General features: G+C 40.5%; 1 protein-coding gene across 1 annotated transcript; it reads right to left on the bottom strand.

Annotated features, from left to right (window-relative positions):
- Positions 1-31,108: 31,108 nt before the first annotated feature.
- Positions 31,109-56,018, bottom strand: LOC139474550 (uncharacterized). Its single transcript, XM_071257611.1, has 4 exons — positions 55,886-56,018; positions 40,422-40,451; positions 33,379-33,539; positions 31,109-31,183 (listed from the first exon to the last, which is right to left on the bottom strand). The coding sequence occupies exons 1-4, from the start codon at positions 56,016-56,018 to the stop codon at positions 31,109-31,111; spliced, it is 399 nt and encodes a 132-aa protein (XP_071113712.1).
- Positions 56,019-67,285: the final 11,267 nt, after the last annotated feature.

Raw genomic sequence — 67,285 nt, 5'->3', positions numbered from 1 at the left:
TATCAAACGACAAAATGAAAGCCATCTATGACATAAAATTTGAAATGGTAGTCCTGGCGATAGGGTTTTTGTTGTTAATACCAATCCCTGGTCACCCCTTAAACCCTGTATTCCATGGTTCTGATGTGATCAGTCAGCCAGGTGAGAACTGTAATGTTGTGGAGTTGGGCAAAGTCAGCTGACACACTTGCTGCACCTTGTCCTGTAGAAACAAGAAGTTTCAGTCAGTGAGACTGAGTATATTGTACAAACACCAGCCCACCAAAAACAAAATAAAGGAGTGTCATGATAGTCCTGAAAATGTGCCATTGAAAAGTTATTGCGACTGCTTAATTTATCATTAAACAACAAACAACAGTCATGATCTGTGTTGGATAACGTAGGATCCCAGAATGAAGCTTCTATGTATAGATGGGTGACTCACATGTATTCGTTACCTTGATTGCACCAGTGGTTGTACCATTCCAGCACAGAGTCACGAGAAAGTGTGTCAGCTGACTTTGTCCAACTCCACAACATTACAGTTCTCACCTGGCCCACCAAGAGTCCAATTAGTCCCATTGAACTTGGGATGTTATTGGACATTGAACTACTTTAAATCTTGAAATTAACGCGAGTGTGATTTAAATGCAAAAAATGCGAGTGGTCTTTGCTGGCATTATCAAACAACGCATTTATATCAACAATAAGACATTTTGGATAGCAGAAATACCAACTTACACATACGCAGAAAACAAACAACTATGTATTCCACATCACTGTTTATTGAGCAGCACTTGTAACAAGTATATAAACAATGTCATTCAAACACTAATTACATCCTGTGAAGTGTCACTGCTGGTGTCAAGACAAGAGTTCTACACACTTAGGTCATCAATGATCACACCTGCAAGTCCAGACAGACGCCACCCACGCAACACGGTGTCTTTGTTCTTTGCGACTGTGTCAAAGGCCGACACGAGCCAGCGCGCATGTATTGTAATAGCGGAAGCACTCTAATCACTGCTAATGAACGGTGCTATTTGGTGTGTCATTGGATTAATGTAAGTTTGGATGAGGGTGAGGATTCTCCTGTAAACCTGACAGAGAACATTTTCTTTAGATATAAATCCACTGATGCTTGAGAGGAGGGGGGTGTTGCATTCATATTGAGTTGCATTATTGACTAGGGGCCAGCGGTTGCATTCTTTCGGATACGCATCAATTTCACCATTTACAGTATTGTCCCATCCAGACAGACATTGAGCAAGTTGATCCTGCCTCTCTATCAAAGAGGTATAGTGTTCCACAGGCTTTCATTCGGAATTTAAGCCACACTGTGAATTTGCAAACTCTACAAAAGTATTACCAACAACCCTTTTATTTGGCTGCAAAAAAAACACCACCATGCATAGATATATGAGAACCCTTATTTGTCCAAATACTGTAACCATACTTTGAGACATATCAAAATGATGAAATTCGGCAATACTGATCATCAAGGTTGAAATTAAAGTGTCAAATGTTCTTAAAGTGAAACACAAAACTAGTCTCTGAGAAAATGGCATCACAAGTTACTATCTTGTGTGTCTGCCATGTGCATTAATGACTGCCGTGCAACGTCGATACATGGAATGGATGAGGCGGTTGTTGAAGGGCATAGGCACTTGAGCCAACACTCTGAGAAACTCCTGACGCAGTTCAGCTGCAGTTGTCAGCCTTGGTCAGACGTCATTCAGCTTCTTTTAATCTCATCCCACAGGTGCTCAGTGGGATTTAAATCAGGACTGTGGGCAGGCCACTGCATGGCTCTGATGTCTTTCTGCTGCAGGAAGTCTCTTGTTGCTCTCGCACTGAGGGCACAGGTTTTATCATGCTGAAACTCGTGGTTGTGGCGACGTGTGAAATGTGGTATGGTGTGTGGTCTCAAGACTTGATCAATGTACCCAGCTGCTGTGACACCAATGCCTCTCCCTTGACCGAAGTTCTGGAAGATCACAGGGCCTACCCTCTGTGCAATTCCAATTCCACCCCACACCATGATGCTAGGACCACTCCATGAGTCTCTCTCAACAACACAAGCATCCGAAAATAACGTTTCCCACGGCGTCGCCAGACTCTCTCTCTGTCTCTGCCATCTGCTGATGAGATACAGTAACCGCTCTCGTCTGAGAAGAGAACTCTTCTCCACTGCTGGTGGCGCAAATGCTGGTGCTGTGTTGCCCACTGAAGACAGTTCTGTCGATGACATGGTTTCAGAATGGGTCCTCGGTTTGGCCTGTGACAGTGGAGGTGCCTGCTCGTCAATCGTTGATGCATGGTGTCCGCACTAATGTGTCGCTAGTGTGTCCCCATGATCTGTCAAGCAGTTTCCGCAGCTGAACAAAGCGATCTGAGAAGAGGCTGTCGCACAATCTGATGATCCTGACATCAGGTGGTGACCCTTGGTCTTCCACTATGTGGTCGGTCATCTGTAGTGTTGGTGGTCTGGTACCATTGCTGGAGCCTGTATATGGTCCTTACGTGGACTTGAAATGCATTGGCTACTTGCCGGGCGGTTGGTCCAGCTTGCAATTGTCCAAGGGCTTGGTGTCGCTGATTTCTTGTCAATCTTGTCATGTGGTAGCAATTATATAACGAATGAATGTTATCCGTTCTGAGTGGATTTTTATAGGGCAAGAAATGGGGGAACGCATGTGCATTTCAGTTTGCACGGAACTCAATTGCATCAAGTAATTGCATCAAGTTACCATGGCCGTTGCCGTTATGCGTTTGGGCGATCGGTTTTATAGTCATTTGCTTTTTTTTGTATCATCAAATTTCATTTTTCCGGACAAGCTTAAGGTAATGTAAATTTCAGAAACTTTGACAAAAATTCCCCAGATATTTAAATGACAACTATTCATGCAATGTTACTTGTGGTGACGTTTCTTTTGCGGTTCAGCTATATATATAATAGCTTTGCTTTTAAATACTCTTTGCAAAAACATTAATCATTATAATAAAGTATAATAACGATTTATATGGCGCATCTTATCATGATACTCCATGCAGAGTTCTCAGTCATATGTCCGTTTGACGAAGATTGTTGACAGGAAGCTGCTGATTTCTTCCGCTCTCTTGACATGCACTGGAAGCTAAATTCCTTAGAGCAGCGCCATCTCTGCTCTTTTCCATTCATTGTTGTTGGCATGAAGATCATACTGCCCGTGCAGGTTGGAAAAACCTTGTAAGTTCTTGAAGGTACAAATTAGCCAAACCATAGACTGAGTTGAGGAACAATTAGGTAGCCAGTTTAGTTCTCTGAGGACCAGTGTTATGTGGTCACGCACTCAACATCATGTGATGAGCCTGGCAGGAGTATTTTGCACACGCTGTAGCTTGTCCAGATGATTTTGCTGAATGTCATGCAAGAGACTGTTGTAATAGTCTAATCTTGAAGTGAAATATGCATGGACTAAGCATTTGACTCCTTGTCCACATATATCCTGATGTGTCTGATAGTTCTTTTCTGATGGTAAGCACTTTTGCAGATGTTATTCACATGGTTTCTCAAACAATGATTGCGACAATGGTTTGACTCCTGGAGAGAGCATACACATGAAAAATGAGATCAAGAGATCTTATAATTCTTCCAACTGGTAGGGTGTATATTGTGAAAACTATTGCCCCAAGAACAGATCCCCGTGGCACTCCAAATTTCAGCTCATTTCCATCTGATCTCACTCCATCAATTTTCAATGACTGGTGGCGTCATGTGAGGTATGATGTGATAGAGTCTCACCAGTAACACCCACCTTTGACTCCAGCGCCCTGAGAAGAGTTGGGTGGTCTAGTATGTCAAATGCTGCTGGTGGATCCAAGAGGACAAGAATCGCCCCTCCCTTAAAAGCAATAGCATGATGTAGGTCTGACCAGTCCTGTACGCCGAGTGCAGGACATCTTCATAATTGTTGTAATGTGTGTTGTTATGCAGTCAAGTTGCTACTACCCGTTCAGTCAACATGGAAAGGAAAGTTTGATTTCTGACTCGGCGATAGTTCTTAAACACATCTCGATCCAGTAATAGCATTTTGATAAGAGGCATTATTATCACTTCTTCTAGTGCAGGAAAAACCTCATGTTGAGCCAGCACCTGATTTATTATTAAAGAGAGGGTTGACAAGAGAACACATGTTTAAGTAACCATGTTGGACAAGGATCCAGACTGCAAGATTTTGTGGGACTCTTTGCTAAAAGTCCTACTTTGTTAGCACTTGTGGAATCAAAGCATGTCAAGTTGTTCGTAGATGACTTTGCCGGCTGAACCCCAAAAGCTGCATTTGGCATCCTATTTTCTGTTGATGAACTGAGGTCATCACGGATGTTTTGTATCTTTTCAGCGGAGAAGTTGATAAGGTCGTTAGAAAGCTTCTCTGTTTTTGTACGGTAATGGCTTGCGTTTTCTTGAACAGTAATGTATGTCCAACTTGACATTCAAATCTTGAGCAGTGTGTATCTATGATGTGAAATATTTCTTCTTTCCCTCTTCAATTAACATTTACACTGCTTCTCTGTATGGCATGCATCTGGCAGTGGACAGTTAGCGAGGTTTGGCGAATCTCTAATCTGCGACGCTCCTGTCCAGCTGCTCTGATTTCATTAGTATACCAAGCAGTTTTTTGTCGAATAGTCACCTCTCATGTCTTCTCGGGAGCATATTTCTCTATGAGGTGAGGTGAAATTGGGTTTAAAGTCGCCCAAGATTATTGTACTCATATAGCGACGTGCATGCACGTGTGTGTGTTTGGCTGCTTGTACTAGTCCTGACTGATGCCGATTTATAGTGATAGCTCACTGAGATACCATGCCGCAGTTAAACATGAATACCCCACTCAGACACAGTATACTGTCTCCGAACCGACCAGTCCTTGTTTTAGCCGCTTAATGCCGAGCGCCAGACAGGGTAACAACAAGTACCATCGTTTATCGTCTTTTGGTATGACGCGACCGGGGATCAAACCCCGGACCTTCCGCTCTCCGGGCGGACGCTCTACCACAAGACCATGGAGACGATCTATTTCTCTATGATTTCTCTGACAATATGACTATTCAAGTTAAGGGTGTCAGTAATTGTTTTGGCTTTTTGAAAAGAAATTCAAAACTTCTGACATTTGACGAGTCCATATGTGAAAGGTGTGAGGGGATAAGGGTGTAGCCGAGGACTGTAAACACACCCAGGGTGTAGTGGACTGAAGACAGATGGTTATCAGGGGCCATTGCCACTGTCACCACAAGTGTTTCGCCATGAGTAAAAAATGATAAATGAAAGAAAGGTTGGTAAAGAAATAAAACACATATTTAACCTTAGACAATTCTTTAAAATAGGAAGTATATGTGATCCACGATGTATATATAGCCAAACATAAGTTCTGAGAGAAGTTAAATAAATTAAAATACTATAGATAATTAAATTGCTATAATAGAAAAAAAACATACACAAAGTTAATCGCAAGAGTGTGGTGTTCATAGTTTGTACTTATTGACGAGAAACAATTATTTGAATGTTTTTACAACAATTGTTTGGAATATTTCCTGTAGAAGTTTTTATTCCGCTAAATGTACATTAGAAGTGCCGTTCAATGACATATGGTACATGGCTACACAGCCACATGGCCACAGCAGAGATCTCCATCAGGCACCCCTCCGCTTGGTGGGCACGGGTCAGGCTAATATTTGTCTCCCATCAGTTATGTCCCTTTGTAAACAGTTTGTTCCATCACACACGGTGCGGAACGTATGATCATGTATCTTTAGTTACGGTATGTATATATGATCTTGTGGGCTATAATGACATGTACATGCCACTTAGGCTGAGAGGTCAGTTGTGACTAAGGATTTAGCAAAGATACCAAGTTTTGAACTACGTTGTTGTCATTATTGATAAATGATATGAGACGAGATGTAACAGTACCATCGACTTTTGATTGATGCCATTTGGACTTCTCAGAAAAGAACCAAGTTCAATTATTCCCCAAAATTGGATTTTCAACTTTGTACTTCACTATCCCACAAAAGAAAAAACCGTTCTTCCTTGATCAATTGGGCATGTGCTGCCTATAGGTATGGTTACATATCTATCTATCGATAACCTGATGTCGTTCAATAACGATCAAATAACCAATCCCATTCCACCGATTTACCCATCTGAACTAAAAATAGAAGCGACCAGTGGGCCCGCCTTGTTTGTTTTTTATTTGCACAGGTGGTAAGCGCTGTCCAAGCCAAACCAGAAGTCAGTGGGTAGCAAGTAATCCTGGACAGTAGAACTGTGATGTCACCTCAGCACATCTCCGTATAAAGAACATCATCGGAAAGAGCTAAATACGGAATTACACCGGACATTCTTTTTGTCACAGATGCGTCAAGTTTGGAAATGTCCTCCACGTGTTTACCAAGAACACTCTTCGGAGACATTGGATGTTATAACCTTGATCAAACAACTTCTGGGCAAGAGCTGTATGACGCTCTTTGAAATCCTGGTAGAAAGAGCATTCTCAATTGTACCCAAAAGTTGTAAAATGTAGACACCAATGACTGAAGCTGTAGAAATATTGCTCGACATGAAGGGAGAGTTTACTGTTAGAAAGTTGAAGTCATCCCTCTTGTCATACTGTCTTGATAATGTTTTGTCACTCTGAATGAAATAATATATTCAATCTCTTGTTGAATAAAAGCGCCAGAAACATTTCCATAAACAATCTCTTCTAAAAAGCAGAGTCCGCTCTCTTTGAAATCTTTGTAGAAATAAATGCTGGATTGGACCCCAAAACTTGTGTAATGTAGACATTAAAAGCTGGAGCTGATGGAATATTACTCGACATAAAGGGAAAGTTGACTTTTGGAAAGTTAAAGGCATCCCACTTGTCATACTGTCGATTCCGATTCAAATGCATAAAAAGATGCTGATACCTAATTCTTTCCTTATGTCCTGTCCTCACATTTCATATGGATGTTATCAATGAGGAAGTCCAGCATTTCACACATTGTTTTCTCTGTAAATTGTCCTGACCATCTGAAGGTTGAGATGTAACTGTGGTCCCAACGTTCACTAACAAATGCCTCATGGATCAAGGAAGAAACTTTTTTCTTCAGTTTGGCGTGTGGGAACGAGATTTACAAAGTTGAAAAATCAAATGTTAATTATACTTGGTTCGTTCCTGAGATTGTTTTGAGACTCCACATGGTAGTAATTCCTGGTGTCTCAAATACTTTCTGTGAATATAAATAAAGACGTCCTTCCGTGTATTACAGAGTATAGTATATCTTTGAGTCAGAGATTTCCTGGTACATGTGCTGGACCATATATATTTAATGGAGCATTGGAATCCATTACAAAAAAGGAATGGACACGTCATTAGGTTTTAGAAGCAAGTCAAAAGTTGATAAAACTTATACGTGGTTCTGGTAGATTTTCTCCTCATTTAACCTACTGGCCTTATACGACTATCTTGTATTATTTCATGTGTCACTGGGGCGGTCGGGTAACCTAGTGGTTAAAGCGTTCGTTCGTCACGCCGAAGACCCGGGTTCGATTCCCGACATGGGTACAATGTGTGAAGCCCAGTTCTGGTGTCCCCCGCCGTGATATTGCTGGAATATTGCTAAAAGCGACGTCAAACCACACTCACTCACTCATGTGTCACTTATAACAGGTTCTTTCACGCGTCTTTAGTATCAACTTGACAACATACCTTTTCTTTCAACGAGGCCATTAATGAGTGATGTGTGTCATTTAACACCAGTCACTTCGCATGAAGGTCCCACGCCAAGGACCAACCTGAACAACCTTGTCTTGAACACCTGGTATGATTCACTATTAGACAGTGATTCATAAACACATGCTCATGATATAGTCGGATCGTACAATCGGCTCTGGTTTTAGCCGATATTTCTTATGAATATGGAAAGAGTTTTGTTGCTTTTATGAAAAGTCAGTTAATCATGATTTCATAAATGAATGTGAATGTGTGTCTATCACATTTGGTGATGTTAAGGATGTGCAGGTGATTTTATTTTGTCAAAGCCAGATGCTGCACAGATTACAGGCAGAACGTGCAAACCTTTATTGGAGAAGAGAAAAGATTTCCTTAAAAACAAGTGATTTCATTTTAAGCAATGGTTTTGTACATTTATATCAGCATGATATAATGCATTGAAATGTATTTTAACTTATTATTAATAGAGAGTATGGTAATTTTATGGTTCAAATATGTTCTATGAATTTGTATGTTATTTTAATAGTGCTTTATAGACTCTCATAACCCCAAACGGCTTGCTCACAGTAAATGATTTTATAATCACTATTTGTACGTACGTGAAAGGTGAAACTTTAATAAACAATCTGTCTGTCTGCAATTCCCTGATTGACTTGTACCATGTTCCCGTACTTTTTACCGCAAAGGACATTTTTTTCATTATTACGGAAGGTGTTTTGTTGCATTTATTATTATTATTATTATTAAGATCATCAGCTCAGGGCCCTTGCCCCCTCTACACGCAGCGGAGACAGCGAATCCCAGGAAGCACTACCTATTCGAACCCACCCAGATGTTTTCAGAGAATGTGAAGACTCCCCAACACTGCAGCCTTCTGCAGGTTGTCAAAAGAGCTGTATTTCTGGCAGCAAACCCGGGTACTCTCCCATTGTGAGCCAACAGATTTGGAGGTACCAAACCTAAGGCACCGAGAACAGTGAGGAGTTGGACAACTTAGTACTTGGGATGCATGTCATTTCGAAAGCGAGGTCAGCATATGTACCATGTTTTTCCTCAATCTTGTCATTCACATTAGTGTCAAAAGTGACAGACAAGTCAAAGCTGGGCATCCACTGACAATGTGTTGGACAGTCTCATTAAATTCATTGCATAATCTTCTTTTCATATTAACAATTTGATGCGAAATCGCAAAATATGATGGTTTCGAGTGGGAACTGACTGGTCCTGAGCAGCAAAGAGAAAGCCTTCTGTTTCCCTTTTCAGGTCAGCCGACTCCATCCAAGCGAGATCTCTGCAGGGTTGCCGAACTTCTCAACACACTGCACATAAACTCGATGCAATGGTCGTTCAGTTTCTTCTTGAAAAACTGAGTCAGGTCCGATATCATATGGCATCTCGCTTGGTTGACACTCATTTCTCTACCGTCCAGCAGTACAGGACCATCAACAAAATCAACATTGACGTTATGTCCCATATTCTTGGCTCGTTTAAGAAAACTGTGGAATGCCTTGTTTTCATCATGAGTCTTGGCATACTTCAAAAGAGGACCATCAGACAAAACAAATGTATGCAAAAGTGCACAACACAATTATATCCTAAAGTTATTCAGTGGGCTTTACACAAGTGGCAAACGTCTCCCATAATACGCTGTAATATAACCAAAATGCTTTTCACTCAATGCAACATGTTTGCTTTGAACGGATCAACACTGTTTAATATGTTACCTGAAAAAAAACTCGACAGCAATTGAATATTGGCATGATTTCATCGTTAATATCTTTTACATGGTTTTTTAAATATTAGTTAAAAACACTGACAAAGAAGGATTTATTTAAGGGCTTCGAAAGATGGTATAGTGCAAAGGAATAGTCACGCGAACTTGTGAAACTAGTAAATGCAGTTTCAGTATGGCTCCTCCCAATTCTGGCAGAGATTATACACTGGATTGAGGTGAGGCAAACGGCGGGTATGAGGGCCCAGTGAAATAGCATCACCGAATATACTTCTGTTAATACAACCCTTGTTTGAACAACAATACAAACGTTTCTTAGTGTTTATCTGCTTATCTATTGGCACTAACACGTCGACATGAATATTTTCTCCTAACGAAAAAGTAACGTAACAATCACAACAAAAACAACCTTCAATCCTCGTGCTGCACCCGACGTACACAATGTCTCAGTGCCTTTCGCAAGCACAGTAAAGCGTCCGTAACATATATATAACGCTCCCGCTGCAAGACGTCCATGGGGAGGCAATGAAATGAAAATTATATTTTTCCGAGGAGAATAAACGTACATATGTAGCCATAGGCACCAATACCTATATGTAATCACGGCATTAAAGGAATACTTTAGGTCAGTCTAAGTAATGGTAAGTACTTGTATAAATGTCAAATGTTTGTTGGTGTGTGTAAAATGGTCTGAATGTGAGCATTCCGAGTTTGAATTGGTCCCAGAAAACCAGGGATGTCTTAAGAGGTAAGAATTGATCGAATGGTCAGGCTCGGTAACTTTGGTTGAGTGTGTGTCTTCGAACAAGCCGACGTGGGGCGTTTATCATTATATCAATCACTGTTTTTCAGTGTTCCACAGTCAATGACTTACAGACAACCGTCATATATACTCAACAACAAAAGTTTCTGTGACACCAATATTTTAGTGTATTTTTTCAAACAAGTAAAGTTTGGTTTTCAATATTGTAGTACATGTATGGAATCAAGTCACAAAAACGCAACTGCTACAGAAAAGCATGCATTCCATGCAAAAGTTGACTTTTATGCAAGCCCCATGCATTTCACTACCCATGAATGGGTATGAAAACATGTGCGCTAACGGGATTCCATGTGCATTGTTTAGCATCGTGCTGACAACAAGCACTCAGAAAAACAACAAAATGACGCAATTATTCAACATTACGAAATGCCATGCCTGTCCGAAAATGAGCGTCTGCGAGCCATTGGTATGCTGGGAGCAGGATCGAGTCAACGGGATGTTGAAAGACAATTTAACGTCCACAGAAACACCATTTGGTGTTTATGGCAACGCTGGCAACAGACGAATGCAGTCAGAGACCATCCTCAGAGTGGCAGGCTACGCGTAACCAATAATCGACAAGACAACTGGATTCGAACAAGACACCTATGAAATCGATTCCAGCTAGCAACAGTGACTGCAAGAGCCATCCCTGGCCTTCGACGAATATCTTCACAAACCGTACGTCGTCGCCTCAGATGTGCAGGGATTGCCGCCAGAAGACCCACAGACGTCCCATTTTGACAGGAAACTACCGTCAAGCACGTCTACAGTGGTGCGGATAGCGTCGACGCTGGACGGCCGGGGGAGGCAGCGTTATGGTATGGGGTGGGACTACAGCAAGACAGTGGACCCGTTTGATAGTGGTAGAGGGAAATCTCAATGGACATCGCTACCGCGACGAGATCATCGGCCCCAGGCATTACCTTTCAACATGACAACGCCCGGCCTCCTATTGCTCGATTTGTTCAGGATTCTCTTCAACAAAACAACGTGAATGTCATCCCCTGGCCGGCTCGCTCCTCTGATCCTCTGATCTCGAGCACATGTGGGATGAAATGGATCGGCGCCTTCGACGTCAACCACGTGTTCCACAGTCACTCCAGGAACTTCGAAACATGCTCCAAGAGGTATGGACAGATATCCCACAGGACTTTTTGCGACGCCTGGTCCATTCCATGAGACGAAGATGTGTTGCTTGCATCGAGTTGAACACACGCTATTGATTTATAAATTGACATTTTGACACGTTCATTTTTTTTTTAATGAAATCACGCATTTTCTGCAGTCAAATTAAGCCATTTGAACACTTACAGGAGTCTTTTATCTGTTGCAAACCGAAATTGTTTCAGATTTGGTAAAAAAACATAACTTTGCATTAAATCTTATTCAATGTCACAGGAACTTTTGTTGTTCAGTATATATAGATGGTAATTTTCTAAACTTAGTCAAAAACAGGGACAGCAATATCAAATAGTAGGTAATAAATTATCTGATTACTTTTTTAGTTATTTGGTGTCCGGCAGGGGGACATTTTATCTCCATTGCTATTCTCTATATTTTATTATGACCTAGATGTATATCTTGTAGGATGAGAAGGTGTCAATATCAACTGTGCGGGTGATGATTATGCACACATTATATTTCTTATTTCATTATACGCTGATGATGCAATACGTATAGGGACATCCTTCAAGAACTCCAGCGACCCCAATATATTTAAAGATTATTGTAATCCAGAGAAGCTAATAAATAATGCTAGTAAATATACTAACGGCCAAAAGAAACTTCCCCATAGTAGGTTAAACAACTATAAAAGATAGATGCATGAAGTAAAATGTATTGACAAAATGAAAATCTTAACGAAATCAACATTTAAAATGACAGTCATACAGCATCCGATAGTGGCCCGAATTAAGGTTGGGTAGCAAAAAACAAGCTTTCAACGTAATAGACAAAGTTCACACACATCTAAAAGCGTTCAAGTTCAGTAACACGTCACATTATTAGCGGGTATGACCACCCCTTGCTACAAGACACGCAAAAAGTCTCACAGTTTTGAATTTATCACAACAAGCAAGAAAAGCATCTTTCTGCTTGATTAGATTCAACTGTAAATACAATATTGATATTGAGCAGTCATTGTTTTTGTTTGATAGAATGGTAGCGCCGATCGCCTATGGTTCAGAGATATGGGGATTCAAGTAGACTGAGAAAATTGAGAAGACACAGCTAGTCTTTTGTAAACAGATACTTGGTGTTGGAAGTAAAACAAGCAATGAAGGTGTACTAAGTGAGTTTGGAAGATTACCTCTAGCAGTAAACTATATGAAGAAATGTATACGATATAAGTTAAAAATGATATGACACATGAAGATAGATACCCGAGAATATGTTACAGTATGCTTATCAATCTTGATAAGGCAGACAGAAGGACATGGAAAGGCAACATGAGGCAGTTATTATTCTCACTAGAATTTGGATATGCATGTATATCTCAATCTGTAGGATGTGCAGAGATATTTCTACAAACCCTCACTCAACGTCTTAAAGATGTTAAAGATGTGGAACTCAAATTTACAAGGAAACTTTAAACTAGAACTATACCAACATCTTAAATCTGTGTTTGAACCGGAAAGGTATCTGCAACACATAAAAGAGAGATCATGTTAAGATGCTGAAACCGTAACTCAAATAGTCAAAAAGGTAGATAGGTTAATATTCCAAGAGAAGAATGATTGTGCAATTTATTGCTCTTATACATTAAACGTATATACATACAAAATGTAGATTTTAATTTTAATTTTAATTATCATCGTGTTCGTACCAGTAGATAAAAGTGGAGATATGGACTTTGTGTTTTGATATGTATATCTAATATTTTTGATAGGGACATAGCTGTTACCAATATTTGAATTGTCATGTAATCACACAATGCATTATGTGGACTATGGGCTGGGTGGCCTACATTCTGAATAATCATTGATGGATTGAACACCCCCTCCGTCATATGGCTAGACCTCCTGAACGCACCATGCCGACGTCCGTTCTCACCTTCGGCCGTGAAAACGTTGTCGTCCATCAGCTTTGAACAGACTGAACCGGCTTTCGTTAGTGAAGACGACCCACTGCCCGTCACGTCGCTGCCAATGACGTACATTCTGGGCCCATCTCAATCTCTGATGCTTCGCTGTCAATAATTGTTCTCTGTAAGGTCTGCAAGCCCTGATACCTTGAGCCATGAGTCGCCTGGCCACTGTCTGTCGAACAAACCATATGCCGTAAAGCATTCGTCGCTGATGACATCACTGTCAGAAATCGAATACAGAGATGCAAAGTACGCAAGTACCGGTCTTCATTAGGCGTAGTTACCCTGGGTCTGAATGTTCTAGGTCTGTCTGATGTCTGCCCAGACTGTCTGTAACGCTGCATCAGGTTTAATTAGTTACAGCAACACGGGAGCAACCACAAGCACCAGCAATGTGGGTATGTGTGGCTCCAACGTGTATCATGCCAAAGACCCGCACGCCTTGTTCTGACGTCAGTCATCAGTGTGAGTGTCTGACATGCCGTCCATATCATTTATATACCCGTATTGCACGTGTAGTTTCGGTTGCCTAAACAGCACGTGTTTTTTACTTTATCGCATTGTCTACAAAAAGCGCACGGTGGACGTGTATCACTTATTCACAGAGCATTGTTATGTTTGAACCATGTGTTTTGCATTGATTTAGTTTGAATTTGTGTTTTTAAATTTTAGTCATTTCAATTTGAAAGTGGCCACCTTTCTTTTCGCCGTCAGTTTACATACAAAAGTATAATAATTATATTTAGCGGATGACCTGGTCACAAAGCTAAATTGTCATTCCAATTTGGTTCTAAATTTATTGCAATAGTAGATAAGTGTGTGTACCTTGGTATTAACTTTCATACAAATAGGAGATTAAAATTTGCCATTAAACATTTATTGTCCAGTTCTGAAAAAGCTATGTTTACACTATTAAAAAAGCCCATGATTCAGATTTAGCTCGGGATACTCTTCTTAATCCTTTTTTATGTATAATATTGCCTATATATGTATAATATTTTATGTATAATATGACTCAGAAATTTGGGGTTACGAAAATATAGATAACATTGAAAGCATCACTTTAAGTTTCTGAAACTAGCTCCTGAACTTCGCCAATCTACAACTTCATGACCTATGGGGTGAATTAGGACGACTGATTCCCTGTTAATATCACAATAGCTAAAACATAATCACATACTGGTATAATTTAGAAACAGTTACTTACCAATTTAAATCGTCTTCCCGCGTTGTAAAATTTATAAAAGCAGATAGCACTATTAAATCCTAATTTGAACAACTGTGGTTTAACTTATATCTTAGATGACCCTAATTCCGGATCTAAACAATGGCTAGCCTCCAACGTTGGAGGATCATTTCTTACAACAGTGGAGAGGAAATATAATAAAAGTTCTAAAGGTAATTATCATAAATTGTTAAAAGATGTCCATTAATTTGCAAAATACCTTCTTCCAAAAATAAACCTATTTAGTGTGGAGAAAACAAAGATCCAAGACACTTGCTACGGGGTGAGAACGTTTATTCCCAGTGTCTGATGACACACCCTGAAACAATATATCATTCAATAAATACAGCGTCATACAATATACGCGAGGCTTCAAAACAGTCCATTACACAAATTAGGTGAAATGTAAATGACAGATTATATGACAATACAACAAGGGGCGATAACTCCTTGATTAACGCATGCATTCAAATTAAATATATATGGTACAGACACAGACGTCTTAATGCAATACGTACGTCCAGAGACCATTTAATAGATGGTCTCTGGTATGTCAAATGAAATAGATGTGATACTCAGTATCACATAAACATAAATCAGAATGCAAAATAACATTATTCTTACCCAGTGTATGGCACTAGGGTGCACGGGGGCACGGGTGGCCCAGTCGTCTAAGGCGCTGCGATTCGCTGTGCAGAGTTGCGTCCCTTGGGCACGCCAGCAACCTATGATTGTGGTTCCGAATCCCGGTTCGCCCCGATTATGTTTCTATGTTTGTCAGCTCCATACCCGTGCTCGTGGGTCTCACCAAAGTGGTAAACGTCTGAGACCCGCACCACTTTGGGCTTTCCTCCCACATTATAAGCTGACACGCCGTGATATAACTGGAATACTGTTAAAAGCGGCGTTAAACCCAACTCACTCACTCACTTACTGGGGTGCACACGACGTTAGCACCGCCAAGCCAGATGTACAAAGCGTACGTAAAATCTGTGTAAACACTATACAACATTAATTCTACAGTAACTACAAATCAACATATCTATCATCATTACAAACGCATGGAACACATCAAAACAGCTTAGGCTCCCCATTCACATATACACTATTCTTCCCATCATATTTGAAATCAGTCAATCAAGCACTCAAACATGCAACAATTCACTCATAGGGAAAATATGAACTGAATGAATTAGATGAGTAATTTGATAGTTTTTTATATTAATTCTATACTCCAAAAAGCACTCAAACCTGACTTAAGTGTTATTTACACTTAGATTACATTTACCATTGTTAAGGTTGAATTTACTGGTTTTATTTATACACAAACAATACAAATATAACATATAAAGTCTACACACTTATAAACCAATGTAAAAGATGGTAACCTGATGGTCTACTAACCTGGTAGACACAATTTTTATTGAATAACGACTTCTTTAATACGGTAAAAAGCGACGTTTCGGTATAGATCCTTATACCGTTGTCAAGCAGGGAAACGGCGCTTTTTTACGATATTAAAGAAGTTGTTATCCAAAACTTGTGTCTACCTTGTGACCCGTCAACTTCTAAGTAATGCCTACCAAACAAGTTAAGCTAACCTGTGGGGTATTTACAACTATTTGAGGGCCGCCTCCGTGGTCTTGTGGTAGAGCGCCCGCCCGGAGAGCGGAAGGTCCGGGGTTCGATTCCCGGCCGCGCTATACCAAAACACGTTTAAAAATGGTACTTGTTGTTACCCTGTCTGGCGCTTGGCGTTAAGGGGCTAAAACAAGGACTGGTCGGCTCGGAGTCAGTGTACTGTGTCTGAGTGGGGTATTCATGTTAAACTGCGGCATGGTATCTCAGTGAGCTTTGCACTATAAATCGGCACAAGCAGCCACACACACACACACACACACGTGCATGCACATCGCTATATAAGTGCAATAATCTTGGACGCGACGTTAAACCCAATTTCACCTCACCTGCAACTATTTGTGACTCCAATCTATTAGTCCTGCTGGTGCAAGGAGTGTATGTGAAGTGCAGATTTGAATTAAGAAAGAGGGCAAGAGTTTTAATGATCCAATCGGTGTTGATTGTATCAGGCCACGTAATAATGTGGTAGCCCTACCTATCTACCCTTAATTATATTAGAATGAAACTAACTATAGAGCTAATAATAGACCCAACTCCAAAACCTTCTGTGTCCTGTGTTTCAAAATGACCGAACCTGTTGATAGCAAAAATACATTCAAATTCAAATGACATACCTGCAATTCTTAAAACAATTGTCATTATACAAATATCAACGCAAAGCTTAAATGACTTAAAACGAATATGTATATAACAGTATAATACAATCATATGTATCTGTAGCGGCCATAAAATTTCCGAGTCACGTGATGGGATTCGAACCACGGACCTTCTGATAAGAGGTCGGACGCCGTGTCCACATGACCAAAGAGGTTAACCCCGTCAGCAAGCTGACAAGATAAGGATGTCATCTGTGGGATGACTCCACACCCAGCTACATATCTGCCAGAGGAATACAATTCAAATCCAATTATGACATTAAGGACTAAGTTTCTTCTAACCATCTTTTACCCGTAGAGACTGGCGACTGGAAAAAAAACATACCTAGAGAATTTAGAAAATGCCATCTATGCAACTCGTTAGATAAGAATATGTTTTTTCCAATAGAAAACTAACTTTAAACGACCACAATTTGAATAAATTTTAATATATTTTAAATTTGGACTTGAGGAACGTGGGGCAATAGTTGTTTTTGCAAGAACAAAATGCTCCATGGACGGCAATCGTCCACGAAGCCCACGCACTACGTTAAAGACGGATGTGGATGAATGCCCCATAGGAAATAAACCATCAAGATAAAAGCACCACTAGTGTAGTAGAAAGTAGTTCTGTATAAACTGATCATGTTTTATTAATTAGGTTTTAATTTACTTATGTGTGTCGTCAATAATGTTTATTTTGTATATTTCAGATATTGCAGTAATTAACAATTATTTGTTGTATTTTTCATTTCGAGTAGTTGTAAGCCAAGTATCAGCATTAAAGCCCTATTCTAATGTCATGTTTCACTAAGTGGGTCAGTCAACTTCTTGGTTGAGATAAGAGACCCTTATTTGTTAAGGAAACATACAGCATGTCTACAAACACCTCCAAACTAATGCTCGATTCCGCATTACACTTTGCAGATAATTGTCTCCCTTGAATCACAACGGGAGCTCCGTCCGGGGCGTTCAACTTCCATAATGGCGGCTGGATGACGTGGTTTCGAGGACAGACGTTTTGTTAAAACGTTTCCGCTCATTCCCAATTTTCTCATGTATTTTTTGGTTTGTTGTTTAACGCCGCACACAGCAATGTTCCAGCTCTATGAAAATAAGAAATAAAATACGCTGCATGCGTTTGTATGCATCAATATGATTAAACCACGAAACTGTATATCAAAGCAATTCATAAACATCGAAAATCAGACATAAACATCGAAATATTACTCCAAAAAAGAAGTTCCTGTTGCACGATATATACAACAAATCAGGTATGTAACAGTTGACTCGATGATAAAAATATCCCCAACACGTTTATACTGAACCGCAAAAAAACGTCAGCCCAGGTAACATTGCATGAAAAGTTGTCATTTAAATATCTGGGTAATTTTTGTCAAAATTTAACATTACCTTGTCCGGAAAAATGAAATTTGATGATAAAAAAACAAAGCAAATGACAATAAAACCGATCGCCCAAACGCATCACGTCAACGGCCATGGTAAACCGATGCGCGTGAGTTCCCTGCAAATTGAAATGCACATGCGTTTCCCCATTTCTTATAAAAATACACCCAGATCGGATAACATTCATTCGTTATTGAATTGCTACCACATTCCAAGATTGACAAGATATCAGCGACACCAAGCCCTTGGACGATTGCAAGCTGGACAAACCGCCCAGCAAGTAGCCAATGCATTCCAAGTCCACGTAAGGACCATATACAGGCTCCAGCAAGGGTACCAGACCACCAACACTACAGATGACCGACCACGTAGTGGAAGACCAAGGGTCACCACCCGACATCAGGATCGTCAGATTGTGCGACAACATCTTCAAGAACGCTTTGTTAATGCTGCGGAAACTGTTCGACAGACCATGGGGACACACCAGCGAACACATTAGTGCGGACACAGTGCGTCGACGATTGACGAGCTGACACCTCCTCTATCACAGCCCACACCGAGGACCCATTCTGACATCACGTCATCGCCGGGACCGTCTTCAGTGGTCAACACAGCACCAGCATTGGCGCCACCAGCAGTGGAGAAGAGTCCTCCTCTCAGACGAGAGCCGTTACTGTATCTCAACAGCAGATGGCAGAGAGAGAGAGTCTGGCGACGCCGTAGGTAACGTTATTCGGATGCTTGTGTTGTTGAGAGAGACTCGTGGGGTGGTCCTAGCATCATGGTGTGGGGTGGAATTGGTCTTGTACAGAGCGTCGGTCCTGTGGTCTTCCAGAACATCGGCCCAGGGAGAGGCAATGGTGTCACAGCAGCTCGGTACATTGATCAAGTCTTGAGACCACACGCCATACCTAATTTCAACCTTGATGATCAGTATTGCCAAGTTTAATTTGTTTAATATGTCTCAAAGTATGTTTACAGTGTTTGGACAAATAAGGTTTCTGATATATCAATCCATGGTGACGTCTCTTTTGCGGTTCAGTATACTTTTATTGATAAAGTTTCAATTTGGAACAACTTTTATGAAGATCTTGAAATAGTTAAACGAGTAATTTTGACATTGTCCTATTTTCGACCAGTCTTCCGTTTTCTAATTTTAGTATGATGTCAGTTGATTTCATTGAAATGGTGATTGAATATCACCATGTAAGTTGGATTATATATTGTCATGTCAATTTGAGATTTACCCATTTCTAATTTCGTGATCCTTTTGTCTTCACAGAATGGGAACAAAATATTGTCGCGTCCTATTGTTCAGCAATACTTTCGACACTATTAGTACTGATGGCAAGAAGATCACACTTCATCGTTTTCCAATGTCTGAGAAAACATCCCACGTACGAAAACTCTGGATTTAAAAACTGAAACATGTTCGTGTTTATCGTAAAAGATCATACTAGAAAATGTACTGCCTATTTTGATGTACCTTTTACAAATGAATCAGTCCCAACTATTTTCCCATCTAAAGTGAGAAAACCTGAAGCTCCTCGACGGCCACTTGTGATGATACATACCAGCAATGATGACAACGCTGCTGAAGTACATGTGGATCAGTAGACGATGCAGAGAGTGAGAATTCATGCATCGGTAAACTTAAATTCAAAGATGCAAGCACTCAGACTATTTCCTCTTTCATGAAAGATAGTGAAACACTAACTGAAAAGGGATGTTCTTTTCCATCTATAAATGTTGAAGTCTAGGTTGATCTTCCCCGGAGGACTGTGGAGGTCTTGAAAAGTAAAGTAGACATGTCAGCGAAGTTCGGTTTTAAACTGGGTTTGTGAACTTTCAGGTGTTCTGGTTATTTTTACAACCCTTCTGGAACACGGTGCCGACAGGCGGAACCATGGGGAAGGTGCATCCCGATCAAGCCATACCAACAGCCAGGAGTTGGTGAACCAGGACGAAGCCGATTTTTGCGGCCGGTTGATGAATTTGTAATGGCGTGCATGAGGTTATAACTTGGTTTGTAAGAACATTTGCCAGAAATAATTCGTGTATGTGAAACAACTGTGTCTCGTGCTTTACGGCACTAATTTCAAATTGGCGACTACGCTTCGAAACATATTTTGACAAATTCTCGATTAAAAATCTGAAACCTGAACAAAAGAACATTCAGGAATAGCTAATAGATGGTCTAGATTGTATGGATTCAGTCGTTAAACCCGTAACTATCGTTTGGAATACCCCGTGTTAAAGTTTTCGAGGTTGTATGATTAGAAATCACATTCCGACTGTCACTTTCATGATCTGGTAAGCGACGCTCTGATTGGTCGGATGAAAGGTCGTTCTGACGTGACCCCTAATGGAATGTCTTCAGATTTTTGTTTAGCGGTATCAAAGGTCTGATTTTAATGAGATTGGAAAATATTTGTCAAGGCAAGAGAATAGATCCTTTCATACAATTTGCATAAAAAGGTAACTATTTATTGAACTCACTTCAATACTAGAGTAGTAATTAGAACACAAACATTCGAATACATTCAAGGTATTATTAGGGATTTTCCCAAGCGGACGGTAGCCTTTGTGTCCAGTTTATGGGGGGAAATGTATCAGATCGACTAATTACCCAGTCAATGGTTTCTAACCAAAACCTGCCCGTGGTGACACATTGTCATGGCCGATAAGGGAGTAACAATTGAAGACTTGATGCCACCAGATATTGGATTAAACATTCCGCCAATAGTCTCGACTAAACGCCAGATGTCTGCTTCCGAATTCTACAAGCTAAACGTCTAGCATCTGTAAGGATCGAAGTGGAAATTAAGACGGAACAAGTGAAGAATTATAAAATCCTTACTTCTGCCCTTCCAATTTCTGAAGACCGCCTCCGTGGTCTAATGGTAGAGCGCCCGCCCGGAGAGCAGAAGGTCCGGGGTTCGATCCCCAGCCGCGTCATGCCAAAAGACGTTGTTACCCTGTCTGGAGCTCGGCATTAAGGGGCTAAAACAAGGACTGGTCGGTTCGGAGTCAGTATGCTGTGTCTGAGTGGGGTATTCATTTTAAACTGCGGCATGGTATCTCAGTGTGCTAGCACTATAAATCGGCATCAGCCCGGACTAGTACAAGCAGCCACACACACACACACACACACACACACACACGCTATATAAGTGCAAAAATCTTGGACGCGACGTTAAACCCCATTTCACCTCACCTCACCTCCAATTTCTGAAACACACTTAGCAGATCAACTTGTATTGATTTGTTCTCCTTTAACAAATATTTTGCCACCACTTCTAAAGTAAACTTTGCTATATGTACTAGTATATCATACACACCGTGGACCCGTGAAGATCCGGGCTAGAATAGGTCTTCAGCAACCCATGTTTGTCGTAACTGCTTCACGCAACAAAAAGAAGAGGCGCACCAGTAACTCCTCCAATGTCCTCTAATAGATCATCAGTTAGGCGAATACACTTTCAGAAATGGCATGCCTGACTCTTAACATGGGAAACTGGAGTGCTCCGGTGTCCCTCAGCATAGTGATGGGTCGTAATGTGGATGTGGGTGGTCAGGCTCGCTGACTTGGCTGATGCAATTCATCGCATACATGTTCTCCTTATGTCAATTTCTTATCAGCTGATTATGAAACATGGGTAATGTAAACATTCTTAACCCTTGTCATGTAAACACCGGATATGTATGGTGTAAAGGGTTTGCGGTACATCCCGTCTATGTTCTAATCCCAGATTACCATGAGCTCGAGGCAATTAAGGGGGGCACGGGTGGCCCAGTCGTCTTAGGCACCGCGATTCGTTGTGCAGGGTTGCGTCCCTTGGGCACGCCAGAAACCTATGATTGTGGGTTCGAATCCAGGTTCGCCCCAATTATGTTTCTAGGTTTGTCAGCATCATACCCCTGCTCGTGGGTTTCACCGAAGTGGTAAACGTCTGAGACCTGCATCACTTCGGGCTTTCTTCCCACATTAAGCTGACATGCCATGATATAACTGGAATACTGTTAAAAGCGGCGTTAAACCCAACTCACTCACTCACTCGAGTCAATTAAACGAATACGCCCTGTCTGCTGAACCAGGAAACGCTATTCTTCTCTGATTGCCGTTACGCAAGTCGTCCGCCATACACGATGAGGCCATATCACAAGGAAACATTCAAGCCACCTGTCGGTGACAATTCTTGAAAAGCAAGCCTCGAAGATTCGGGGTAAAATAGGTCTTCAGCAAACCATACCTGCCATAAAAGGCGACTATGCTTGTCGAAAGAGGCGGCTAAAGGCATCGGGAGATCAGACTCGCTGACCTGGTTGATGCATGTCATCGTATCCCAATTGCGTGAATCGATGCTCATGATGTCAATCACTGGACTATCGGGTCTAGATTCCATTGTTTACAGACCGCCCTCACATAGCTGGAATACTGCTTAACAACAAAAAACAACAACAACCAAGCCTAGAGGTAAGGCTAAATAAGCCAGACAGGATGATTTGTTTTTCAAATATAAGATAGCTACGCGATATATTGTAAAAAAGAACAATGAAGAACGAAGTGTGGTTTATTTCACGATAAAACGTTGTTCTATCATTAGGTCCTTTCTGGAGATCATGCGCTCGCCACGTGATGACGTCGTTATTTTCGTCGTATATTGGACGGCGTTATTTTGGAGAGGGGAGTGTCGAGTGAGTTGTTCCCCTCAGATGAAGCTGGGCAACGCAGATAAACGCGATGGTCTGACGATCGCATCCAGAAGCGGGTGAGATATTTAAAAATAAATTAAGCTTGTACATTTTATCATCATCCTTAAAGAGGCTGTACATTATGTTGATATCTCATATAAAAATAAACGGCCAGTGGCCGTTGTTTATTTCTTAAGTATTTGGACATGAACAATTCTGATCCCTAGGAGGTGTAGGCATGCATATTTATGGTGGTAAATCTATGCTGGAACATTCACTGGATCATTGTCTGGGTCATGGTCCAGACCTCTCTTTTCACTCATTTCAGCTACATATGTTCTTGATCATGTTAAAAATCCAATGTGTGCAATTAATAGACAAAAACATACCAGTTGTAAATTAAACAAACATCAACGATACCTCAGTTAATACTTTTATAACCGTTATTTTGAAATTATCATTTTCGGTCATTTTTAATGATACCTCATGCTTTGAGTATTCTGGCCGTTTGAGTCATTTCAAATATTTCACTGACACCTCTCCGTTTCTTTCGACGTGCCAAAGCCCAATGGGCTCTGGAAGTGTTTTATAGTTACCTTTTATTTTAACTTTCAACAAAAACCTTGACCAAAAAACACCAGTACAGATTTCACTTCACTAGGTACTCGCACAAGCGGGGGTGGACATTAGACCCCCGCCCCTCCGTGATGCAGCACCCATACATCTGTCTGACCTAGTCCAGATACACACGCGCTCTGTAACATCTGCCCGGTGCTCAAGTCAGATAAAGGCAGTTGTCTATTAACTCAAATCTTGCGGATTTCGCTCCTATGGAACGACAGCACTGAAAGTAGCAGCACTTCAAAATGAAACCCACTGCCTGACTTTAAAGGTTTCGTCATTTATTCCAGCGGGTTTGTGTGTGTGTGTGTGTGTGGGGGGGGGGGGGGGGTTTGTTTGATCAAGGTTACGACATCCTAGGCCTTAGTAAATCATCCAAAACCTTCTGTGGTATACATTTTGATACATCAGTGACGAAAAGGATGTCCGATGCAATTCCCTAATTTGATTTGTACCATATGTGTTTTTTAGGTGAATAATTGGCTTGCCTTTGCATGTGTTTGTGTGGCAGGATACGCTCACCTTTTCGCGAACACCTGGTATCATCACAATTTGATAGTGATTCATAAACACATACTCTTGATAAAGTCGGAATCGTACCATCGACTCTGTTTTTGGGACAGATTTCTTATGAATATGGAAAGCGTTTTTTCGCTTTTATCTTCATATTTCAAGATAGCGACGAGAAGTTTCGCGTGAAAACGATATTATCAATTCATACCGGCGTTGTGTCAATTTTAGCTTTATTGGGCTATTTTAGGATTTATATCAATGTATAACCTTTGTGAGATCAATATATTCTCAGATTATTACCAAAAACAAAATATGCAAAAAACACGTAAGCTTATCTAAAGTGGGGACTAAAGGAAGCCAACCAAGTCTTGAAAAGTTTCGTTCAAAGTCATTATTATGAGGTCATATCGCTCATTGTGAGGCAAAAGATATGACGACACAGTGGTATATAGAACGCACCAAATTTCAATCTCCAAATTAGAAATATATACATTCTTCGTTGATTTCTATCGTGATTTCTACACAAAATGTATATGGCACACCCTTTAAATATTGGAGTAACTAAACCTTTGCATTTTCCATATAATTGTAGATACAGTTATTCAAGATTGCCTTCCGACAATGGTTGAAAAAGAAGTACTAGTCTAGAAATATTAGCTTCCGCGGTTATGCGGCTGTCAAATCAACTGTTTCAATTAGAGATGTTTTATTGTGATTTGATAACCTCTGATTGACCCATCAGGCTCGAATAAACTCCAACTTCATGATAGAATAATTTGTTACCCCTGAAGGGGCGCAAGTCAGTGGGTTTATCAGCTATAAGAAAGTCACGTAAGAAGAGCGTAACACATTAGCGTCTGAGCTTACTGAACTTGCATTGTCTCTGAACCACGTGCCATGTATAAAAGAGGCTATGGCAGTTTTCTTTAACAATTCATTCATTATATATTTTTCTGTAAAACATGACAGTAGGTATTTCTAGCTGGAAGCAGCCAGACATGAATGGTGGGTGTCATTTGAAGGTTGAAATGATTTTACTTATGATGAGCATTGCCTAACACAGACTACCGTGCCGCTGATTTGATAGGCATGCTCTGGGGAGATTCAAAACTTGACAAGACCCTTCTATTCTCCTGGTAATTGCGTAAAGAATGACAAGTGCCACCCCTTCCTCTGAGTGCTCAGTTATCTTTCTGTGGTCAGACTGACTGAATCTAAAGAACCTACCAATTGATATGTGAATTTTTTTTTATTTTCCCAATAATGCCGGGAAAAAATGGTTTTCATGCAAATAGCGATCGTTTTATATGGTGGACTAGCTGAAATAAACACACACACACACACACACACACACACACACACACACACACACACACACACACACAAACACACAAACACACATACACACACACGCAATGTTTAAAAGCACTTTGATATTCTATATTACAAATAACCTACAAATGAAAACTTACGTACAGACTCTCGTGTACGTGACATTTATTAAATGTTCTTCACTCTATTAAAAGTTCTTTAATAACTCCAGACATGTGGGCGACGTTGTGTCTGATGGTTTCTTTGATATGAGCTCTGCATTGGTATATGTGGAACGGGCGGGTAAATTTACTCAAGATGTATGTTACCCCCGGGGAAAAAGTAAAGTTTTAACCAGATTTAGCCAAAAAGCTACTGTCAGCACAATTGATCATGCTTGGTTTGTTTGGTTTGTCCAAGACTACAGTGTTCAAGGCGTGGGTAAAGCTTTCAAAAGGTTTTATGATAAACATGTGAAGGACATTTCCAAATTTGGCGCCTCAGTGACAAATATGATGTCCAAAGCAGTTCCCTATTTTGACTTGTACCATATGTTCCCGTGTGTTTTTTTCAGGTTAACAATTGGCTTGCCTTTGTATGTGTTTGTGACGGGAGCCACCGCTGGGGCAGGATACGCTCACCTTTTCGCGAACACCTGGTATCATCACTATTTGATAGTGATTCATAAACACATGCTCATGAAATAGTCGGAATCGTACCATCGATTCTGCTTTATGCAGATATTTCTATTGCCTGTGGTTAGGGTTTTATCGCTTTATTTGTAACCGGACGCGCGTTTCAATACGTTCATGTCAGCCTCATTTTATTATCGGAAATATTTTGAATATGAATCTAAACATTCGCCTCACCCTGCGTGATTCAATTTCAAGTATTCAGTTTCTAAAATATATGAGTATTTTTTTGCCATGATTGTACTGTTCTACATTCACTATGGTCACATGTGATCATGTGCGTCGCGCACAGGTCGCATAATCAGGTGAAAGGAAGTCACGCCGGCGGCGGAGTGTAGCTGGATGGGTGACCGCGTTCGGCAAACATGACACCTAACGGTAATAGGGAATCAGCCCTACTCTGAATCACAGATTAGGAAATATGAGGTTCGCATTTGTTCGAAATGGGGCACCGATTGCACGAGAAGGTGCTGTACTGTACTCTCCAGGGGGATGAACATTGAGTTTGAGTTGAGATATGAGATAAAGTGTTGGTTTGTTATATGAAACGTCCAAAGGCGCAATATATACATACATATACCAATATGTCATTGATTACACCACTTTTTGACCTCTATTAATCACATCTCAGTCACAGATGTGCACACCCACATTTTCCCTCCGAGTTGGAAATGCAATTGTTCCCCGTTTATTCCCCGCAACGTTTTGCGGGTTCATAACAACGGACACCGTCCGTCCGTGCGTCCTTCCAAGCAGGATCCCGTTTCCGGAGCATTTATGAAAAAAATATTTTTCGAGTGTACATGGCAACAACTTTGACATTGACTGAATATGGGGATAGGAGCAGATCCTAAAAACTTGGCACATAGACTGGTTTAGGTTTTTTTTAAATGATCTTTTCGAGTTTCCATGGCAACAAGTTTGATATTTTTATCAACGACATGTATCGGATATCAATGCATTTGTCCTTTTGCTGCAATCATTCTGCAGCACCTTTTGTGGGTTCAGATGCAGATTATTGTCATCAAGTATATGAATTTATCTTAGTGTTAGCTCTCTGCCACGTTTGGATTGCCGAAGATTCTTGCTGTATGCCCCTCCGTCTGATGCCCCTTCGTCCCGATATTTACGTTGTTACACACAACAGAATGTTTTCCCTTTGAATTCTATAGTACCGATTTGTTGCAAAGTAGGCAAAATTTATGGATAACAACTTCAAAATTTACTGTAAAGGCGTTAAAGAAGTTGTTATCCATTAAATGTGTCTACTTTGTAGACACGCGTAGACTGCTATTATTGAGCGTAGACTGCTATTGTTAATTGTTGGCTGCTATTATTAAGTGTAGACTACTATTGTTGAGTGTTGTCTGTTATTGATAAGTGTTGGCTGCTGTTGTTAAGTGTTGGCTGCTATTGTTGAGTTTTGGTTGCTGTTATTGAGTGTAGACTGCTATTGTTAAGTGTTGGCTGCTATTGTTAAGTGTTGGCTGCTATTGTTAAGTGTTGGCTGCTGTTGTTAAGTGTAGACTGCTACTGTTGAGTGTTCGCTGCTATTATTAAGTGTGGCTGCTGTTGTTGAGTGTAGACTGCTATTGTTGAGTGTAGACTGCTATTGTTGAGTGTAGACTGCTATTGTTGAGTGTAGACTGCTATTGTTGAGTGTAGACTGCTATTACCAAGTGTTGTCTGCTGTTGTTAAGTGTAGACTGCTACTGTTGAGTGTTCGCTGCTATTGTTGAGTGTAGACTGCTATTGTTGAGTGTAGACTGCTATTGTTGAGTGTAGACTGCTATTGTTGAGTGTAGACTGCTATTACCAAGTGTTGGCTGCTATTACCAAGTGTTGGCTGCTGTTGTTAAGTGTTGCCTGCTATTGTTGAGTGTTCGCTGCTATTGTTGAGTGTTGGCTGCTGTTGTTAAGTGTTTGCTGCTGCTGTTGAGTGTTCGCTGCTATTGTTGAGTGTTGGCTGCTGTTGTTAAGTGTTTGCTGCTATGGTTAAGTGTAGACTGCTAGTGTTGAGTGTAGACTGCTAGTGTTGAGTGTAGACTGCTATTGTTGAATGTAGACTGCTATTGTTGAGTGTAGACTGCTTTCGTTGAGTGTAGACTGCTATTGTTAAGTCTTGGCTGCTACTGTTGAGTGTTGGCTACTATTGTTGAGTGTAGTGTGTTATATTGAGTGTAGACTGCTAGTGTTGTGATGGCTACTACTGGGCGGTTTCGACTGTAATTGTCGAATGTAGGCTGCTATTAGTGTGTGAAGGCTGTTAGTTTTCAGTGTAAGCTCGTGTTGATGGTGGTAGGCTACTATTGTTGATTCTAGGCTGCTATTTCGTGTAGGCTGAGAAACATGAGAACAAAAACATCGCTGCTCCTGCTTCATGACTTCAGAAAGCACACTGTTTGATAATATCAGCGCCACGAACAGTGGTGTACGGTAACATTCATTCACCTTGCCTTGTCTGCTTGCTGACGGGGTTAACCTGCCTGGTCATGTGGAAATACGTCCGACCTCGGATCAGAAGGTCTGTGGTTCGAGTCCCATTACGGGACTCGGAAATCTTACCGGATTCTGTTCAGATTGACTAAATTGATCTGGTGGTCAAGCTCAGTGTCATGGTTGATTGCGTGTCATCGTCCCTAGTAGGCTTGGTAACTTGCCATATTATCAATCACGTGTTTGTCTGGTTAGGTGATATGGGATATTTTCACTTACAGAGCGTGTGGCTGCTTGTACTGGTCCAATTTTATAGTGCTAGCCGTTAAGCATGGATACAGCCCTCAGACACATTATGCTGACTTGAGGCAGCTTAATCCTTGCTAATCCTCTTAGTACCGACCGGCAGGGTGACAAGAAGTACCATCTTAACGTCGTTTGTTGGAACGTAACAAGAGGATCGTATCACCGATGCCGTGGTTTGTATGGACAAGAATCGATTACTTACAGGCCGCTGCCATATTGTCTTTAAAAGATAAACAAATAAACAAACATACGATTAATAGGTATATAATTGTCTTTGATATTATAGGGGCGGTCGGGTAGCCTAGTGGTTAAAGCGTTCGCTCGTCACGCCGAAGACCCGGGTTCGATTCCCGACATGGGTACAATGTTTGAAGCCCGTTTCTGGTGTCCCCCGCCGTGATATTGCTGGAAAATTGCTTAAAGCGGCGTAAAACCATACTCACTCACTCACTCACTTTGATATTATAAACGAACGCCTGTGAGATAACATTGTCAAATTAATATTTATTCAGAATTTCTCCGGTATTATACATGAACAAATACAGAATGGCGAACACAGAATAAAGTTGGAAAAATTAAATTAATAGAATTATCTTGCGGCCAAATAATTAAATATCAACGAAGGTACCATTATTTCATTACCTTTCTTTGAACATGTATATACATTCGAAACTGTACATTGCCGAATGACGAGCAAGATTTCTTCTTCGATAATCCAATTACAATCCACCTTATGCTGAAGAATTCGATTTTAATGAAGCCACGGAGCATATCCAAGGCTGGAAGACCTTACGTAACACGTGACCGAAATACGTTACAATGGGATTTTAATTATGCACACATATGGGCAGAAACCCCAATGATGCTAAAACTTAAGGAATATGTAAGCAACGTTTTAGGATTTAGCAGCGCTGGAAATTAACGCTTGATGACAACCTTTAAGAACGAGTCTTCCCCTTTCTGGACTGTCGTAAAATGGAGTGAGTGAGATTGTCAGTGCTATTCACTATATTGCCCTCATAACGGTGTACTTAATGTGGGAAGAAAGCCTGAAGTGATGCAGGTCTCAGACGTTTACCAATCTGATGAAACACACGATCACGGGTATGGTGCGCATGCTAACAAACCTAGAAACATCAGGGCGAACCCACGATCATAGGTGTCTGGCGTGCACAAGGACCGCAAATGTGCACAGCGAATTGCAGCGCCTAAGACGACTGGGCCACCCGTGCACCCCTGACTGCATGTCAAACAGATGACTGCAAAAACGGCAACTGCATATATTATCTGGTATTCAATAAATATGTAAAGATAAGTCTAAATTCAGATTATCCCTCTACCATCATAAAACAAATGTATCAGTGATGTTGATGTTAAGAGGAAGCCATCAAACAACACTCAAAGGCTGGAGGGCCTTAAGTAACACATGACCTAAAATGTCACAACGGAATGCCCTGTATGTACAAGACACCAGTGTAAATACTACCAGTTATACAACTAAATAACGCTTAATATAGGACGATAACGTAAGCAACGTTGTAGGGGTAATGGAATGAAGCCATGGAATGAAGGTTTCATGGCTACCTTTTATTTCCTCTGAACTGAAGAATGAGTTTACAGCTATCTCCAACAGCCAGAGTGACATCAAGCGTGATTGTAACTACTGCCAACCCTTGATATAACGAACTCATTAGAACCTTTCTAATGACTTCGTTATATCCGAATTTGTTTATCCATGTGAACGGTTACGTTTATCCCCATTAACGGAGAGTTCGGAATGTGTTCGTTAGACCCGACTATTCACAATATCCGTTTTTTAGACCGTGTGTTCTTTTGTTTTCGTTAGATCCGACTATTTTCGTCCTTACAGACCATTCGTCATAACCGACTATTTGTTAGATCCGACTATTCGTCATATCCGACTGTTCGTAATATCCAAATGTTCGTAATATCCAACTTAGTTATAGCCGGAGTTGACTGTATTATGACGACCGGTCGAGGAGCAATGTCTTAACAATTGGTCTAAAAATGTCATAGTGATTAGAAGGCTTCATAAAACAACGAAATATAAAATTAGAATATTAAAATAATAAAAACAACTACTTCACAAAATACATTTTTGAATGGTGTAAGGTGTTCACTGAAAGATCAATGTGCAAAGTTCTCATATTCACAAAGTCTTGCAAGACCAGTGGGGCGGTCTATTGTATAAAGGCAGAAGAGGGCGAGAGGTCAGCTCCATCCATTCCTGGAACAGCAAGAGCGTTGTCAATGACGACGGTGAAGATGTGTTTCAAACCTTTCAACGATGAAGTCAAACAATGCCTTCAGGTCGCGGTCAATCTGAAACATGGAAACACTCCAATGTCAATACCTAAACACAGGATTTTGTATGGCAATTATCTGGCGTTGTCGTTTTATATTGTATACACCCGTTCGTCCATCACTCGTGAATACATACGACCGCTTTGAGATAATTAAATGAAGCCGTTTACACCTCATTGTAGTCTATGAGCCCTACTACATACATGCAAAGTAGAGATAGTTTTATGGATAACAGTTTCTTTATTTACTGTAAAGGCGACGTTTCGGTATAGATCCTTATACCGTTGTCAAGCAACTTTGCAATTGAATCACAATTGTGGAATGCACAAGAACCACTGCCATTTGTGCCATGCAGATCATTGATCTGAGTACTCGCTAGTTGCCCTGTTGCGGACCAAGCCGTGTCTTGATTCACTGTTTCGCGAGTGCTTGGTGTCATGACCTGGTTTCAGGGGTCCATTCATATAGGTTTCACCGCGGCGTTGCCTTTTAAACCCAGTGGAATCTGTTTCGTCGGATAATCGAGACTGGTTGTTCTCTGGTGTTGACGTTTCATGCATATTCAAAAAAGTGTCTCATTCAAATCGGTGCATGTATTCACTGGTGATAACGGAACGTAGTTTATATCAAACATATATGAAGTTTATTTGTTTGTTTGTTGTTTAACGCCACACTCAGCAGTATTCAAGCTATATGACAGCGATCTGTAAAATAATCGAATCTTGACCAGACAATCCAGTGATTGATATCATGAGCATCGATCCACGCAATTGGGATCGATGACATGTATCAACCAAGCCATCGGGCCTGACCACCCGGTCCCGTTAGTCGCCTTTTACGGCAAGTATGGTATGCTGAAGATCCTATTCTACCCCGGATCTTCACGGGTCACATATATGAAGCATTTACGAAAGATCATAATTGTAAAAAGGCAAAATGATGTCGTAGCGATTTGAGTGAGTTAATATTAATGCAACATGATATCATGACATCATCATTAACCAGCGAGTCAGCTTCACGTGGGAGGAACGTTTACAATGATGGTGGTGGGTGAGGTGAAATGGGGTTTAACGTCGCGTCCAAGATTATTGCACTTATATAGCGACGTGCATGCACGTGTGTGTGTGTGTGGCTGCTTGTACTAGTCCAGACTGATGCCGATTTATAGTGCTAGCTCACTGAGATACCATGCCGCAGTTAAACATGAATACCCCACTCAGACACAGTATACTGACTCCGAGCCGACCAGTCATTGTTTAGCCCCTTAATGCCGAGCGCCAGACAGGGTAACAACAAGTACCATCTTTTATCGTCTTTTGGTATGACGCGGCCGGGGATCAAACCCCGGACCTTCCGCTCTACCACTAGACAACGGAGGCGGTCCTTTAAAATGATGGGACAACAAACGTTTTAATGAGTATACTGAGAAATGTTATATTGTTACGAAGGAACAAGAGCGCTTGTGTACTTGTGTATATCTTAACTTGAAATGTCAGAAAAGATGTTTCACTTTCAAGGGAATATGGAACAATATTCGTATGACCTAACCAAGCAATCACCCAAATATTCTGCTAGTTCTGGCTAAAAATGATTTTGTTTTAGATTCTGACGCCGCTTTGAACAGTATTTTAGTTATATCACGGCGTGTTAGCTTTACCGGATAGGAAAAGTGATGCAGTTTTCCACTTCGGTGAGGGGCGGTCGGGTAGCCTAGTGGTTAAAGCGTTCGCTCGTCACGACGAAGACCCGGGTTCGATTCCCGACATGGGTACAATGTGTGAAGCCCATTTCTGGTGTCCCCCGCCGTGATATTGCTGGAATATTGCTAAAAGCGGCGTAAAACCATACTCACTCACTCCCACTTCGGAGATACCAACTTCATCGGCATGGTACTTACAAACCAACAAGCATAATCAGGGAGAATCTTGGAGTCGAACGCATGACTATTAATCAGGGACGAATAAGCGACTCCATTCTAGACAACTGGGCGACCCGTTGCAATTAACGTGGTTGAGTGGGATCATTATTAGAGAGTATCTTGAACCCACGATCTGAGTATGCTTGCATGTCTAAGGGAAATTATTAAAGAAATAGTATCGATCGACAGATACGCAGCACAATACTGGAGCTGGAAACAATGACGCTCCACTGGCGGGGGACATTGGACCTGGCAGTATCACAAGTTAGTCCCCAATGTCTTCAAGAAGACTTACAACTTTGTAGAAGAGACACAGGCTAGGTTGTTCGTCCTCCCCTTCAGGGCAATCTGGCACGTGATTGCAGAGACTGTTGTCATCGATACATCGGATGTTGCCAAACTGGTCCAGAGTCGGGCAGCGATACTTGCGCAGACCATTGGCAGAGCGTTCACAGGCTGAGAACAGAGACATATTATTCTAAAATCAGTGTTGTCATAGCCGCATTCATGATCTTGTCGACCACAGTTTTTTGCAGAGCGTTCGCAGATCGAGAAAGAGACAAACAATGCCTAAACTGCCCCCTGCCCGTAAACACAAACATATAAACCACAGCCTCGTGTTCAAAATACAGATTAACATCTGATGAAGGAATTCGCCTAACATTCGAAAGGAACAACTCAATACAACACAAATACGTGCAAGCTTCATAAAACTGATTAAATGTGTGTGTCACCTTTTGTTAAAAGGTTAAGGCATTATTCATTTACGTACTTAGATAAATGTTTTATAATCTGACGTCAAAGCACTTAAAGCCTTTCATCTCCTGTTTTTCAAACACGTTATCATCGGTATCTGTTGTAGTTTAAATTACGCACCAAACAAACCCTATCTCTCCCGCCTAAAGCAAATGATACCTTAGACACATATACTATCTAAATATCAAAGATAGCAACGATCAAAGTATGTCTACGGATGACTATATTGGTGAGTCAATGGTGACACACATCATACGTATGGATAGAAGATGGAAGATGAAATCAGATTCATCAAAAGGTGCCTGTGTTTGAACTCACTACTGGAGGCGAGGCTACTCGAGGCTACAGTAATTGTGATCATTTAAAATTATTGATAGATATAATTAGAATTATGATGATATGGACTATATGACCTTACAGATTGACTAGCTTTCTAACTATGGATAACCAAACCACATGAGAAGACCTCAAGACCCGTGACCTGTCAAGTCACACCTTACACTTCCTTTCCCTTTCCAGCTTGTAAAAGCGGTGTAGACACAACCATAGTTTTGTTTGTTGTTTAACGCCGCACACAGCAATATTCCAGCTATATGACCGCGGTCTGTAAATAATCGCATCTGGAGCAGACAATCCAGTGATTGTCACAATGAGTATCGGGATACGATCAACCAAGTAAGCGAGCCTGACCAACCGATCCCGTTAGTCGCCTCTTTCTACAAGCGTAGTCGCCTTTTTTGGCAAGCATGGGTTGTTGAAGACCTATTCTACCCCGGATCTTCACGGGTCCTAATTAGAAATGTAAATATCTTCAGAAAGTGGATGTTGTGGATGTTAAGTCAGACTGAAAGAAAGCGAGAGTTAATTTCAATATGACAAAATAAGAACATGGCCACCATCCGGGTTCTTATGAATATACAAGAATTGCAGTCAGTATTCTTAGTATCAATAGATAGGTAAGTATAAGGTATATAAGTAAATATATGAACTAAATCCGATTCTATAGATCTAAATAATAATAACGGTGTAAGTGTTTTGAAGTAGAAATGTATCACAGGTTCTGAGTCCTTTTTAGAAACACCCTCCGTGATGTTTAAAGAATCCAAGGAGCTTATGACAATAACGAGTGAGTGAGTTTGGTTTAACGCCGCTGCATTTGGTTCCTGTGCATATACTATATTTCAGAAAAATGTAAATACTATTGTTATGAAAACGTTGTGAAAGAATAAGCAAAGTTATATGAACAAACAGTGTGTTTAATAAATGTCATTGAATTAATACTACGCGCTTTCGTTAATCATACTTACCTGGCTTCGTAACATAAACCACCACAACACCTTACCAGGCTCGGAGTCTTCATGTGTTTATCAATTATAATTTTCCCGAAAGGCTTTGTGGCGGCGGTGACTTAATAGTGTTGCTTACTGATCCTTTTGCAGTACGAATGCTCCCGGAAATGAACACCCCACGTCACATATTTTGTGTGCGTGCGTGCGTGCGTGCGTGCGTGCGTGCGCGCGCGTGCGTGCGTGTGTGTGTGTGTGTGTGTGTGTGTGTGTGTGTGTGTGTGTGTGTGTGTGTGTGTGTACAGAGGTGTGAAGTGTACAGAGGTGTGAAGTGTACAGAGGTGTGAAGTGTACAGAGGTGTACAGAAGAACATATAAAAAGACTTGACACGGCGCGAATTCATCTACATGTTTCAATTTTTTCTTCAAGTTGATTTCATTTAGATCGCTATATTATCTCCTCGCAATAATGACATATGTCTGTTATCAACTGAAACCGTCTTTCGTCAGATGTTCTGTACAGACCAGTCATGCTCATTCGTTTCATTCATCACAATTGAAGGACAACTTTGTTCCATGTCTATTGAAGTATAGATGCGAGATCGGATTTTTTGTTAGAAACACACAAAAAATTGTCACTGGGAACTTTTTGAGTCACGTGTATTTTTTGTATAAAAGAAAGCCAGACTTCTCCCACCAGAATATCACATGTCGGTAATTGTCTTTCTTTCACTGATATAGTGGTTTCATATGGTCATGAGTCACGAGTGACTTTTTTCCGATTTAAAGATATATGAATGCTTAACCAGACAAGTAACATATCTTCGCTCGGACTTGAATAGTCGTAGTATTTACAGCATGTCTTCAATGCTGTCTCGACAAATCTTGAAATCCATCATTATGCAAGACTGTAATACTATTTTTAAAATATATGACTTTAAGTTCGAGATGAATAATGTCCGTAGGTTTACAACTGCATTAAATATTGGCCATGAAGTGGTGGATAAAAAATGGCCAAGCTTTACGACTGATTGAAATGTTTAACCTCAAAGTCCAGATGAATATTGTCCGTGTTTCATGGCTACTTAGACAACTTCACCTGAAGGTCTAGATGGATATTGTCCGTGTTTCATGGCTACTTAGACTACTTCACCTGAAGGTCTAGCTGGATATTGTCCGTGTTTCATGGCTACTTAGACAACTTCACCTGAAGGTCTAGATGGATATTGTCCGTGTTTCATGGCTACTTAGACTACTTCACCTGAAGGTCTAGATGGATATTGTCCGTGTTTCATGGCTACTTATACTACTTCACCTGAAGGTCTAGATGGATATTGTCCGTGTTTCATGGCTACTTAGACTACTTTACCTGAAGGTCTAGATGGATATTGTCCGTGTTTCATGGCTACTTAGACAACTTCACCTGAAGGTCTAGATGGATATTGTCCGTGTTTCATGGCTACTTAGACAACTTCACCTGAAGGTCTAGATGGATATTGTCCGTGTTTCATGGCTACTTAGACAACTTCACCTGAAGGTCTAGATGGATATTGCCCGTGTTTCATGGCTACTTAGACTACTTCACCTGAAGGTCTAGATGGATATTGTCCGTGTTTCATGGCTACTTAGACAACTTCACCTGAAGGTCTAGATGGATATTGTCCGTGCTTCACGGCTACTTAGACTTCTTTACCTGAAGGTCTAGATGGATATTGTCCGTGTTTCATGGTTACTTAGACAACTTCACCTGAAGGTCTAGATGGATATTGTCCGTGTTTCATGGCTACTTGGACAACTTGAGCTGAAGGTCTAGATGAATATTGTCCGTCCTTAATGGCTACTTATACAACTTTAGCTGCAGGTCTAGATGGATATCATCCGTGCTTCATGGCTACTTAGACTACTTTAACCGAAGGTCTAGATGGATATTGTCCGTGCATCATGGCTACTTAGACTTCTTTACCTGAAGGTCTAGAGGGATATCGTCCGTGCTTCATGGCTACTTTGACTACTTTACCTGAAGGTCTAGATGGATATCGTCCGTGCTTCATGGCTACTTAGACTACATTCACGATAAACCCTCAACAGTGGCTTTCAACTGTTCCACGTCGCAGCCTTTTATATCCACTTTAGTGTGATCAAGTAGCGCGGTAACTGTGTGAAACAATTAGAGATGACATAATCATTACACACAGTAGTGATGGCCTTGGCTTATGCGCCAGAGATTCAGAGGGACTTCAAATTTGCAACAGTCACCTTTCCCTTTACGTCGAGCAATATTACAGCAGCTCCAACCTTTGGTGCATACAGTAAACAACTTTTGAGATGCAATCGAGCATACTGATTGTAAGAAGATTTCAAAGCGCGTATTGCTTTAACGTTATTTGATCTTGGTAACAACATTCAAAGCCGTAGTAAAGCTTTCAAAACGGTTAACAGTAAACATTTCCAAATTTGACGCATCAGTTACAAAAATGATTTTTGGCTGATGCCATATGTTCCGGTGTTTGTTCAGCTTAATACTTGACTTGCCTTTGCATGTGTTTTTGACGGGTGTCACCGGTGGGGCGGTACACACTCGCCTTTTCGAGATCACCTGGTGTTATCCCTATGTGATAGTGATTCATAAACACATGTTTACGATATAATGTGAATTGTATCAGTGGGCTCTGCTTTCAGTAGAAATTTCTATAGTGATAATAGAAAAGGTTACAAAATTTCCAACAAAAATATGTTGTTTCTTTTCATCCAACTACTCTAATGTGTACGGAGGGAATGGGGTACATGGACAGCTCATAATCCCCATGTTGCTTCATCGGGTGAAAAAACAAAGTCTGTTTCATTAACAGGCAAAATGATGGCTTCGATTTTCTGGGATTCACGCTAATCAGTAAAAACATCAAAGCTAGATGTTGTGGAAACCTCTTTCAAGGTGTGCTGTTCCACCAGGACAATGCACCTGTGCACAAGTCAGTTCTCGCCACGGCTGCAATCCTAGATTGTGGCTTTTAATTTCCACCACATCTCAAACTTGAAGAAAATGTTTTGCAAATGATGACCTTTTGCACCAGTAACAGCAAGCTTTCTACATCAGTAGCATCAAGGCACTCTAGCATCGTTGGCAGAAGAGTGTCGAGCTCTGAGGGGATTATGTTTACAAAGTAATTAGCATCCAACTCCATCAATGCAGTCCACAATGCACTCTGTAGTCAGTCAATACAGTGGATATTACGTGTTTTAGCACTATTAAAGCTCAAATCATGCCCGAATGATGCTCAAAACCAGGCGGCATCGTACAAACGGTGAAAATTGGTAATGATGTTGTTGATGACCACTACTGGCTGCTGCTAATAAGGTACATGTACATGTTGAATTGTCTGTCGTACATGTAATACATGTACCGAGAGATGTAAACAGTATATGGTCACGTGAATCACAGCATGTGACACAGCGGGCCAGTTTGGGTCAAGTATGTGAACGGATCATGTTTTGTCTTCTGTCCTGTGTCGTGGAGAAGAACAATCTTTAGTGGGCAGTCTTAATTGTTATCCCTCAGAGTACACAGTACATAATTTCTCAGACTTGTTATTGATGATTGTCTGCGGAATACTGTTGAATGTGCCATCGCAAAACACATGTTGTGTTAGTAATTCCGCAATCGTGTTGCTATATATCCATAATAATGTTACTTCTTCTCTCTGGAGGTTCATGTTCTGGACGTTCTTCTGGAAGTCACAAGGCGGTCCAGCTAGGTTCAAGACCCATGGGCCCGACTGTACTGATACGCACACACTGAGTGGCATCAGTGGCGATTCTGCACTGACTGCAGTTATAACATGTTTCAGTTATTTCTTATGTGTTTTTTATGTTGTTGCTGGTGAAAATTCTAGTGCCACTACTGTTGCTGTTTCCGGTTGTACTTCTTGTGTCACTGTTATTGCTATTGCTGGAAATGATAAACGTGTTACTGCTATTGCTAGTGTTGGTGATACTTCTTGTGCATCTACTTTTACTTTGGCTGGTGATACTTCTTGTGCCACTACTTTTACTTTGGCTGGCGACACTTCTTGTGCCGCTACTGCTAGTGCTGGTGATACTTCTTGTGCCACTACTTTTATTTTGGCTGGTGATACTTCTTGTGCCACTACTTTTACTTTGGCTGCCGATACTTCTTGTGCCACTACTTTTATTTTGGCTCCCGATACTTCTTGTGCCACTACTGCTAGCGCTGGTGATACCTCTTGTGCCACTACTTTTACTTTGGCTGGTGATACTTCTTGTGCCACTGCTTTTATTTTGGCTGGTGATACTTCTTGTACCATTACTGCTAGTCCTGGTGATACTTCTTGTGCCACTACTTTTACTTTGGCTGGCGATACTTCTTGTGCCGCTACTGCTAGTGCTGGTGATACTTCTGGTGCCACTACTTTCACTTTGGCTGGTGATACTTCTTGTGCCACTACTTTTATTTTGGCTGGTGATACTTCTTGTGCCACTACTTTTACTTTGGCTGGCGATACTTCTTGTGCCACTACTTTCACTTTGGCTGGTGATACTTCTTGTTCCACTACTTTCACTTTGGCTGGCGATACTTCTTGTGCCACTACTTTCACTTTGGCTGGCGATACTTCTTGTGCCACTACTTTCACTTTGGCTGGCGATACTTCTTGTGCCACTACTTTCACTTTGGCTGGTGATACTTCTTGTGCCACTACTTTCACTTTGGCTGGTGATACTTCTTGTGCCACTTCTTTTATTTTGGCTGGTGATACTTCTTGTGCTACTACTACTTGTTCCCCTCCTGCTTTGCTGGTTACTAGTGTCACTATTACTGCTCTTGCTGATTATAGTATAAGTGCAACTACTACCTCTGCTCTTGCTGGTGATACTACTAGTGCAACTTACTGCTGTTTCTAGTGATTCTACTAGTGCAACTTACTGGTGATACCATTAGTGCAACTACTACTGCTGTTGCTGGTGATACTATTCGTGCAACGTACTGGTGATGCTATTAGTGCAACTACTACTGCTGTTGCTGGTGATACTATTCGTGCAACGTACTGGTGATGCTATTAGTGCAACTACTACTGCTGTTGCTGGTGATACTATTCGTGCAACGTACTGGTGATGCTTTTAGTGCAACTACTACTGCTGTTGCCAGTGATACTATTAATGCAACTGCCACTTCTGCTGCTTGTGATTGTATTAATGCAACTAATACCTCTGCTGTTGCTAGTGATACTACTAGTGCAACTACTACCTCTGCTTATGGTGATATCACTAGTGAAATACTCACGTGAATAATAAGAATGTATGAGGTACTTTCCTGAAATAAGCAAAGTTATATACAATAAAACGTGACATTAGAGCTGAGTGGAGAAATATAGAAACAGTATATCGATAAACCCCGGACACAGGCCACATGACGTGATCATAATGTCTCCGTGAAAGCAAGTACGACGGAGTTTGGAATGGAAGTCTTAAAGGAGATCTTTTGAAAACACCTTTTTAAACATGTCAAAGAGTCTTAAATAGTACACATTAACACCAAAAAGGAGTCCTATGTGATTTCATAGTTATCTAAAAAACAACAAACAACTGCCCTGATGCCACAACCAGCGCGTATGCAAATTGAAAGTGTACCTGTGACGTCATAGTGGAGAGGCGTTTGCCATTTTGTTGTCGTTTACAGTCCATTCATCTACATGACAATGAAGTGATTTTCCGTTATTCGCGGTGTATGCGGAATTGTGTGGGCGTGGGGCGTACTAGTTCATCACTCAAAAGCACCAAGTGTAATTTCTTGAAATTTCCAAGCGAAAAGGCCGATTTAGCAAGGAGAAAAGACATGACAAGTTAGACATGAAAAATGAAGAAAAAATATCAAGTACATGTATTTGCCTCAGGAATGATTTTACGATAAATGTCAATGTGAAAAAAAGTATTTGTGTGTCAGTTTTATGTATATTTAAGGATTGACTGTGTATTGTTTTCGGTTTATTGTGGTATGAATCGAAAAACCGATGTGTTAACTGTATGAACTGTCACTAGACATTCATTTGGATAGTTTGGTTTGTTGGTTTGTTGTTTAACGCTGCACTCAGCAATATTCCAGCTATATGACGGCGGTCTGTAACATAATCGAGTCTGGACTAGACAATCCAGTGATAGATATCATGAGCATCAATCAACACAACTGGGATCGATGCATCAAACAAGTCAGCGAGCCTGACCACCCGATCCCGCTAGTCGCACATTTAGGTTCGTTATTATGCCTCAATGTGAGATTGATCAATCAGAGAGCAGAACTACTGACCCAACATGAGCCCGTATACCGTCAGTAAAAATCCAAGATGGTTGACACTGACCTGATATGAGACGGTATACCGTCAGTAACAGCCATCTTGGATTTTCCAACACCCATATGGATTTCACATGGAAATACTGGTACCGAAATTCGTTATTTGACACTGTTTTGTGTTTTACTATCATTAATTGTGATATGTAAGGACATTAATCTGTTTCAAGATCACATTCGTGACTTTATTGATAAAGATTACAGTTAAAATATTCAACAAGGTTTGGCCTCTAAGATTTGAAGAGTGGTCTCCCTATGACATCGGCAATGGCTGTCGGACGCTTTGTATGTAGCACCGATGAGGAAGTCTCTGATAAAAGGCAAAGGGCAAAATTGGTGATATGGATACCAGAAAGTGTAAACGCTGACGCCTCGCCCAATATGTTTCTGCTTACCTAATATGACACCGTATACGGCAACTAAAGACATCATAACTAATAATAGCCCCATGCTAATTGTTTGGTTTATTGACAACACAATTCACAATGTTTTGACAATGCTAAGCGTATGTCTACACCTAGCACATTCTGCATAACGATCTGTGTCTCGCAAATTATTTTTTATTGATACACATCCATTTAATTTAGAGTGAGTGAGTGAGTTGAGTTTTACGCCGCTTTTAACAATATTCCAGTTATATCGCGGCGTGTCAGCTTAATGTGGGAGGAAAGCCCGAAGTGATGCAGGTCTCAGACGTTTACCCCTTCCGTGAAACCCACGAGCACAGGTATGGTGCTGACAAACCTAGAAACATAATTGGGGCGAACCGGGATTAGAACCCACGATCATAGGTTTCTGGCGTGCGCAAGGGACGCAACTCTGCATAGCGAATCGCGGCGCCTTAGACGACTGGGCCACCCGTGCCCCCCATTTTATTTAGAAGAGTCAGGATAGCGTTTAACACCAGATTGTGTTCCCTAGTCTTTTCGTGTTGACATCAGACTGATCGTCTTCACTTTCCTCGCTGCTGTCAAGACTATTTTGACTAACCTCTGGCTCATATCGATATGGACGAACATGTGTTAGGTCACTGAGCGAAAAAATCAACGTTTTCATCGATGGCATTGTCAGGTGATGCCATGGCGAACGCTTGTAATCTACCAGACAGATACAAAAACAGTGATCGTGTGCACGTCCACTATGATGTCAGTCACGTGATGACAACTCTGCTCATTAACTCTCGGTAGTTTCCGGAATATAAGTAGGTTTCTACGTTTTTCCCCACAAATATTGCCTTCAGATTTGTTTTCTTCTAGATACTTCTAGATGTTTTAGAAATGATTTAATTCCATATTTATAGTTTACTCATTTAGATGGCACCTGAAATATTTGTAGAATATTCTTTCAACCTTTTCAACAATACTGCACAAGGTGCCTACGTGGATCGGCTTTCATCTTAGGGGCCGACCACTTGATGCATTCGTGACCAACTCGTGTTATTCCGGGACAAGCCGAATAGCGACTCGTGCCCCGCTCGTGACCATTTTTGCGACCGGATTCCGTCTTAGCGCAAACGGGCATACCTAAAACAACTGTCAACTCGTTGCGTAATGGTTCACTCACATTTCCCCATATATTATATATATATTTCAGATGCAATTTAAAGCACATCGGGACAAGCGGAATTATACAGTGTGATTGAACACATTTAATTGTGTCTTTGGTACATTTTCAGATGTAAGACATCTGTAAAATCAAAAAATATTTCTGAGGAATTATTTGACGAAGAACTTGAAATCATACGCGCATTCTGATTGGTTTGTCGTATTTTCGCACAAAACATTCATCGATAGGGGGAGGAGTCTTCTTGCAGGTTACGGAAAGGGACGAGTGTTGACGAAAGCACTTGATATTCTATGTTATATTCAAATAAATTGCACCAGGAAATGCTTGGAAACAATCATGCTTCACACAGTTGAAATAAGAATGTACATGTCACAAAATATACATTGTTCCGAGATGAGTCTTCTTTTAATATTAACTGAAAGTTTTAATTGATATAATATCTGGTTTTGCAGCAGTAGCTGATACAATACCCAGTCTCCATACGAAATCCTTCAGTGCGATTTGGAAACATTGACCCACGACAACAGATATTCATACATGTGTTTCCGACCCGTGAAGATCCGGGGAAGATGAGGTCTTCAGCAGACTAACGGGATCGGGTGGTCAGGCTCGCTGACTTGGTTGATGCATGGCATCGTTTCCCAATTAGGTGGATCGATGCTCATGATGTCAATCACTGGATTGTCTGGTCCAGGCTCGATTATTTACAGATGGCCGTCATACAGCTGGAATATTGCTGAGTGCGGCATTAAACAACACAAGTAACAAACAAACAAACATGTATTTCCACAAATATATGGACCACCGCAACGTATTATTATAGAGTGAGTGAGTGGGTATGGTTTTACGCCGCTTTTAGCAATATTCCAGCAATATCACGGCGGGGGACACCAGAAATGGGCTTTACACATTGTACCCATGTCGGGAATCGAAACTGGGTCTTCGGCGTGACGAGCGAACGTTTTAACCACTAGGCTACCCGACTGCCCCTATTATTGTAGAGGTAAGTGAAGAAAATGCAAGTTACTCAAAAGAAACGTGACAGCTTCCCTTTTTCGAATATAGGATTAAACCTATTCGACTGCAGTAAACATACATCTTGACAAATATCGTCATTGTCTAAGATATTGGTGCGACTGCATCATCAACCACGCATTGATCCAACACTCCAAGCTAGACCCACGTCTCGATGGGGGTGGAGATCCCCTAGCTGAGGGACACGTGTGTCAGAGTAATTCAATGGATATCGCCCAGCACGCATTGGGCGATCAAGTCGTTTGTCTCTACACTGGAATAATCGGTTGTCGGTCCCAACTGTTTCATGTCAATTGACAAGCCCGACATGTTCAATACGCAGGCAACATCTGGGATTGAAATATTACCACCTACATGTTCCGGCTAGTTATTCAAGTTTGTGAGGGAGTGAGTTGAATTTCACTCCACTTTGAACACTATTCCAGGTGTCGGATGAATTAGGAAGGGGGACTGACGTTACACTTGCCATTGGGTGAAACTAATAACAACGGGTACAGTGAAACAAAACATAGATCATATCTGGTAATCGTATCAACTATCAGCGGATCCTGGCGCAACCAAGGGACACAATGTATCTATGGGGCCTTAGACAAATACGCCCGCGGCGTGGTATTAATATCGTTGTGGTCTTTAACTAGTTGTTAGTTCATGAACTAAGTTCTTTCAAAAGATCAGATTTTACTCAAATACAACACCTTAATGCTTGAAGGCCGCGTCAGTTGAACCATGGGGTTGAACGCGTGGGTTCATGAGCCAATCAAATGTCAGCTTTCTAAAACAATTTGGCTTCATTTGTTTACTACGTCGTTTTGGAAACTTTGGTCTTAACAACTGCAAAAAGACACAAAAAGTAGTAGATCTTTTGGGTGTAGATGTTTATGGAACTCGGAAACGATATGATCTACAAACTACCCACTACAACATATCTATAATGGCGCTGCTATATTCTTTTACATTCGGAACTCCCCGAATATATTCGTCTTTGGAGATTTTAGAGTCAGATGTGTTTATCTGAATGATTCTTTCAGCAATGCCTCAACGTTGATTGGCTGATGAGAAAGTTCTTCACGCAGAGAGGCATTGTGGGAAGAGTGAGTGAGTATGGTTTTACGCCGCTTTTAGCAATATTCCAGCAATATCACGGCGGGGGACACCAGAAATGGGCTTCACACATTGTACCCATGTTGGGAATCGAACCCGGGTCTTCGGCGTGACGAGCGAACGCTTTAATCACCAGGCTACCCGACCGCCCCCATTGTGGGAAGAAAGCAGCACACCGTTTGAGGCACCGGTGAAACTAGTAACGAATAGTATATAGGCATACAATTACGTGTCATTGAACATGTATCACATGCCTCAGTTTGTGATCTTTTATTAAAAAAATATAACATAAACTCCTTTAAATATTTATTCCCCCCAAATGATTAATAATTAAAAACATTATGCAGAATATAACATAAAATGTGTTATGATTTTTTCTATATGGCGTGTTATTTGTTAATTTATGCATACAAGTTCTCATCAACACGTTTGGAGACGCTGGATTCAACAGGGCGAACCAACATTATTTTGCAAAAATGCATTAATGGCCGATAATGAGGTCCCCGCTAGGTCAGTATTAACAAAGGGTTAATTAACGCGGCCAGGTATCGAGCCCCGGACCTTCCGCTCTCCACTAAACCACGGAGGCGGTCCGCTTGTTAATGAAATGTGGCTAACCTTCACACATCATTATTGGAGTTATCAGGTGTGTTCATGTGATAATAATTATATAATTTGAAGTTTACACCATTGGACAAGTGGTCGATCACATGACCGCGAAATTGGCGTTCATACGTTTTTCACGAGGCTGTCTTCTTGAAATGACGTAAACACTGACGGACTACCTCCACATTCCTGGGGAAACCCCTGAGAATTCCCTTGAACGAATACATACAAAAGCGTTCTGTCTGATCATTTAGAACCTTTAATCTTAAACTCAGCGATTTTGTACTCATTGAGCAACGGCAGTGAGTTTGACTGCATGATCCTCGCGAAACTACAGTGAACAAAACGAAGAAATGCACATCCAAACTATCGTAGTATCGACTCTATCCGTGTCTAGGCTGACAGTGACAGTCTACAGCAATCTATGAATTTACCTTAGTGTCTAATCTTTAACACATCTTTAATCACCTTTCAGTGAGTGAGTGAGTTGGGTTTAACGCCGCTTTTAACAGTATTCCAGTTATATCGCGGCGTGTCAGCTTTAATGTGGGAGGAAAGCCCGAAGTGATGCAGGTCTCAGACGTTTACCACTTCCGTGAAACCCACGAGCACAGGTATGGTGCTGACAAACCTAGAAACATAATCGGGGAGAACCGGGATTCGAACCCACAATCATAGGTTTCTGGCGTGCCCAGTGGACGCAACTCTGCACAGCGAATCGCAGCGCCTTAGACGATTGGGCCAAACCGTGCCCCCTAATCACCTTTCAATGATCGGCCAGTTGATCAATGATGACTAACACATGTAACCGCCACAGGTTCATTTACAACTACCGAGATCTCTCCCGTCACGTGTATCATCGGCCATTTTACGTCATTGTGACTGACTTACCGAGGTAGTTCTTAACAGTCCTTTCTCATCTGATGAGGATATTATTTGAATACATTTTTTTGTGAAAAAAACTACAAAAGTTGTTCCTGTAGCACATGTTGAGCATACATGCGTTCATGTCACCTCTCGTTTTGAGGAACTATTTTATTCCGCGATACAACTGGTTGTTGCATGGCTATCAGTGTAAACATGAAGTCACACGTACTAAATATTGCTTATAGATCTAGATCCTTTGAGGTCCAAAATATAAGATTTGACTTTTGGAGTATGAACCTTCATAGATTGAGGGCCAAGCTCCGACGTTCATCAAGTTTGGCCCTCACTCAAGGTCAGTTCTTAACAGTCCTTTAACCAGTCCACGTGTCTTTTGTAGTTCACTCAGCATTATTGATGCTATTGAGCTTATGATGAAACTTATCCTGGACCACGGACTTGATGATAATGTGAGGTGAAATGGGGTTTAACGTCGCGTCCAAGATTATTGCACTTATATAGCGACGTGCATGTTCGTGTGTGTGTTTGTGTGGCTGCTTGTACTAGTCCAGACTGATGCCGATTTATAGTGCTAGCTCACTGAGATACCATGCCGCAGTTTAACATGAATACCCCACTCAGACACAGTATACTGACTCCGAGCCGACCAGTCCATGTTTTAGCCCCTTAATGCCGAGCGCCAGACAGGGTAACAACAAGTACCATCTTTTAACGTCTTTTGGTATGACGCGGCCGGGGATCGAACCCCGGACCTTCCGCTCTCCGGGCGGACGCTCTACTTGATGATAATGAGTTTTTCTCATTACAGCCTTACTCACGTACTTTGCAACTTGCAAGTGTAAGAAGGACAATAGCTAGTAGTCAGCAATTTGAACGCGTCTACTAATTTGCGTGGGGGCACGGGTGGCCCAGTCGTCTGAGGCGACGCGATTCGCTGTGCAGAGTTGCGTCCCTTGGACACGCCAGAAACCTATGATTGTAGGTTCGAATCCCGGTTCTCCCCGATTATGTTTCTAGGTTTGTCAGCACTATACCCGTGCTCGTGGGTTTCACGGAAGAGGTAAACGTCTGAGACTTCGGGCTTTCCTCCCACATTAAGCTGACACGCCGCGATATAACTGGAATATTGTTAAAAGCAGCGTAAAACTCAACTCACTCACTCACTCACTCACTCACTAATTGGCGTGTTTTTAACATTTACTTTAGGATTTTCAAGACACTTTTAACATTCGCACGTTTAAACTTTCCAAGACATTTTAACTTCAAGCTACAATTACATCCCGTAAGACATTATGATACTTGATACCTCTATGCATCAGGATTGTGCAGAAAGTATCTATGGGAACACACTATGAATGGACACACGCACACAAAGCAAGATGATTTTCGATTAAAAGGAATGAATAGAAGCAATAACTATGAACATCATCTTAACATCAAATGACGTTTATCGATAGTATAGATGGTATCGATAATGTAGTGCGGCATCTATTGGTAGTTATAAACGTCTTATCGATGTATTGACAATGGCTTATTTCGGACATCGATCAATCGTCTTTAGCAGTAAGTGTTGATTGGTTCTTGACAATGTAACTATATATGGTCTGCAATTATGGGACTTGTTGACATTATTATGAAAACAATAATGTGGCAGACAGCATAGACAGTTTATTATGCTCATAAAAACCTCATTATGCTATCAATGCTTCCCTCTATTTAGTTTCTTTATTGCCCTGGTGTGGTGTATGTTGCACACACAGGGTTTGCTATGTGCTTACTCCCCCTCGTATCTATTTGTAGTAGATAATTATTTCATTCCACTGATATGTATTAACATAGATAGTTAAGAATATCACCGAAATGGGAGTTCGGGATCGACCATTTGATATTCGGGGTTGGGGGGAATGGAGGATTCAATTGAAAAAAATAAATTACCCATGAAATGCTTGAAACAAATAATCCTTCTTCTGACTGTTGTTCCGACATAATAGGATACCGTTTACATACATTTGGAATAGAGTAGGAATTTAAAGGAAGACATCGAACGTTTCCCAAAGGCTGGAAGATCTAAAGTAACACATGACCTGAATACGTCACAATGCAAAACCCTTTTTAAACAAGATAATGATTTTATAACTTCAAGTTAGGACATGTCTACAAACCCCCATGACGTTAACAAAATAGCCCCTTATAGCTAGTAAATAGAAATAGCTTGGTGTGAACGTTCGATGACGTCCTGTAAGATAAAACGTCTGTACATAATACATACACGTGTTCTGCCCGAAACAACATTATCATAAAGGTAACATTTTCAAAATCTATTTTGTGAGTTCTTGAATTTGCTTTACCAAATACTTATCAGTATAGCAAAATTGTTTAGTATTTTCGATGCAGTTGTACCATTAATTGTAATGTCACAGATGAGGATGATTCATTTTCCCCCTCTCTCGTCTTTTCTGGCATTTATTACGCAGTTCTTTGTATCCCACGTTGTTGTTTTTAACAGCTTGACCTTCTTAGTATTTTGAGAATTACGATTCCCCTTTCAAATGTTTGACAGTGTGTATTATCAGCTGATTATCACAGAAAAGTGATTGACAATGCTGGGAGTATGACAAATGTCAAAATCAGTTAAGAGACGATTTGATGAAGTACAAGTGGATATTATTGGATAGGGTTTTTTCATTCATAGCTTCCTATTGGCCCTTTCAACAGCAGCATGGAAAAACGAAGTTTAAAGTATAAAGCACTGAGAAATATTAGTCGGGAATAAGATTGCCTGTAAAGTTCCGCCTCGCATTAGAAGACAGCTGGTCAATGCTATTCATGCTTTGATCTCACAATGTACACTAGTGAAGATGGACTTATTCTCTTTCAACAAATCAAACAGAATTATCATTTTACTATTGAACTAATTAAAAAATGTGATCTACCCGACACAGTGAATAAGTGAATTGTATTTTAATATGCAGCAATATTTTAGTTCTTCCCGGAAACCTGAGAGGAATAAAATATGGTCTGCCAAACCAACGGCTCCTTACTTTATAATAATCTTTAACTTCGCCGAAGAAGACTTCCAGTTACTTTATAATAACATGTCCCTTCACCCAAGGGCTTCCAGTTACTTTATAATAACATGTCCCTTCGCCGAAGAAGACTTCCAGTTACTTTATAATAACATGTCCCTTCGCCGAAGTAGACTTCCAGTTACTTTATAATAACATGTCCCTTCGCCGAAGTAGACTTCCAGTTACTTTATAATAACATGTCCCTTCGCCGAAGTAGACTTCCAGTTACTTTATAATAACATGTCCCTTCGCCGAAGTAGACTTCCAGTTACTTTATAATAACATGTCCCTTCGCCGAAGTAGACTTCCAGTTACTTTATAATAACATGTCCCTTCGCCGAAGTAGACTTCCAGTTACTTTATAATAACATGTCCCTTCGCCGAAGAAGACTTCCAGTTACTTTATAATAACATGTCCCTTCGCCGAAGAAGATTTCCAGTTACTTTATAATAACATGCCCCTTCGCCGAAGTAGGTTTACACAAACTTTATAATAATCTGTATATTCTCCAAAGAAGCTTTCCACAAACTAAACAAGAACATCTCCCTCTACTGAAGTAGGTTTCCACAAACTTTATAATAACATGTACCTTCGCCGAAGTAGGTTTCCACAAACTTTATAATAATCTGTATATTCTCCAAGGTAGCTTTCCACAAACTAAACAAGAACATCTCCCTCTACTGAAGTAGGTTTCCACAAACTTTATAATAACATGTACCTCTACTGAAGTAGGTTTCCACAAACTTTATAATAATCTGTATATTCTCCAAAGTAGCTTTCCACAAACTAAACAAGAACATCTCCCTCTACTGAAGTAGGTTTCCACAAACTTTATAATAACATGTACCTCTACTGAAGTAGGTTTCAACAAACTTTATAATAACTTGTACCTCTACTGAAGTAGGCTTCAACAAACTTTATAATAACTTGTACCTTTACTGAAGTAGGTTTCAACAAACTTTATAATAACTTGTACCTTTACTGAAGTAGGTTTCCACAAACTTTATAATAACTTGTACGGGGGCACGCGTGACCCAGTCATCTAAGGCCGCGATTCGTTGTGCAGAGTGGCGTCCCTTTGGGCATGCCAGAAACCTATGATTGTGGGTTCGAATCCCGGTTCGCCCTGATTATGTTTCTAGGTTTGTCAGCACCATACCCGTGCTCGTGGGTTTCGCCGAAGTGGTTAAACGTCTGAGACCTGCATCACAAACTAAATGATAACATGCACTTTCGCCCAACTTTATAATAACATCAATCTTTGCAAAAAATGGTTTCCACAAACTTTATGATAACATGCACTTCTACTGAAGTAGGTTTCCACACATTTTATAATAACATACCTTAACCGAAGTAGGTTTCCACAAACTATATTATAACACGCGCCTCTAATGAAGTAGGTTTCCACAAACTATATGATAACATGTACCTTTACTGAAGTAGGTTTCCACAAACTATATGATAACATGCGCCTCTACTGAAGTAGATTTCCACAAACTATATGATAACATGTACCTCTACTGAAGTGGGTTTCCACAAACTATATGATAACATGCGCCTCAAATGAAGTGGGTTTCCACAAACTATATGATAACATGCGCCTTAAATGAAGTGGGTTTCCACAAACTATATCATAGCATGCGCCTCAAATGAAGTGGGTTTCCACAAACTATATGATAACATGTACCTCTACTGAAGTAGGTTTCCACAAACTATATGATAACATGCGCGTCTACTGAAGTAGGTTTCCACAAACTATATGATAACATGCGCCTCTACTGAAGTAGGTTTCCACAAACTTTAGAATGACCTGTACATCAACTGAAATGGGTTTCCATTAATTTTATAATAACATGTACCCCAACTGGAGAAGGTTTCCACAAACTTTAGAATGACCTGTGCCTCCGCTAAAGTAGGTTTCCACAATCTTTAAAATAACATGTACCCCAAATGAAGTAGGTTTCCTCAAACTTTCGAGTGATCTGTACCCCAAATGAAGTAGGTTTCCACAAACTTTCGAGTGAGTGAGTGAGTGAGTGAGTTTGGTTTTACGCCGCTTTTAGCAGTATTCCAGCAATATCACGGCGGGGGACACCAGAAATGGGATTCCCAACTTTCGAGTGACCTGTGCCTCCGCTAAAGTAGGTTTCCACAATCTTTATAATAACATGTACCCCAAATGAAGTAGGTTTCCACAAACTTTAGAATGACCTGTGCCTCCGATAAAGTAGGTTTCCACAAACTTTAGAATGACCTGTGCCTCCGCTAAAGTAGGTTTCCACAAACTTTAGAATGACCTGTGCCTCCGCTAAAGTAGGTTTCCACAAACTTTAGAATGACCTGTGCCTCCGCTAAAGCTCAAGTAGATTTCCACAACCTTTAGAATGACCTGTACCTCAGTTGAAGTAGGTTTCCACAATCTTTATAATAACATATATCTCAACTGAAGTAGGTTTCCACAAACTTAAGAATGACCTGTGCCTCCCCTAAAGTAGGTTTCCACAAATTTTAGAAGAACCTGTGCCTCCGCTAAAATAGGTTTCCACAAACTTAAGAATGACCTGTGCCTCTGTTAAAGTAGGTTTGCACAAACTTTAGAATGACCTGTGCCTCCGCTGAAGTAGGATTTACTGAAGTAACAATAACCTGGTATTCTCTGAAATGAACATTACAATTACAATTTCTTCTCTGGTGGGTTTTTACAAACCATGTACCTCTAAGCCACAACATTAAACATTGTATCCTGACATTTGATCGTTTTTTGTCGATATCTGATAAAATAGTCCTCGTTATTTTTTTGCCATTGAAGGCCCCTAGGAAGCAGGCATCGTGTTCGCTCTCAGTCTCATTAATCAGAACAGACGTTTATGACACACAAGGATGGATATCTGAATAGTATATTGAGGGCTTAAAGAGATGAACAGATAGATGACGGTTTTACTTGACAGTATGCATTGATATAAAGTGTCAGAAAATTTACATTTTGGGATTAAAATATTTTGAGCAGTTTGTACATTGACCAATTTTCCTGTCGATACGACCCGGGTGATCCGGGCTAGAATTAGTTTTCAGCAACCATGCATGTCGTAGGAGGCGACTAACAGAATCAGGCTGCCAGGCACGCTGACTTGGTTAATGCATGGTATCGTATCCCATTTGCGTGGATCGATGCTCATGATGTTAATCACTGGATTGTCTGGTCCAGATTCGATTATTTACAGACCGCCGTCAGATAGCTGAAATATTATAGAATAACTAACAAACAAACATCCTGTCGATACTTTGGAAGGTAGTTGGGATGATCATATTTTACTTGGATGATTCCTGTCCGAAGCTGTGTCCAGCTGGTAACTAATCTCGTCAGTAACGTTATATATACGGGCATTGTCACAGTTTCAGGGACATGTAAACCTATGGGTTCGAATCCAGGTTCGCCCCGATTATGATTATGTTTGTCTGCACCATTCTCGCGCTGTGGGTTTCATCAGAGTTGTAAACGTCTGAAACCTGTATCACTTCAGGCTTTCCTCCCACATCAAACTGACAATAGCATCAAATAAATTATACTGACAAGCAGCAAATACACTGGGTAGTTTGGTTCTGGAGAGAATATAATGCATGTCTTTTGTTGCCTTATCCCTGTTAGCCACAGGTTTTATACCCCAAAATTTACAAAGGATAAGCTTTTTTTCTCTTTTCATCATCTGAAGGGTCCAGGATGAAAGCTGAAATGAAAGCTCGCACCTCTATATACTGTGTGCATAGTTTGTTAAAGTTAGCGGAATCGCATGTTTGTCATTGATGACGACTATTTGACATTTGTTACAATTATTCTGCAAACATTAGGAACTTGATGTTTCTTTGAAACACTTATTCTATGTGATTGTATTAAGGGGTCGTTTCACATACAGAAATGTTCTGATAAAATATGCAGATAAGTAAGAATATTCTTATATATTCCTATATATTCAATCGTCCTTTCTCAATTGGTAGTTGATGACAAGAAGCTTTGAATTTTAACAGGTTCAAGTTATGTTGTAAATAGAAAACATTCAAAGTTACATGAGCTTTTGAATAATATATAGAATCTTACTTTCGATGACCTCTCTACATCTCAATGCCATTTCTGAAAAAATGGTCATGGAGACCGGTAGAAATGTCATATTTAAAGATGTTAAAGATGATATTTCTAAAGATGGTAAGGTGTGCTCGTCCCAGATATCAGTGTTGCAAGTTAGGTAGAAATTGTTCATAAAAAACCCATCGATTCATTGGTAGTGTATTTTAGTAAAGAATTATGAACATTGAACGATATATTGTGGCCTTAACAGAGTATTCTTTCAAGAATCTAATTACTCTTGTGTAAACACTGACATATAAAGTTTGGGTATTTGCTCTTTAATGTCTCACTCAGTAATACTTCAGGTAAAATGACGGCGGTCTTTAAAATAATCGAGTCTGGGACAGAAAATCAAGTGATTGACATCATGAGGATCGATCTCCGCAATGGGGATACGATGACATGCATCAACCATGTCAGCGAGTCTGACCACATGATCCCGTTAGTCGCCTAAGCAGTAAGCATGTGTTGCTGAAGACCAATTCAAAACCGGGTCTTCATGGGATTTATATAAAGATTTCCTTCCTTTTTAGCCGTGTACAAGGGCATACTTGTAAGGTTAAGATTTGTTCTTTGAACAGCAGTATGGATCATAGACATATTTTCATATTCCCATACTTCTTAACCAAATTGTAAGATTGGTACTACTGATGCATCAAATAATTTAAGTTGACAACTGATGGACAAAAGATAAAATCTGCTTATTGCTATCACATAGTGCATAGCTTTCATTCCTTTTTCACATTATGTCTGTCTAGTGTTCACAAGGTAGCATGTTTAACTTAAAGTAATTCGAAGTTATTTCGACGTTGTGTCATTTTCAAGGGCTTTTCTGTTTAACATAAATACCGTCTTATAAACCTTTCTCGTACCGCCAGGGACTTTGTTGTACTGATATGTTTCTATAATTTCCATTCGTTGCAGCTATTTGAGAAAGTATCAGTAGTATATACCCTACTAGTATCAATTTGTTTCTGTAAATTAAGTGTTTCAGACAGTATCGTCTGTAAAAAGCAGTAGCAATAATTTGATAGAAGTATCAATGCAATGACTTGTATCATCCTCGTTGGATACAATGCGGTTGGTATCGTTATTATTCAAGTAGTTTTTAACATCGTTTTGAAAGAGAACGACCTAAATATCCTTATCAATTATGTATTCATGGCTTAAAGTTTTCGCAAAGTAAGATCCCGAAAGGGTGCACTCTGATATACAATTGCAATATGATCAATCTGTTCACTAAAGGTTAATGTATTCATGGTAACTGCATGCGTACTTTGTAAGTCAAACGCGTCATCTAATATAAAAGGATATTAATATTTATACAGAAAGCATTATTTCTAATGAATAATAGAGATAAAGTGATAATTTATTTTTTTCTTAATGGTAACATAAATATTAGAAATTAACTTAATTAATATCAGAATTCAAACAGAAATTATCGACACATGTATTTTTCTTCTTTGTATTCTTAACAAAAAAGTAAGGCATCATGAATATTTTGTTAGATATGTTTATGAAATTGTGTGCTCAGTCTTCAATACAATCAATACCACATAAAATGCACGATCCCCATCTTAGTTTTTTAGTATATAATATGCAAATATGTAGCCCTTCTGCTGTAGGAATAAGTTTTACATTGTTTTTCATGTGTATTTTGTCGAAATAGTAATTCAATATTATTTTTTTCATGAGATATGAAGACAACATTATGTACAAACATAAATTCTTAATCACCTCGTGTTTAAAAAAACCAACTGATATCGGTTAACGGGAAACTGAAATACAGATTAGTTAAAGATACATACCTTAAGTTTGAAAATTAATGAAACGTTGCAAAGGATTCACTAGCATTGAATTTCATATCACATTTGACTTTCGTAACGAAAATACAAAGAATTTATCAAATGGAAACAAACAAATTTGCGTCACCCGGCTTCTAAAAGAAAAGTACACAAGCAAGTTACGACGACCATCACCACACAGTAATCAATATCACAACAAACAGGTGCGAGCTTACCAAGCGTTTGCCTTTTCCCAAAGTAATGTTCTTTTAGATCATTGGTTGTCTGCGGAAGCGAGGCAAACTGGCAGAGGGGGAACAATACAGTCAGATGCACAGTGAACACCGCCAACAAACCGTGTCTGATCATTTGGAAAGTATGTTCTTCTGTGAATGAGCCTCTCGCCCAAGCGGCACAGGCGTACTTGTCAAACGTTTCAACTTGTTGAGCAGTGGTTTCAACAGCTAACTACTATAAAGATCTACATTGCATAGCCATATATAGATTTCCCTCAAGGTAGAACGCGATCAGCATGTCTCAGATTTACTTGGTGTCATGCGGGGGTATTGGTGATCGACTGACGATCCTGCTCCCTGTAGGTTGTCATAGCCGCGTCTGCCCACGCATGCTTGTTGTCGGGGCTTAAGCCGAGCTCTTGTCAGTTGGAGAAACCAATCGGGTGGGAGATTCACGTTAGTGGTTGAGGAATTGATCGTTGGAAACGTGGTTGAATGGAATGGGGTGAATGTGCCCTTGTAATAAGTTTCTGATTAGCGACACTGTCAGTGTCGGATATGGCATCATGGTAACCTTAACAACCAGGTGCTAATTCCGTGCAGACACAGTTCAAAATTAACGTTTTCCAATTAACGTTTTAACAAAATCAGTGAACGCGCCATCGTGTCACAGGTCTTTCTGGGTCCGTCACTTGATTGCCCGATTGCAGGAGTACACGGTCTTAGTCAGGAGGAAGAAGAAGACGACGAAGAAACAAGATATTCAGGGTGTCGACACTCTCATTCCAAGAATCATGTCAGGCAATAGATACCACCATCCTCGCTTTTCCCTCAATCGCTTATATTAACCAATTATAATGGGTTTCATTAACGTGGAGGGGCGGTCGGGTAGCCTTGTGGTTAAAGCGTTCGCTCGTCACGCCGAAGACCTGGGTCGATTCCCGACATGTGTACAATGTGTGAAGCCCATTTCTGGTGTCCCCCGCCGTGATATTGCTGGAATAGTGCAGTGCACGTTTATTTGTCTGATGATCCTCTTGTAAAGCATGTCAAGACTCATGATGAAAACAAGGCATTCCACAGTTTTCTTAACAGACCCAAGGATGTGTGACATAATGTTAATCTCGATGGTGTCTGTACTGCTTGACGGTACAGAAATGAGTGTCAACCAAACGAAGTGCCATATATCAAATTGGCCCAGACTCAGTTTTGCAAGGAGAGGCTATCTGAACGACCACTGCACCGAGTTTATATGCTGTGTGTTGAGAAGATCAGCAACCCTGCAAAGTCCTTCGCTTGGATGAAGTCGTCTGGCCTGAAAAGTGAAACAGAAGGCTTTCTGTTTGCTGCTCAGGACAAGTTATTTCCCACTCGAAACCGTCAAAGTGTGATTATCAAAATGTAAATGTGAAATGTAGATTATGCAATGAACTTAATGAGACTGTCCAACGCATTATCAGTGGACGCCAAGCTTTGCCACAAACACAGTATCTTAAGCGATATGATGATATGGCTCAATCTTTATAGTACCGTCTTCGCCATGCTTTTTAAACTCAGAAGTCCATCCATTGTACGACCCAAAATACGTAGAGGGCGTCATGGAAAATGATAATTATATAATAATTTGGAATAGGTCCGGAAAATAATAATTATATAATTATTTTGAAAAGGCCCTTGTCAACAAACCTAATCGTGTCCTTATTTATAAATCCAATGAAATCATTTTTATCATTGAATTTTCTGTTCCTTTTGACACTAATGTGATTGACAAGATTCAGGAAGGACATGGCAAAAATGCGGTCCTCGCTTTCGAAATGTCACATTTGCATCCCAAGTACCAAGTTACCCGACTCCCCATTGTTCATGGTGCCTTAGGTTTGGTGTTCGATCCCCGACCGCGTCATAGCAAAAGACGTTAAAAGGGGGTACTTGTGGTTACCCTGCTTGGCGTTAAACCCCATTTCATCTCACCTGTATTTAAAATCCACTCCTTGTTAGTCGGTACTAACGATAGGCATAAAGGACTGAAGAAATCTTCCATCGAATCTCCTTTGAAGACGTTTTAATTCAACTAATTATCCAGAGCAGACAACGGAATAATGATCTATAGCGAAACGTCGCCTTTACAGTACATAATCTATAAATTGTGTCTACTTTGTCATCCGTCAACTTCTAAGTAATGCCTATCAAACAATTGGTAACTATCCAGTTGTATCCTAATTTGTTAACAAATTAGACAACAAAGATAATTCTTTTTGTTATTATACGATCACCCAATGACAGAAGTGACAGTGAACCCGTGAAGATCTGTAGTAGAATAGGTCTTCAGCATCCCATGCTTGCCGTAAAAGGCGACTGACTATGCTAGTCGTAAGAGGCTCGCTGACTTGGTTGATGCATATCATCGTATCCCAATTGCGTGGATCGATGTTCATGATGTAAATCGCTGGATTGTCTGGTCCAGACTCGATTATTTACAGACCTCCGTCATATAGTGCGGCGTTAAACAACAAACAAACAAACAAATAAACAACAACAACTGACGACCAGTGACGACCACACCATTATACTTTATGTCTTCAAAGAAAAATGGGAAGTTTTTTAGCTATGTGCTGATAACAGCTATGAACGCTACATTCAGGTTTAAGTAACACTTACACTTCATACATAATCAGACCTCATCCGTGGTCTTGTGGTATAGCCTCCGCCCGGAGAGCGGAAGGTCCGGGCTTCGATACCGGCCGCGTCATTCCAAAAGACGTCAAAAGATGGTACTTGTTGTTACTCTGCCTGGCACTCGGTATTAAGGGGTTAAAAAGGCTTAGTCGGCTCGGAGTCAGTATACTGTGTCTGAGTGGGGTATTCATGTTAAACTGTGGTATGGTATCTCAGTGGGCTAATACTTGAAAACAAGTCGGCATTAGTTCGGACTAGTACAAGCAGCCAGACACACACACACGTGCATGCACGTCGCTATAGAGGTGGAAAAATATTGGACGCGACGTTAAGCCCCATTTCACCTCACCACCTCATACATAGTCAAACATAATTGTCATTAGCTCCGTTACCTAACAACACACTTTAATGCGACCACGGGTGTTAAGTCACAGGTGAAATTGGTAATTAAACACCGAAAGCGTGTGAAGCGTGTGAACAACAGGTGTATCTTAACACTCATGACACACACCTGGAACTTCCAATGTTACATTAATTAATACTTCCAACAGCGAGAGAGATGGATTACGTATTGTTTCGTTAATTTGATCAGGTTAATCATAGCAAATTATTGTCGTTGCCGTCTGTGTGTTTCATAGCTGGTGCTGCGGTATCGGTAATTACAAATAATAGTGTTAAGTACACCACCGCCCGTCTCTCTCTCTCCCAACACACACATACACACACACACGCACGCACGCACGCACGCACGCGCTCGCGTTTGTAGCATCTGTATACAGTGAAATCCCATTATTTCGAACCCCGTCAATCCAACACCCTTAAATCCCGGCGTCTACTGTTTGTAGTGTCTGTCGACAGTGGGGACCCGGCCAGCCCACTTGTCTGAGGCGCCGCAGTTCGCTCATCGCCGAGTTGCGTCCCTTGGACACGCCAGAAACCTATGATTATGGGTTCGTATCCCGGTTCGCCCCGATTATGTTTCTAGGTTTGGCGGCACCATACCAGTGCTCGTGGATTTCACCTAAGTGGTAAACGTCTGAAACGTACATCACTTCGGGCTGACACGCCGTGATAGAACTGTAAAAAGTGGCGTTAAACACAACTCACTCACCCACTAAAGCATTGTATACAGTGAAATACCGTTATTCCGGACCCCGTCAATTAAACACCCTTTGATCCGGACGCCTGCTGTTTGTCGTGGCTGTATACAGTGAACTGCCGTTATTCCGAACCCAATAAATAATAGGTCAGGTCTTGCAATCCCGGGTTCGATTCTCCATTATATGATGTCCCACGCTGTGATATTATTGAAATATTGCTACAATTTCTCATTTTAATCTGGAAATTTCAATATAATGACTCCGCATGTGGATCATGTCAGTTACCTGTATTCCTCAGTACATTTAACGTCGTGTACGTCCCCATGATACTGCACCCCCTAACGTTTCCTTTTCGATGGTACTCAAAGTTAGGATATTTCGGTCAGAAATATTATCGGTCACGATTTAATTTTGGCGAAATATATTCCCCATTGCTGTTTTTTTGTAAAGCTATGGAAGTGTATTAGTGCCACAGTCATCAATGTATTATCTACGTAGAACATACTTTCATCTACGTAGATGATACTTTCATCCACATAGATGATACTTTCATCTACGTAGATGATACTTTCATTTACGTAGATGATACTTAGATTTACGTCGATGATTCAATAATCTACTTAGATGATGGTTTCATCTACGTAGATGATACTTTCATTTACGTCGATGATTCCATAATCTACGTAGATGATGCTTTCATTTACGTAGATGATACTTACATTTACGTCGATGATTCAATAATCTACGTAGATGATACTTTCATTTACGTAGATGATACTTACATTTACGTCGATGATTCAAAAATCTACGTAGATGATACTTTCATTTACGTAGATGATGCTTTCATCTACGTAGATGATACTGCTGACATATTCGTAGAAGATACTTTTATCTAGGTATCAATATATTCTCGAGTAATCAACACTAGTTCCGGGTCAGTTGTATATAACCACTGGCTTAAGTAATAATGACCGATTTGTATGACTTTCTACCTTGACATGACTATATTGTGGTATTATTTGAACACTGAATAAGTAAATCTTTATTTCAGTGTGTCGAAGTTACTGGAGAATGACACACGCCACACCCTCTTACAACCGTAATAAAGATGGGAGAGCACAAAATGTTCTTCAAACTACAAACAAATAAACAGCTATAGGTCATTATTCAAAATTTTAGCAAGATCATATATAAACCATTTAACCATGGTTTAAGCCAGAGGAATATGTTGATCCTCGTGAGTTCTCCATGACGGAAATTAGGTTTTAGACGTAAAACGCGAATATGAAGGGGAAGAATTATTCAAACTATTAACCTATATCAAACCCAATACTCACCATCATCCTATAAAACACTGTAGACACAATTCTGCAGTTTGAGTTTTATTTTAGTGCTGATAGTTTAACAAGGTGAAATGATTTCCGTTTGTTGTAAATATACGGAAAAGGCCAAACGAAAATATACAACCAAACTTCGCCCAAACATTTAATAAAATTAATAGTAATTACGTAACCACCTTTATTGAAAACATAAATGTCACTATCTGAGTAGCGATACGTACGATTAAAACATCACATACGTAGATGAAAGTATCTTCTACGTAGATGAAAGTATCTTCAACGTAGATGAAAGTATATTCTACGTAGATAAAAGTATCTTCAACGTAGATGAAAGTATATTCTACGTAGATAAAAGTATCTTCTACATAGATGAAAGTATCTTCTACGTAGATGAAAGAATCTTCTACTCCGGCTCTAATACGCTTCCATATATAGCCCATAAAAGAGGCGTTAACTGTATGAAAGGGCAATACACTCCCGTGCACCCTAGAAATCACATTAAAATATAGTTGTCATAGGTGCTTCAGAATCATGTATGATAACCACATGTACAAACATGATTACCCATGATGACCCTGACATTGCACGTGCATCCCGATCATTATATGCACTTTCGCCGTGAATGTATGACGAATATACGAATATATATATAATGAGGGTTGATCAAGCACTAGTCCCTTGTAACTAGTATCCAATCAACTTGTCAACTTTTTGTCCTTTTATCCTTATCCTTACTGTTTGTCTTGAGGGCGGTCGAGTAGCCTAGTGGTTAAAGCGTTCGCTCGTCAGGCCGAAGACCCGGGTTCAATTCCCGAAATGGGTACAATGTGTGAAGCCTATTTCTGGTGTCCCCCGCCGTGATATTATGGAATATTGCTGAAATCGGCGTAAAACCATACTCACTCACTCCTGTCTGTCTGCTATTTGTTATTCATATTGCACTTCTTGATTCAGCCAACCATCTGTTTGGTATTTGTTGTCTATACCTATGTTAATGTTAATCTGCTTATTACATCATGGCGTGCACATATAGCTTCACTTTGTTGTTGTCACTCGAGCTTGATAACGGTTTAAGAATCAGCATCGAAGCGTCAGTGAGGTGAGGTGAAATTGGGTTTAACGTCGTGTCGCGTCGCGTGACTTATATAGCGACGTGCATGCACGTGTGTGTTCGTGTGGCTGCTTGTACTAGTCCGGACTGTGTAACCCGTCACCCCTAATGTAATTATGTTTACATTAAGAGTAATTTTACATTTAGGGTTGTAACAATGGCGACCCGGTACAGTCCGGCCCCACACTGAAACACATGGTTCATGTAGTCTCCTGGGGCATGAGACTTTGCTGGAAAGAAGCCTCTGGACTCTCGGCAGTGAATGGGTACCCAATAGGATGATATTGTAATGTGACTGTTAAGGCAGCTTGGGTTGTATACTCCCCAGGGAGCTGAGAAGAAAAATTTGTGTAAACACTGGTCCACTGACCAAGGTAATAATTTAGTGCTTTAAGTTTGCTTTAAATCTTTAGCTACAATAGTAATAAAGATTGTAAAAAAATTTATGTTACATACAGGCCTTTTATTAAGTTGTATGAAGTGAGGTGAGGTGATATTGGGTTAAACGTTGTGTCCAAGATTATTGCACTTATATAACGGCGTGCATGCATGCATGCGTGCGTGTGTGTGTGTTTGCGTGGCTGCTTGTACTACTTGTACTGATGCCGATTTATAGTGCTAGCCCACTGAGATACAATGCCGCAGTTTAACAGGAATACCCCACTCAGACACAGTATACTGACTCCGAGCCGACCAGTCCTTGCTTTAGCCCCTTAATGCCGAGCGCCAGAGAGGGCAACAACAAGTACCATCTTGTAACGTCTTTTGGTATGACGCGGCCGGATATCGAACCCCGGACCTTCCGCTCTCCGGGCGGACGATCTTCCTCTAGACCACGGAGGCGGTCCATCGAAGCGTCGATATATGCAATATACCAGAAGTTGGTATTCATAAACTTGTACGTTTTTCTATTGACTCGCCAACTTCTAGAATAGAAATTGAAAAAAGTAATAAACTGGGTAATTTAATTTGAATGCTTTATAGGCTAAACGAGAAGCTAGACGTCATTTGAGAAGTTTCCGCCACAAACACGTCAAATGAAAGTAAACGTATTCATTGTCACATAAAAAATAAATACAAACATATATACAAAGTATCGAAATCTGACTATCAGCATATAAAATGAACAAAACTTAAATAATGTATTGAAGACTCATCTGTGTTTGGGAAAGACGTGAGTCGCTCACCAAGTCCAAGTTCCGGGAATAATGAGATTGGTGAAGACCGTTGCTTTGGTTGGTTGGTTGGTTTTACGCCGCACTCAGCAATATTCCAGCTATATGACGGCGGTCTGTAAATAATCGAGTCTGGACCAGACAATCCAGTGATTGATATCATGAGCATCGATCCACGCAATTGGGATCGATGACATGCATCAACCAAGTCAGCGAGCCTGACCACCCGATCCCGTTAGTCGCCTTTTACAACAAGCATAGTCATCTTTTACGGCAAGCATGGGTTGCTGAAGACCTATTCTTCCCCCGAAATCACCAATTCATCTTCCGAGAAACATTCACATTCCATACTAACTCAGAAAACTATTGCCACAGTCGGAGTCGGACATATTGACAAGGTGTGATCCAGATACCGTTAAGAGGAACGAAGGTAGTACAATCGATGTTTCATCATTTTATGCAAAGATCAACGAATATTTTAAACACAAAACATCTCACAATAAAATTAATGGAAGTACCGAAACGCGAATTAAAAACGCACTTGAAGAAATGGTGTGTTTCGCACATTGTTGTCTCACCGACTAGTGAACTCAGTGTGTGATGTAAATGGAAGGGGGTGTCCAGCCTGGTTAAAAATCCATTGTGTCGGACACGAGCGATGTAATCATCTGTACGGGGGAGAGGACATGTTCACTGACTTCGGCTGCCACTCTGCAGCGTTCTCTGGGTTTGGACACAGGCAGTGTGGTGAACCCAGTTGTTGGTTTCGGGTCAGGCTCAGTCAGCGAGTCAAGTCGTCTCACTGGGGCTCGCTGTCCAAGTTAGCCAAGACCTCGCAGTTGGATAGCTTCATGTCGACCATCCCGCATCCTCCGAAGATACAGTGACATCGTTTCCGTTGTGGTTCATAATAGAGCTTGTTGCTTGTCTCTCTTGATCTGCCCTCATCAAGTTGACACAGCGGAACCAAGTCTTTCTACCTCTATCTGGCGTATGAACAAGATTCCCTGCCTCACTAACCCACGGCCCATGGTATAAGGACAAAGGACTTTAATCTAAGAGCCGGGGTATATAGGTAAATACATTAGGACTTTATCTCCTGATGCCATAACCTTATCTCTTGTTTGTCAAATTGCTCCTCAATCCTAACCTGCGCCTGTTTTAAGTGCTTTCGAGCCAACTCTGTGGCCTTTTCTTTTATCTTATATTTGGGACGCATAGTTTAATAAATGGTCAAAACGATTGTCCCATTACTCGCCATCTTGGACCAGTTTGAGTGGACGTATGGTGAAGAGACCATAAACTAGCTCAAACGGCGAGATCCCAAGGGGCTCCTGCTTTGCCCTCCAAGCCACAAACAGCACATACGGAATCCTACACCCCACTAACTTCAATGTTCTTTAGTTTTCTTAGCATAGTTTTTAAGTCATGATGAAACATTTCAAGGGCCCCCTCGGTAATAGGCACAAGACCTAACCTGCTGGATCCCTAGCAGTACCATGACATGATGATATAATTTAGGCACGAGTTGTCAGCCCTGATCTGACTTAATTTTACTTCATAACGGGTCTTGGTAAAATACTCAATCAGGGCCGCAGCTGCGGTTATTTATCTTAAGCCCCTGGACACTTTATGGTGGTAAAAGGTACTGGATGGAACAAAGAAGAAGCATCAATTCACCAAAGAATCAGTATTAATGGATAATTCTAACCTACCAACGATAAGGGGGACTGGAATATGTTTCTTCCCTGTCGACAGCAGCGTCCATCATGCCTTTAATAATCCACGACTATCACTGAACCGGATGTGTCAAGGTATATCTCAACAATCTAAAACTAAATTGAATGAATAGATCTATTTAGGTATGTCGGTCACAAACGAAATTTGTTATTGCTCACCTAAATTATTTTTATTTCATCAATTGTTCATCTGGAAAAAAAAACATCGGCATATATGGTACATGTCAAAATACGGAATTGCATGGGACGTAATTTTTGTCACTGATGCGTCAAATTTCTAAATGTCCTCCACATGTCTACCATGAAACGTTTAAAAGCTTACTGGGGCCTTAAATGATGTAACCTTGATCAAATCTTCGTGGAAGGAGAGTAATCGATTCAATCTCATTAAAATCAGATCTTAGTTCTCGCTCCCGCTAAACAAAGATCTGAGGACATCCCATTACAAGTCACGTCAAACCGACCTTTCGCGAACTCTGACCGACCAATGGAAATACTGACAAGAAGTTGATATTAGCCAATCGGAAGACAGCTTTCTCGTGCTTTACGGCACTTATTTCAAATTGGCGACTACGCTTCGAAACATATTTTGACAAATTCTCGATTAAAAATTTGAAACCTGAACAAAAGAACATTCTCGAATGGCTAATATATGGTCTAGATTGTATAGATTTAGTCGTTAAGCCTGTAACTATCATTCGGAATACCCCGTTTTTAAGTTTTCGAGGCTGCATGATTAGAAATCACATTCCAACTGTCACTTTCATGATCTGTTAAGCGACGCTCTGATTGGTCGGATGAAAGGTCGTTCTGACGTGAACCCTAATGGGATGTCTTCAGATCTTTGTTTAGCGGTAGCGAGAATTAAGGTCTGATTTTAATGAGATTGGTAATCGATTGTACCTCAACAGTTATGAAATGTAGACATCAAAAGCTGGAACTGCCGAAACATTGCTGACATCAGGGAAAGTTGACTATTGGAAAGTAAAGTAATCTCTCTTTTCATACATATTTGTGAAGAGTGTTTTGACACTCTGAATCTTAATGCATAGATCTTATTGCGAAACAGATGAGGCGGTCTCACTGGTCTCCTTTATTTCTAGTTCAGGTGGGTAAATCAGTCGAAGGAAATTGGCTATTTGATAGTTTTTTTAACGATATCATATCATCGATATACCTGAAGCTTAAGTAAAACTTCTTGGACCCGTGAAGATCTGGGGTAGAATAGGTCATGCTTGCCGTAATAAGCGACTATGCTTGACGTAAGAGGCGACTAACCGGACCGGGTGGTTGATCCATGTCATCGATCCCAATTGCGTGGATCGATGTTCATGATGTAAATCACTGGATTGTCTGGTCCAGACTCGATTATTTACAGACCGCCGTCATATAGCTGGAATATTGCTGAGTGCGGCGTTAAACAACAAAAAACAAACACTGCATTCGCTGAAAGATCGTCTTAAAACCTCGATATGTTTTTAGGCCACTGCCGATGATAACGCTGATATAGCCACCGGTAGCGACGAGACAGAATATGTTTTCGGTAAGTCCGAAAAGTATTCACAGCACATGATGTTCAATTATCAGCTGTTTAAAAAGCTTGAATTGTCGTCTTCAATGGAATAGCGTCCAAACTCATAAATCTCATATTTGACTAATAGTATGGTGATTGTATCTGTACGAAAGCCTAATGGTGCCACTTTGGTAGCATGTATATATATCAGCTATATCAAATAAATAATTCACACTTTATCGATTATTTATTTATATATTTTCGTAATTTCAGTCATTTTCTCGGATTTGTTCAAGTTTATTTAAAAATCTCGAAATTTTTTGTTTTTTCTTGTTACTTCGATTATTTACACGTTATTTCAATTATATTCTCGTTGCTTGAGTTTCTTGTTGTTTTGATTGTTTTCTCGATATTTCGATTGATTTCACGTTACTTCAATACATAAACTTGAAAGAGACAAAATTCGAAATTTCGAGTTTTTTAAATAAACTTAAGATAACGAGAAAATGTTCGCAATTACGAGAACATAATCGATTGATAACTAGAAAAAAAACTCGAAGCAACGAGACAAAACTCGAAATTTCGAGGAAATAATTGTAATAACTAGACAATAATCGAAGTAACAGGAAAGAAATCGAAGTAACGAGAAAGAAGTCGAAATTTCGAGAAGATAATTGAAATAACGAGAAATTTCGATTAAAAAAATAAATTAATACCACCAAAGTGGCCCAATTAGGCTCCCGTAA

Source organism: Haliotis cracherodii, unplaced genomic scaffold (genome assembly GCF_022045235.1).
Source record: "Haliotis cracherodii isolate W230 unplaced genomic scaffold, xgHalCrac1.p SCAF_3, whole genome shotgun sequence".
Classification (NCBI taxonomy): domain Eukaryota; kingdom Metazoa; phylum Mollusca; class Gastropoda; order Lepetellida; family Haliotidae; genus Haliotis; species Haliotis cracherodii.
The sequence above is the reverse complement of the archived record's forward strand: the minus strand, read 5'-3'. Positions and strand labels throughout refer to the sequence as shown.

Excerpts from the sequence above, each read along its gene's own strand:
- LOC139474550 (XM_071257611.1), bottom strand. The coding sequence starts at position 56,018 with ATGATCAGACACGGTTTGTTGGCGGTGTTCACTGTGCATCTGACTGTA. Across the intron at positions 40,452-55,885 it reads TGGGAAAAGGCAAACGCTTG|GAAAGTACCTCATACATTCT; the intron begins GTAAGCTCGCAC and ends TGCTTATTTCAG. Across the intron at positions 31,184-33,378 it reads TGTGTCTCTTCTACAAAGTT|ATTGACCGCGACCTGAAGGC; the intron begins GTAAGTCTTCTT and ends TCCATGTTTCAG.